Here is a 72,089-nt window from a genome sequence, read left to right as displayed (position 1 = left end):
TTGATGGATAGATTATTTTTGACTGGAAACTTTTTTCTTTTAGTACCTTGACTATGTCATACCACTGCCTTTTTGCCTCCATGGTTTCAGGTGAGAAATCAGCACTTAATCTTTTTATTTAAGATTTTTATTTTTATTTATTTCTCTCCCCTTCCCCCCATTTTCTGCTCTCTGTGTGTGTCCATTCACTGTGTGTTGTTCTGTATCCACTTGCATTATCAGGTGGCACCAGGAAACTGCATCTCTTTTTGTTGTGTCATCTTGCTGCATCAGCTCTCCATGTGTACAGTGCCACTCTTGGGCAGGCTGCACTTTTTTCATGCAGGGTGGCTCTCCTTGCGAGGTGCACTCCTTGTGCATGGGCACCCCTACACGAGGGTGCCCCTGCATGGCTCAGCACTCCTTGTGCATGGCAGCACTTTGCATTGGCCAGCTTACCACATGGGTCAGGAGGCCCTAGGTATCAAAACTTGGACCCTCCATATGGTAGGTGAGCCACATCCCTTCCCAGCGCTTGATCTTATTGAGTGTCCCTTGTATGTGATGGTTCTCTTTTCTCTTGCTGCCCTCAGTATTTTCTCTGTGTCTTGAGCATTGGATAATTTGACAAGTATATGTCTTGGGGTAGGCCTTTTGGGATTTATACTGTTTGGGGTGTGTTTCACTTCTTGGACATGTATATCCATCTCCCTCCCTAGATTTGGGAAGTTTTCAGCCATTATTTCCTCCAGCACCCCTTCTATCCCCTTTCCCTTCTCTTCTCCTTCTGGAATGCCTATAATGCATATGTTTGTGTGTTTTGTGTTGTCATTCAAATCCCTAAGTCCATACTGGATTTTTTCTGTCCTTTTATCTATCCATTCTACTGTTTGATTTCTGATGTGCTGTTTTCCACATCACTAATTCTTTCCTCTGCCTCTTCAAATCTGCTGTTATTTCCTGAGATTGTATTTTTTATTTCTTGGATTGTGCCATTCATCACCATCATATCAATTTTCTTTTTATGTATGTTTACAATTTCTTCAGTATGTTCTCCAAGTATTTTCTTAATATCCTTTTTCTCTTCCTTCAGTTCATTATTAACTTGGTACATGATATTTGTTTAGAGAGCTTTGATTTGTTTTTCAATGTTCTGCTCCTCTTCCTGGTTTTTAGTTTGTTCATTTGATTGGCCATGTCCTCATGATTATTGGTATGATTTGTAATTTTTTGTTTTTTGTTGCTGTCTGGTCATTTTATCTTGATGGGTTTGTTCATTTGATTAGCTTCTCCATCTAGTCTCAGGCTTTATTTAGGTGCTGTTTTTGTGTATGTGTTAAATTTCTCTTTGACACTTGGTTCTTCTTATCATATTTCCTTGTTGTTGTCTAAGTTCCCTTGAAGGAAAAGGATTAGGCACAGGGAAAGCAAAAGAGGTAAAAAAAAGAAAAGGTATAATAGTAGTATTGATAGTAAATGTTAGCAGAAGAACCATATAAGACCTAGAAGAATGAATATTAAACTCATGTAAGCAATGTAGAGTTATAGGAATAAAAAAGTGGAGTGCCAACAATGAAATGGGAAACTGAATATGGAAAAGAACATAGTATGAATTCAAAGGCCAGCATGATCAAGAGAGAGGGAAAGAGAAAAGAAAGGACAATAACATAAAGAGTTAATAAAACATAGAAAACAGAATGCAAGTATTAGAAATGAAAAGCCAGAAAAACTGGAGGCAACAGAAGGTGGAAGATAGAAAGATGTAGGAAGGAAAAGAGATAGTGTTGATAGCCAAAATCAGTATACACAGAAAAGATGAAATTGAGGATAAGGAAGCACAGCAAACAAGAAACAAGATAGCAGCACTGAATAGAAAAAAAAAAGGGGGGGGGTTGGGGGATAAAGAGGAAGGAAAGACAAGAAAGCAAACAAATGAAAACCAGACATGCCCTCAAGCAAGGAGTCAATCAAACATTAAGAAAAATCAGACTTCCCTCTTAAGCCCCTGTGGAGCTTGTCAGGCTGCTGGTGTTTATCAATCAGTTACCCTGCAGCTTTCTCGCTGCAGATTTTGAAGTGGGTTTTAGTAAGTTTCCTAAGTTAAAATATGGAACAAAAATAATCTTTTTTTTTTTTTTTTTAGGAAAAATAAGGGACCCAGTGGAAGCTAATACAAGGATAATGTCTATGTTTTCCCTGTCTCAAGGAATCAGCTAGATGTTTAATACCCCAGTGGGTAACTACTCTAAGAGGAGCCAGGAACTGAACCAGAGATCTTGCACAATCACAGCTGAAACTCCACCACTGTGCCAAACCATCTTTCCAGGTCAGCCTGCTCCTCAAAAAGAGTTCCCTTCTCAGGGCAGGATCTACTCTCTGTAATTGAATAAACTGATTAGGAATCTATCCTTTCCCCTTTCTCCCTTCCTCACTTCCCTCTCTGCCAGGGCAGCAGGAAGCTTGTGTTAGAGCTTCCCTCTGGATTCAAATGGGACCTAGGTGAACCAACTTACCACAGAAAATAATGACTTTCAGTCTCTTTGAGAAAGAGAGAACCCACACCTTGCCAGGAACCCTAAATATGCTCTTGGGACCTGCCAAGCACTTACTACTGTTCTCCTCCCTTAGGTGTGTTGCACATGACTAGTTAATTGCCTAACTCCACCTTCTCCCAGGCCAATTTTCCCTATTCTAGGGAGTTTGGGTTGATCAGGCTACCTCAGCAGATTTGCCTCTGACCTCTTCCTAGTTTCTCCTCAAGCCAGCTGGTATGCTCCTCAAAGTTCAAAAAGGGGGGTCAAGACAATTGAACCTGCTCTTGTGAGACCCCTCTGCACCCTTCACCAGAACCCTCCCACTGTTGGAAGACTGAGAATGGCAGGGTTCAGGGATGCCAGGTTTGGGGAATGTGAGTTTGGGGAATGTGGGGTTTGGGGGAACATGGGTTCAAGTATCACAGGTTTGGGGAGCATGAGTTTTGGGGAATGCCATGGCTTCCTTCCCTAAGGGAAGGGCTTAGACTTCTCACACCTTCAGCCACAAGTGTCAGAAACCCACAATTTTACCTTGTGCAATCACTCTTTTTGTTGAACTCTCTCCAAATCAATGTCCAGAAGCCTGCTGCTTTGTGGTCCCCAAAAACAACTCACTCAGGCAGGATTTTATTCCCACTCAGCCATTTTTTTTTGTAGGAGAGATCATGTGGGTGCACTTATTCGGATGCCATCTTGCCCACCCCTGGTCCCTGAATCTTTGTTGGATTTATCTCCCACCTTCTGACATGAAAATGCCTTGCCAATAAGTCTAGAGTGGTTGCTACTTCTTGCTCATGTGTATCCCCCATCACTGACACGCTGCACAAATGATCCTTCCCTGTCACAATTGTAACCTTTCTGTAATCTAAAACTTCTTCAAAAAATGAAGCCAATAAAATAGCCAAATACAGTTAATAAGAAAATGAAAAATGATAATTTTAAAAATAAGAAATAAAATTTTTAAATTTGGGATAACAAAAAATAGTGAAAGAATATAAAAAGAAAATTTTTTTGATATTTTGCTTTTCATTAATGTAAGATCAGTTGTCCTGTAGGTACAGTGACATTTCTTCCACTTATTCTCCCAGTTTTACTTTTTCCATTTTGTCTTCTAAGAGGTTTTAGGTCACAGCAAAGTTATGTATAGGAATATAGGGGACTCCCATATAACCAACATCCTCCCCCTTTTCCCCCTTCCACTATTAATAACATTTTATATGTGGATGGTACATTTGTTATAACTGATGATATTGAAACATAGCTACCAACCATGGTCAATGGTTTACATTATGGCTTACATATCGGACTATACACTTTTATAAATTTTGATAAAACTTAACATGGACCGTATCCATCATTGTAAGATCATGTAGAACCCTCCATTGCCCTTAAAGTGCCATCTGTTCCATCTATTTTATTCCTTCCTCCTCCTCCTCTTGGGCCTCAGGGCAACCACCAGGCTTCACTCCTTGCAGGACCAGATTCATAGTTACTTGCAACAATGCTGAGGGTTTGACACACTGTTCTGTCCTCCCCTATTGGACACCACCCATCGTCTTAAGACACTCCTGCTCCTCTATTTGAGAACAAAGTGGGCCTTCCCAGGGTAGGGGCCCAACACTTCCCAGTTATTATGTAGGTCTTCATCCACTGACACATTATGTCAAAATGAACACCTACACACTCCCTAGAAGCCTCTCCCAGGTGTTCCCTTTCCCAAGTGCCCCCCACATCCAACACCCTGAACCAATAACCCTACCTTGCCCTATTGTCAAAAGAGCATTCCCAACATTGTAGTTACAACCACGTACTCCCCAGTCTCCAGTGTTCACCTGCTCCCTTCCCCAACCTTCCCTTAGTTCCATGGACAATCAAACCCGCCCTCCACACCCTACACCCTGACATACTTCTAACCCAATAGTATCACTGCACCACCATCATGCACCTCCACTGCACAACTACACACTTCTACTACATACATTTTGCCCATATGGGCATTGACTCACAACCTTCTTCTCCCTTTCTATTTCCTGTAAATCTGTCTTCCAGACTCTAGCTCTTTGAGTCTGCTCAATTTGCTTAATTCATATCAGTGAAGACAGGTAATATTTGTTCTTCAGTGCCTGGCTTGCTTCACTCAACATGAGGTCCTCAAAATTCATACATGTTATCCCATGTGTTAATTCTCTATTCCTTCTTATAGCTGAGTAATATTCCATTGTATGTATATACCACAATTTGTTTATCCATTCATCTTTGAGGGTCATTTAGGTCGATTCCTGCGGCGGCTTGCTCGGTCGGTAGAGGTGGGGTCTGGCTGCGGACGAGGGGTCGGTCCAGCTCAGGACGAGGGGTCGGTCCTGCTTGGGACAAGGGATCAGTCCCGCTTGGGATGAGGGGTCGGTCCGGCAGCAGACGAGGGGTCAGTCTCACAGGGGTTGCACGGTTCGGCTGACGGGGTCGCCCGGCGAAGCCGGCGACGAAGGGGTCGCCCGGAGAAGCAGGCGACGAACTGGGGACAAGGGAGGCCAGGCCCTTGTCGGGGGCTCTCAGGACTGGAGGGCGCACGGCAGAAGAACTACCGCGGAGACAAGGTAAACACGCAAGTCCACTTTACTGAGGGAGAGGCAACAGTTTTATAGGGGCTGGGGAAGGCTGATTGGTCGAAGCCACGCCCTGTTCTGATTGGTTGCCGGTGAAAGGTCAGTGGGCGGTACTGGACGGGGGAGGGGTGGTAGTTAGGGATTGGCTGTCGCTGTTGCTGGGGGAAGGGGCAGGGTTTAGGGATTGGTGGCTGCTGTTGCTGGGGTGGAGGGCAGACTTGAGTTTCCCGCCCACGCCTGGCTGTTGCTGCTGTCGGGGGAAGGGAAAAGGGCGGGCTGGATTTTTCTGCCCACACCTGGCTGTTGCTGCTGTCGGGGGAGGGGAAAAGGGCAGACTGGAATTTTCTGCCCTGCACCTGCGCAGGGAGAAGGAAGAAGAAGGGTGCCGCCCCACAAGGCATCGGGTGGCGCCATCTGGGAGGAGGGGTGGCCGCGGAAGCATGGCTGCCGAGAAGGGGAGACCGGAGGGCACTCTGCGCCCATGCCGAGCTTCCTTCAGGGGTGGCGGTGGGCCCGACCAACCACCCTATTATGGGGGCAGCGGAATTAGGCCTACTGCGGCCGCTCCCCTGCCAGGCCAGCAAACCACACTTCAGCCCGAGGGGTGACCGCAGATTCCAACTTTTGGCAGTAGTGAATAATACTATGAACATTGATGTGCATATATCTGTTCATGTGCTTGCTTTCAATTCTTCTGGGAACAGCAGTGGAATTGCTGGATCATATGGCAGTTCTATAGTTAGTTAGTTTTCTGAGGAACTGCCATACTGTCCTCAACAATGGTTTCACCCTTCTACATTCCCACCAGCAGTGGATAAGGGTTCCCATTCCTCCACATCCTCTCCAACACTTGTAGTCCTGTTTTTTTCATAGCAGCCAGTCAAATGTGTGTAGCATGATATCTCACTGTAGTTTTGATTTTCATTTCCCTAATAGCTAATGATGTTGAGCATCTTTTCATGTCCTTTTTTCTTTTTATGTCCTTTTTAGCCATTTGTATTTCTTCTTTGTAGAAGTGTCTCTTCAAATCACTTGCCCATTTTTTTAAAAATGGGTTGTTTGTCTTTTTATTTTTGAGTTCTAGGATTTCTTTATATATGCAGGATGTTAGGTCCCTATCAGATATATGGTGTATTAGTCAGCCAGAGGGGCGCAGATGCAAAATACCAGAAATTGGTTGGTTTTTATAAAGGGTATTTATTTAGGGTAGGAGCTTACAGATACTGGGCCATAAAGCATAAGTTACTTCCCTCACCAAAGTCTATTTTTACATGTTGTAGCAAGATGACTGCTGACTTCTATGAGGGTTCAGGCTTTATGGGTTCCTCTGGGCTCAGCTCCTCTGTTTACTCCATAAGGTCAGCTGTAGACTATCAGGCAAAAGACTCTGTCTCTCTCCCTGGGGCTCCAGCTTCAGCATCAAACTCCAACACCAAAACACCAACATTAAAAACACTCAACTCTGTTCTTTGTCATGCCTTTAATCTGTGAGTCCCCACCCACCAAGGGGTGGGGACTGGTAGGTGGGGACTCAACACCCTAGTCATAACTCAATCATGCCCAGGTACAGATCAGATTACAAACATAATCCAATATTTCTTTTTGGAATTCATCAATAATATCGAACTGCTACATATGGTTACCAAATATTTTCTCCCATTGAGTAGGCTGCCTCTTTACTTTCTTGATAAACTCCTTTGAGGTGCAAAAGTTTTTAATTTTGAGCAGGTCCCATTTATCTTTTTTCTGTTGTTGCTCAGGCTTTAGGTGTGAAGTTCATGAAACCATTTCCTAATACAAGGAATGCTTCCATACATTATCTTCCAAAATTTTTATGGTCTCTGCTCTTATATTTAGATCTTTGATCCATCTTGAGTTAATTTTTGTATAAGGTGTGAGATGGTGTCTCTCTCTCATTCTTTTGGATGTGGATATCCAGTTCTCCAAGCACCATTTGTTGAAGAAGCCATTCTCTCCTAGTTGAATGGGCTTGGTGGCCTTGTCAAAGATCAGTTGACTGTATATGCTAGGGCTTATATCAGAACTCTCAATTCAGTTCCATTGGTCAGTATGTCGACCTTTGTGTCAATATCATGCAGTTTTGACCATGATAGCTTTTTTGTATGTTTAAAGTCAGGTAGTGTGATCTCTCTGATTTCATTTTTCTTTTTCAATATGTCTTTGGCTGTTTCGGGCCTCTTTCCCTTCCAGATAAATTTCATAGTTATTTTTTCCAATTCAATAAAAAAAATGCTGTATTGATTTTTATTAGGATTGAGTTAAATCTGTAGATCAGTTTGGGTAAGATGGAAATCTTAATGATGTTTGGTCTTCCTATCCTTGAAGAGAGAGTATTCTTCCATTTATTTAAGTCCTCTTTGATTTCCTTCTACAGTGTTGTGTAGTTTTCTTAGTATAAGTCATTTACATCTTTAGTTAAATTTATTCCTAGGTATTTGGTTCTTTTAGTTGTTATTATAAATGGGATTGTTTCATGATTTCCTCCTCAGATTGCTCATTATTGGTGTACAGAACTGCTATTGATTTTTGCACATTGATCTTATAACCTGCGACTTTACTGAACTCATTTATAAGCACTAGTTTGTTGTAGATTTCTCAGGGCTCTCTATGTATAAGATCATGTCATCTGCAAATAGTGATATTTTTACTTCTTCCTTTCCAATTTGGATGCCTTTTTTATCTTTCTCTTCCATACGTGCTTGAGCAAGTTCTTCTAACAAATGTTAAATAGGAATGGTGAAAGTGGGCATCCTTGTCTTGTTCCTGATCTTAAGAGGGAAAGCTTTTAGGATTTCTCCATTGAATATGATGTTAACTGTGGGTTTGTCATATATACCCTTTACCATGTTGAGGACGTTTATTTCTATTCCTATCTTTTGTAGTGTTTTTATCAGGATAGGGTGTTATATTTTGTTGAATGCTTTCTCTGTATCTATAGAGATGATCACTTGATTTTTTTTTTTCGATCTGTTTATGTGGTGTGTTACATTGATGGATTTTCTTATGTTGAACCTTCCTTGCATACTAGGGATGAAGTCCACTTGGTCATGGTGTATAATTCGTTTGATGTGTTGTTGAATAAGATTAGCAAGTATTTTGTTGAGGATTTTAGCATCTAAGTTCATTAGAGAAATTGACCTATAGTTTTCCTTTCTTGTGGCATCTTTGTTAGACTTTGATATTAGGGTGACATTGGCATCATATAATCTGTTAGGCAATGTTACCTCCACTTCTATTTTTTTGGAAGAGTTTAAGCAGAATGGGTGTTAGTTCTTTCTGAAATGTTTAGTAGAATTCACTTGTGAAGCCATCTGGATACCTTATCTTGAACAGTGGCTGTAATTGGAGTCACAGCTTAGTTAAGTGTACCATAATCCACTGTCATCCTCCAATATCCACCTGTTTTCTGCATAGATAAAATAGGAAAACTGAATGGAGATATGGTGGGGTCTGACATGTCTTTTATTAATATGTTGCCGTTTTTTATACCATTATAAATTACATCAAATATTTTTTTCATTTTCCAATTTTTGCTGCTAGTATATATAGAAGTAATTTCATATATTGACCTTGTATCTGGGATCTTGGTAAATTTGCTTATTAGCTCTACTAGACTTTTTAGGTTCCATAGAGTTTCTTTATAATCAATTATGCCATCTGTAAATTGAGACAATTTTACTTCTTTTCTAGTATTTATGCACTGGGTTGGATTTCTAGAACAATTTTAAATAAAAATGATGAGAACAGATATTCTTGCTTTATTCCTGATATTAAAGGGAAGTATTTAATATTTCATCCTTAAGCATCATTTTTGCAGTGGGATTTTTCAAACTGCCTTTACCAGAATAAGGGTATCTTATTCTATTTTTGGTTGACAAATGTACTAGTCAGGCAAAGGGGTGCAGATGCAAAATACCAGAAATCTGTTGGCTTTTATAAAAGGGGATTTTTGGGGGGTAGAATCTTACAGTTACCGGGCCATAAAGCATAAATTACTTCTCTCACCAAAGTGTGTTGCCACATGTTGGAACAACATGGCTGCAAGTGTTCAGCCTCCCTCTTCCTCTTAAGGCTCTATGGTCCCAGCTTCTTCCAATATCAGCTGTAGACTTGGATAAGTCTCATATCTCTCCTGGGACTCATTCCTCTCCCAGCTCAGCTACTCAGTTCTCTCCACAAGGTCAGCTATAGACTATCAGGCTCGCTCTGTCTTCCCATAACCTATGCTGTGCTTTTGAAACCGTCTCCACTCCTCTGTGTTCTCCTGCATGTTCACTCCCCAGGGCTCCAGCTCAAAACTCTAAATAACACCTCTGTCTGGTCGTTTTCTCTGTGAGTCCCCCCCCCCCCCCCCCCCCGCCCTTGGTCCTACTGACGTGGCCCAATCAAAGCCTTAATCATAATTTAATCAACTAAGAGTGAAACCTCTGAATCCAATACAATCTAATATACCCACAGGAACAGACCAATTTACAAACATAATCCAATATTTATTTTCAGAATTCATAAATAATACCAGACTGCTACAACAGAGTTGCTGTTTTCTTAAATCATGAATAGGTATTAAATTTTGTCATATGCCTTTCTGCATCTATTTAGGTAATAATTTGTGGTATTTTCCCTTTATTCTATTAATATGTTGGATTACATTGGTGGCTTTTAAATTGTTGAATAATTCTTGCATTGTTTGAATGAACGGCACTTGGTTGTGCTATAATAAATGTTTTAAATATATTGCTAGATAAAATAAGCTAATTTTGAAAGTGTGCTTGCATGTATATTTACAAGGGATATTGGTCTATGATTTTCTTTTCCTGAAAGATTTTTTTTCTCAACTTTTGGTATCAAGGTTATGCTAGCCCCATAAAATGAGTTGGAAGTATTCCCTTCTCCTCTGTTTTCTGAAAGAATTTGTATAAGCTTGAAAGCATTTCTTCCTTAAGTGACTGACAGAATTCACTAGGAAAGTCATCTGGTCCTGGGGAGTTCCTTATGGGATAATTTTTATTAAGAATTTGATTTCTCTAAAGATGAAGTGTTCTTCAGATATTCTTTTTATTTTTGTCTCAGTTTTGTTAAGTCTGTTGTCTAAGGAATTGAGTCATTTAATCTCATTGAAAAATTTTATCAACAAAGTTTTTATAATATTGGTTTATTATCCTTCTGTTATGTATAGAACCTGTAATGATATCTCCTCTTTTATTCTTCTAATGCAGGCGTTCCTAACCTTTTTTTTCCATGGACCCTTTGCCAGTCAGGTGAAATGAATACTACTATAATTTATTTATTGCATATATTCATAGGTGAAGGAAATGCTATATTTCATTAGAGGTCAGATAAAATAAAGATAATAAGTTGATTTTTTTTTTCAATTCAAGTTCATGGACACCCCTGAAATCTTAGTGGTGGACCCCTGATCAAGAACCCCTGTTCTTAACATGTCTTCTAATATCTGCAGAACCTGTATATGTTATCTCCTCTTTTATTCATATTGGCTCTCTATTTATTCTCACTTTATTTCTTCATTGTCTTGTTAAGGACATATCAATTGTATTAAACTTTACAGAGAAAAAAATTTTTATTCTTCTCAATTTTCTCTACATTTTGTCTATTTTCTATTTCAGTGGTTTCTGAATATCTTCTTTATTTTCTTTCTTGTAATGGCTTTGGGTTCAATTTGCCCTTCTTTTTCTAGCCTTATAAGGTAGAATCTTAGATTATTGATTTTAGACCTTTTTTTTCTAAATATTTACTGCTAAAAGCTTCCCTCCAAACTCTGCTTTAGCTGTATCCCAGAAATTTGATTTTTTGCACTTTCTTTGTCATTTAATTTTAAATATTTTCTAACATCTCTTTTGATTTTTTCTTTGATCCATGTGTCATTTAGAAGTCTGTTTTTTAATTTCCAAATATGTAGGGGCTCATCTAGTATTAATGATTTCAGATTTAATTGCATTGTGTTGAAAAATGCATACTCTATGATTTTGAAATGTATTTCTTTTTAAATTAATTGAGATTGATTTTAAGGCCAAGCGTATAGTCTATCTTGGCAAAAGTTTCATTTGCAGTTAAAACAGATGCGTACTCTGCAGTTGTTTGGCGTAGTGTTCCAGAAATAGCAGCTATATTAAGTCATTTGATAGTGTTGTTTGAATCTTCTGTGTACTTAATGAATTTTTGTCTCATTGGTCTATCAGTTGCTGAGAGAGGTGTGATTATAGATTTGTCTATTTGTCCCTTTAGTTTTGCCAGTATTTGCTTCATGTATTCTGAAACTCTGTATTAGATGGATACTATTACATCTTCTTGATGAATTGACCCTTTCATCTTGATGAAATGTCCATCTTTTTCACTGGTAATGCTTGTTGTTTAGAAGTCCAGTTAGATATTAACATAGGCACCACACCTTCTTATACTTACTATTTTAGTCATACTTCTTTACTTTCGATCTATCTGTGTCTTTCATATTTAAAGTGTTTCTTGTAGAAAACATATAATTGTGTATTATCCTTTTAGGCAGTCTAACCGTTTCTGTATTTTAATAGATGATTTAGTCTATTTTCATTTAATGTGATTAACAATGTGATTGGATTTAAGTCTAACATTTTCCTATGCGTGTTCTCTTTGTCCCAACTGTTTCTGTTCTTTTGTTCCTTCTTTCCTGTCTTCTTTTGGGTTAATTAAATATTTTTTATTATTCTATTTTAATTCCCTTAAATGAACTCTTCCTATTTTTATTATTTTTTAGCTGCTACTAGTATTACAATATGGAATCTGAACTTATCATAGTCTGTTTAGAGTTAATATTTTACTACTTCATGTTAAATTTAAGAATACTGAAACAGTGTAATTTGATTTACCACCACCACACCTTGTGTATTGTTGTCATCATACACTTTTTATAACAAATCAATTTTATTGGCACATATTAATTACAATCCATTCAAAGTGTGTAATCAATGGCATTTGGTATAATCACAAAGTTGTGTGTTCATCATTTCAATTATTATTAGAGCATTTTCTTTATTTTGATAAAAATAATGAACAACAAACAAACAAACAAGAAAATTCTTCACTGATCAATCTCTATTTTTTTCCCCCTGCTGTACATAGCTACTATTGCTGGCTATTCTTGCACAATTATTTGTTTGTTTATTAAGCAGTTTTATTGAGATATATTCACATACCATATGATCTATCCAAAGTGTATATTCAATGGCTTTTAGTATAATGCACAATGTTGTGCGTTTATCATTATCAAAAATTTTAGAACAATTTTATTACTCCAAAAAGAAAGAATCCACACCCCTTAGCATTCCTTCCTCTGACCTACATAACCAGTAATCTAACTTCATCTTTATAAATTGACTTATTTTACATTTTGTATAAATGGAATCACAAAATATGTAGTACCCTGTGCCTGGTATCCTTCACTTAATATAAAGTACTTTTTTTTTGTTTGATATTAAGATTTGTAGTATTAACTTACATTTGTTCAGCTTCAAAGAAAAATGGTCTTCTATATGTAATTCTACCCATACTCATATTTCCTACATTACATATAGTCCATAATAGGGCAACCATACAATATTTGTCCTTTTGTGTCTGGCATGCTTCACTGAGCATAAAGGTCTCCAGGTTCATCCATGTTGTCATATGCTTCACAACTTCACTTCTTCTTACTGATGCATAATATTCCATTGTGTGCATATACTCCACAATTTGTTTATCCATCCATCAGTTGATGGACACCTGCGTTGTTTCCAACTTTTGGCTATCGTGAATAGTGTTGCTATGAACATCAGTGTGCAGATATCTATTTATATCACTGCTCTCAGTTATTCTGGGTATATACCAAGCAATGGTATTGCCGGGTCCCATGGCAAGTCTATATTCAACTTCCTTAGGAACTGCCAAACAGTCCTCCACAGTGGCTGTACTATGTCTGCTTTCCCACCAACAGTGAATAAGTGTTCCTATCTGTCCACATCCTCTCCATCACTTGTAGTTCTATCTTTTTAATAGCAGCCGTTCTGATAGGTGTGAAATGATATCTCATTGTAGTTTTGATTTGCATTCCCCTAATCACTAGTGATGTTGAACATTTTTTCATGTGTTTCTTTACCATTTGTATTTCTTCTTTGAACATTTGTCTTTTCAAGTGTTTTGTCCATTTAATTGGATAGTTTGTCTTTTTCTTGTTGAGTTGTATGATCTCCTTATATATCATGGAAATTAAGCCCTTATAAGATATGTGATTGTGAAATGCTTTCTCTCAATGCCTTTTCACCCTTTTGACAAAATCCTTTGAAGTGCAAGAGTGTTGAATTTTGAGGAGGTCCCATTTATCTATTTTCTTTAGTTGCAAGTGCCTACCCCCAATATCTTGAAGATGTTTTCTTATATTTTCTTCTAAGTCTTTTATTGTTGTTGTTTTCATATTTAGGTCCTTGATCCATTCTGAGTTAATTTTTGAATCAGGTGTGAGATAGGAGTCTTCTTTCTTTCTTTTGGATATGGTTATCCAGTTCTTCCACACCATTTGTTGAATAGTCTGTTCTGGCCCAGCTGGATAGTCTTAACAGCCTTGTCAAAAATCACTTGACTGTAAGATGTGAGGATCAATTTCTGAGTTCTCTATTTAGTTCCATTTGTCAATCTGTTTGTCCAGTACATTCTGTTTTTACCATGTAGTTAAGTACTATGCTTTAAAGTAAGGAAGTGAGAGTCCTTCAACCTTGTTCTTCCTTTTAAAGACATTTCTGGCTATTCAGAGCCACTTACCCTTCCAAATAAATTTGGTTATTGACTTTTCAATTTTTGCAAAAAAGGCTGTTGGGATTTTTATTGAAATTTCATTGACTCTGTAAACCAGTTTGGATAGAACTGACATTTTAACAATATTTAGTCTTCCAATCATTGAACACAGAATGTCCTTCCATTTATTTAAGTCATCCTCCATTTCTTTTAGCAATGTTTTATAGTTTTCTGAATACATGTCCTTTATGTCCTTGGTTAGGTTTATTCCTAAATATTTTATTATTTTAGTTGCATTATAAATGGAATTTTTATCTGATTTCCTCCTCAGATTGCACATCAGAAGTGTATAGAAATGCTACTGATTTTTGCATATTAATCTTGTATCCCGCCACTTTGTTGAATTTGTCTATTAATTCTAGGAGCTTTGTTGTGGATTTTTCAGGATTTTCTAGAACTAGAATCATATCACCAGCAAACAGTGAAAGTTTACTTCTTCCTTTCCTATTTGGGTGACTTTTATTTCTTTGTCTACCCTAATTGCTCTAGCTGGAACTACTAGCACAATATTGAATAATAATGCTGACAGTGGGCATCTTTGTCTTGTTCTTGATCTCAATGGGAAAGTTTTCAGTCTTTCACCATAAAGTACAATGCTAGCTGTAGGTTTTTCATGTATGCACTTCACCATATTGAGAATGCTGCCTTCTATTCCTATCTTTTGGAGGGTTCTATCAAGAAAGGGTGCTGTATTTTGTTAAATGCCTTTTCTACATCAATCAAAAGGTCATGTAATTTTTCTTTTTCAGTTTATCAATGTGGTTTATTATACTAGTTGATTTTCTTGTGTTGAACCACCTTTGCATACCTGGGATAAAATCCACTTGATTGTGTTGTATAATTCTTTTAATGTGCTTTTGGATTCTGTTTGCATATATTTTGTTGAGAATTTTTGCATCTATATTCATTAGAGATATTGGTCTGTTATTTTCTTTCTTTTTCTTTTTTTTTTTTTTTGGTAGTATCTTTATCTGGTTTTTGTATTAGGATGATGATGACTTCCTAGAATGATTTGGTAGCATTCTTTCCTGTTCAATTTTTTGGAAGAGCTTGAGCATGATTGGTATTAGGTCATCTTTGAATGATTGGTAGAATTCATCTGTGAAGCCATCTGGTCCTGGGCTTTTCATCTTTGAGAGATTTTGATATCTGTTTCAATCTCTTCACTTGTGATTGGTTTGCTAAGGTCTTCTATTTCTTCTAAGGTAGTATAGGTGGTTTATGTGTTTCTAGGAATTGTCCATCTTATCTACATTTTCTAGTTTTCTGGCAGACAATTTTTCATAGTATCCTTTCATGAGCTGTCTTATTTCTATGGGGTCAATGGTAATGACCCTATCTTATTTCTGATTTTTAAAAAATTTGTGTCATCTCTCTTATTTTCTTCATCAGCCTAGATAAGGGTTTGTCAATATTGTTGATCTTCTCAAGAACCAACTTTTGGTTTTGTTGATTCTTTCTGCTGTTTTATTGTTCTCGATTTCTTTTATTTCTGCTCTGATCTTTACTATTTCTTTCCTTCAGCTTGGTTTGGGATTAATTTGCTTTTCTTTTTCTAGTTCTTCCAGGTGTGCAGTTAGGTCTTCAATTTTAGCTCTTTCTTCTTTTTTAATGTAAGTAATTGTGTTATAAATTTCCCTCTGAGCATTGTATTTGCAGTGTCCCATAGGTTTTGATATGTTGTATTCTCATTTTCATTCATCTCAAGATATTTTCTGAATTCTCTTGAAATTTCTTCTTTGAGCCACTGATTATTTAAGAGTGTGTTATTTAATCTCCATATATTTATGAATTTTCCCTTTTTCTATCCATTATTGATTCCTAGCTTCATTCTGTTATGATCAGAGAAAATGTTCTGTATAATTTCAATCTTTTAAAATTTATTGAGACTTGTCTTGTAACCCAACATATGATCTATCTTGGAGAAGGATCCATGAGTACTTGGAAAAATTGTATATCCTGCTGTTTTGGATATATATTAATATATAATATATATTAATATATAATGACCTTCTTCATCCCTTATAACAGTTTTTCATTTAAAATCTCTTTTGTCCATTATGAGTATCAATACTCCAGCTCTTTTTTTATTATATTTCCATGGACTATCTTTTTCCAACCTTTCACTTTTAACCTGGTTGTCTCCTTACGTCTGAGTTGAGTCTCTTGTAGACAACATATAGATAGTTCATATTTTTCATCTATCCTATCAGTATGTCTTTTGATTGGGGAGATCAAGCCATTAACAGTCAATGTTATAACTGTAAAGGCATTACTTACGTCATCCATTTTGACTTTGGCTTTCTGTTGTCGTATCATACTATTGTCTATCTTTTTACCCTTTCATTTACCCTTCTTAATAATCTTCATTTCTATACTCTTCTCTAAGTCTCTCATATTTGTTTTCAATTCTTTCAGGCTACAGCACACCCTCTAGTATCTCTTGTAAATTTTATCTTTTGGTAACATAGTCTATCAGTTTTTGATTGTCTGTGAAAACTTTAAAATTCCCCTTCTTTTTTGAAGGACAACTTTGCCAGATACAGAATTCTTGGCTGGTAGTTTTTCTCTTTCAGTATCTTGAATACATCATACCACTTTTTTCTCTCCTCCATGATTTCTAATGAGAAGTCAGCACTTAATCTCATCAAGTTTCCATTGTATGTGATGCATACTTTCGTCTTTCTGTTTTCAGAATCTTCTCTTTATCTCTGATATTTGTCATTCTGGATGGTAGGTGTCTCAGGGTAGGTCTATTATGATTTATTCTGTTTGGAGTGTGTTGTCCTTCTTTGATATTGATATTTATGTCTTTCATAAGGGTAGGGAAGTTTTCAATCATTTTTTCTCAAATATTCTTTCTGCCCCTTTTCCATTTTCTTCCTCTAGGATATTGATAATGTGTATGTTTTTGTATTTTGCATTGTCATTCAATTCCCTGAGACCCTGTTCCATTTTTCCCCCATTCTCTTCTCTTTCTGTTCTCCTGTCTTTTCTGTATCAGATGTTCTGTCTTTGAAATCACTAATTCTGTTTTTGAGCCATTAAAATCTGCTCTTATGTGCCTCAAATGTATTTTCAATCTCATCTATCATGTCTCTAATTCCCATAATGTCTTTGCAGGCTTTCAAATTGTTCTTTCTGCTCACCCAGTGTCTTCTTAGCATCCTTTATCTCTTTAGTCATATTTTCTTTCAATTCTTTAAGTTGTGTTAGGAGAGCTGTGCTATTATTGTTGGTCAATTATCTTAAACCATGCATCTCTTCAGGATATTTGCTTTGTTTCTTTGGCTGGGCTATCTCTTCCTGTTTCCTAGTGTGACTTGTAATGTTTTGTTGATGTCTAAGCATCTGAATATGTTGATCAATTTACTCTGATGGCCAGTCTCTCTCTTGCCTATTGTTATTACTTTTTCATAGTTCTTCTTTGATATTTGGTTCAAATTATCCTAAGTTTTAAAAATTGCCCAGTTTAAGTTATCAGAATCATGCCAGGGACTCACTAATGGGAAGTGGATTTTCTCCCAGGGGTGGAATAAAGAGAGCCCTAAAGCCAATTTTGTCCATGCTTATTCCAATCTAGCCAGCAGATGGCACTCATTGGTGCATATTTCCATGGGCGTGTTATTGCTATTGGTTTTCCTTTGTTTGGTCTGGCTGGAGCCAAGATTCTAAGAGGAATCTGTTGGCTGAATTCACTGAAGAAAATCTCCAGACTCCCTCCCCCTTTTCCACTGTAACAGCTGACAGGGATGAAGATGTCTGTTCCCCTCTCAGTCAGCTGCACTTATCTCAGAGTTTGACCTCCACTTAATATCTCAAGTATGGGGAAGGGGAGCCTTTCCTGGTGGCTGGGAGGTTTAGTAACTCCCAGTTCATGTTTCTGTCCCTCACCTTCCTGGGAGTTGTGAAGCACTGTCCAGGTTGGCTGACCCCAAAGCAGGTCCCTTGGGGAACTTTTGGCTCTTTCTCCATTGTTTTTGTGAGAGAGCTGAGCCTTGTCTGCCTAATCCAACACCATCTTCTCATAATCTCCCATATATTTTTATAATCCAGCAAGATGTTATAGTTTTGGGCATTAAACAAAGCAGTTGTCTTTTAAAGAAATTAAGAGAATAAAAGATACAATTTCTATATACCCACATATTTACAATCTCCAGTGGTATTTATTCCTTCCTGTATATCTGAGTTTCCATCAGCTGTCATATTTATTTGAAATACTTCCTTTAGTGTTTCTTATAGGAAGCCTCTCAGTTTTTGTTCTTTGGAAATGCATTCATTTTGAAAGCATATTTTTACTAAATATTATTTTGTGTTGACATTTTTAAAACACATTAACACTGTTTTTTTTATTGTCTTTTGTCTTCCATTGTTACTGATGAGAAGTCAGCCATCATTCTTTCTTTGTTTCCTGTATGTAATGTGTCTGTTTTCCCTAAATGCTTTCACATTTTTCATGTTTGAGCAGTTTGCTATGATGTATAAGAGTGGTTTTCTTTGTGTTTATACTGCTTGATTATTTCTAAGACTTTTGGTCCCTGTAAGTTAATGTTTTTTGCTCAACTTGAGAAATTTTTGACTATTCTCTCTTCAGATTTTTCAGCCTAATTATGTCTCTCTCCCTATGAGACTCCAATTTCACATATGTTAAATCAATTGAAACAATTTCTTATGTCCCAAAGGTTCTGTTCTGCGGCGGCTTGCTCGGTCGGTAGAGGTGGGGTCTGGCTGCGGACGAGGGGTCGGTCCAGCTCTGGATGAGGGGTTGGTCCAGCTCAGGACGAGGGGTCAGTCCCACTTGGGACGAGGGGTCAGTCCCACCTGGGACGAGGGGTCGGTCCAGCAGCAGACGAGGGATCAGTCTCACAAGGGGTTGCGCGGTTCGGCTGATGGGGTCGCCCAGCGAAGCCGGCGACGAAGGGGTCGCCCGGAGAAGCAGGCAACGAACTGGGGACAAGGGAGGCCAGGCCCTTGTCGGGGGCTCTCAGGACTGGAGGGCGCACGGCAGAAAAACTACCGCGGAGACAAGGTAAACACGCAAGTCCACTTTATTGAGGGAGAGGCAACAGTTTTATAGGGGCTGGGGAAGGCTGATTGGTCGAAGCCACGCCCTGTTCTGATTGGTTGCCAGTGAAAGGTCAGTGGGCGGTACCAGATGGGGGAGGGGTGGTGGTTAGGGATTGGCTGTCGCTGTTGCTGGGGGAAGGGGCAGGGTTTAGGGATTGGTGGCTGCTGTTGCTGGGGTGGAGGGCAGACTTGAGTTTCCCGCCCACGCCTGGCTGTTGCTGCTGTCGGGGGGAGGGAAAAGGGCAGACTGGATTTTTCCGCCCTACGCCTGCGCAGGGAGAAGGAAGAAGGGTGCCGCCCCACAGGCATCGTGTGGCGCCATCCAGGAGGAGGGGTGGCCGCGGAAGCATGGCTGCCGAGAAGGGGAGACCCGAGGGCACTCTGCGCCCATGCCGAGCTTCCTTCAGGGGTGGCGGTGAGTCCGACCAGCCACCCTATTATGGGGGCAGTGGCTTGGCCTGCCGTGGCCGCTCCCCCGCCAGGCCAGCAAACCACACTTCAGCCCGAGGGGTGACCGCATTTCCCCCTTCTTTTCAAATAAGGGCCAGGATGGCAGCAGCAACAAGTAGCCAAGGCCCAAGAGGCAGTAAGCAATGAGGGAAGCAGGGCTGAAGAGGGAGGTGAGTATGACGGGGATATAAATGTACAATTTGGGGGCGGTATCTTGCCGTTGCAAGCAAGGGTGGCCAATGTCCAATTCTCGTTGATCTCGGTGGCTATAAGGTCCATCTGCTTGTTAAAAGAGGATAATAAACAGAAAGGCAATGGAGAGTAGAATTCGTTGGCCGAGGTTCCAATCTTCTGGGGTGGTAGCGGCTAGACAGATGGCGGAAAATATTATCAAGAAAGCAAAGGTTATGAGGAAGAAATAAAGTATTAAAGGCTGTGGGGGAAGTGAGAAGATCATTTAGAGGATAGGGTTGAGAATGGTATGTTTAAGACAGAAGCTTTGTGGTTTGTAGGAGACTGTTTTATAAACGAAGGAGAATGAGGGCAGTAAATATAGTAACGATAGATAGGAAGATGACAGTGAGGAGGAGTCTTTGTTTAAGGTTCCAATCGTCCGGCGCAACAGTGGCTAGGCCGATAGCGAGGGGTGTTGCTAAATAGACAATGGCTGCAAAGACAAAATCATCTTCTGTTTCCTTAAGAATAACTTTTCTTTAAATACTTAGTAGCATGCAATATTAGAAACCGTTTCCTAAAAGCAAGTTGGCAGGGGAGCTTGGTTGCTGTTAATCTTTCCTGTTATAAAATTACCTTTTATTATTATTATCATCAATTCAGTTTTATATATATATATTTAAGAATGACCTTTTGGAATTAGCCATTTAATACCTTAATGTAAACTATTGAAGATAAATTTTATCTTTACAGAACACATTCCCTTACGTAAAGTTATCACAATACCTTTTACACTTGACGCATGCAAATTAAATTTCAAGAGTTTATGAAAAATTAGCCATCTTACTTTAGGACAAAATACGTCTTTTTGCAAAACTTATTACATTTCCGTTAGCATTTTTACAAACTTTTAACCTTTTTAATATTCATATAAGTTTTACATTCTTTATATTATCCTGTGAAGAAAAATAAGTTATTCATTTTAATCTAGGCAAGAACAACTTTTTATGAAGACGTACAGTTAATTTTGTTAATTAAGACTTACAATTTTTTTTAATTGTAGATATCTTATTAACATTTAAACTTATGTATTAATATAATAAACTTAAGTATTAATATAAGTGCTTATTTAATTTTTGGCCATTTGAATAGAGCTCTTTTAAAGATTTCTAGTAATTTATATTTATCATCCGGAGGTATCACAATATATGTTGACATTGAACGAACAGACAGACAAACACAGAACAATTACAACACATTAACAGAAATATATAATTTATTTACAGTTGACTCATAATTCTTACTTTCTTGGTATAGCTGCTTTTAAATCCTTTTTTATATAGCATATCATAGATTTATACCCTTCAAGATTTCTTCTGGACTTCATGTTGCCTGTAATAAGCCAGGAGGGAATCTTTTACCTTCCTGCTCCACAGCAAAAGTGACCCTATCTATAAGGCGAGTATAGGCGTCCGGGTCCCAAAGCTGACACATGGTAAGCCACGGATTAAAGGGGAGAAGAAGGTCCCAATATACTTGAAACTGTTTGAAAGAGATCTTACACCGGTGAGTGTCTAGGAGACCGGCGAGGGCCCGAACTTGTGGGGCTTGCTTAGCAGATAGGATGTTACCCATTGCTAATGGCCTTTTGGAGCCGATAAGAAAAGGGGCTCTTACCTTGAGAGCGCGGCGATGGGAGCCGAGGTGCGCGGTGAGACGAGGGGTCGGAGCCAATGGGACTCCGACGGTGGTCGCGGGCCAAAAGAAGGCCCCGACGAGGGGAGGGCGGAACGACGAGCAGTGGAGCAAGGCAAAGGGGAGCAAGCACGGAGGGGAGGAGGCAGAGGTGAAGGCAGGGGTGGAGGTGCTCAGGCACGCGCTCCTGAGAGTTTTATTGGCACCTCTTAATCATAGCGGGTCAGTATAAGCCCCCGACATGGAAGGAGAAAGCCATCCAGCGATTCTCCCAGACCGCCGTGGATCATATGAGGTCACCAAGGTTCAGGAGCAGCAATGCAGAGTGAAAAGATAGGGGTGAGAAGAGAGGAGAGCGTAGGGCTATGGTAGGGTTACTTCAGATGTGCAAGCGCGTGCTCCCGAGAAATCCAAGGCTCCTCTTAATCATAGCGGGTCGGTATAAGCCCCCGACATGGAAGGAGAAAGCCATCCAGCGATTCTCCCAGACCGCCGTGGATCGTATGAGGTAGCCAAGGGTCAGGTAGCAGCAATGTTGCACGAGAGAAGTCCCAAGGTGAGAAGAGAGGAGGGGGTAGGGCTGTGGTAGGATTACTTCAGACGTGCAAGCGCACGCTCCCGAGAAATCCAAGGCTCCTCTTAATCATAGCGGGTCGATATAAGCCCCCGACATGGAAGGAGAAAGCCATCCAGCGATTCTCCCAGACTAACGTGGATCGTATGAGGTAGCCAAGGCTCAGGTAGCAGCAATGTTGCACGAGAGAAGTCCCAAGGTGAGAAGAGAGGAGGGGGGGGGGCTGCCAGGTTATGGAGTGAGGCTGTGGTGGAGTTGCCTTGCCCCACGTTGGGCGCCAGCTGCGGCGGCTTGCTCGGTCGGTAGAGGTGGGGTCTGGCTGCAGACGAGGGGTCGGTCCAGCTCTGGACGAGGGGTCGGTCCAGCTCGGGACGAGGGGTCGGTCCCGCTTGGGACGAGGGGTCGGTCCCACCTGGGACGAGGGGTCGGTCCAGCAGCAGACGAGGGATCGGTCTCACAAGGGGTTGCGCGGTTCGGCTAATGGGGTCGCCTGGCGAAGCCGGCGACGAAGGGGTCGCCCGGAGAAGCAGGCGATGAACTGGGGACAAGGGAGGCCAGGCCCTTGTCGGGGGCTCTCAGGACTGGAGGGCGCACGGCAGAAAAACTACCGCGGAGACAAGGTAAACACGCAAGTCCACTTTATTGAGGGAGAGGCAACAGTTTTATAGGGGCTGGGGAAGGCTGATTGGTCGAAGCCACGTCCTGTTCTGATTGGTTGCCAGCGAAAGGTCAGTGGGCGGTACCGGATGGGGGAGGGGTGGTGGTTAGGGATTGGCTGTCGCTGTTGCTGGGGGAAGGGGCAGGGTTTAGGGATTGGTGGCTGCTGTTGCTGGGGTGGAGGGCAGACTTGAGTTTCCCGCCCACGCCTGGCTGTTGCTGCTGTCGGGGGGAGGGAAAAGGGCAGACTGGATTTTTCCGCCCACGCCTGGCTGTTGCTGCTGTCGGGGGAGGGGAAAAGGGCAGACTGGAATTTTCCGCCCTGCGCCTGCGCAGGGAGAAGGAAGAAGGGTGCCGCCCCACAGGCATCGTGTGGCACCATCCGGGAGGAGGGTCGGCCGCAGAAGCATGGCTGCCGAGAAGGGGAGACCCGAGGGCACTCTGCGCCCATGCCGAGCTTCCTTCAGGGGTGGCGGTGAGTCCGACCAGCCACCCTATTATGGGGGCAGCGGCTTGGCCTGCCGTGGCCGCTCCCCCGCCAGGCCAGCAAACCACACTTCAGCCCGAGGGGTGACCGCACTGTTCATTCTTCAGTGTTTTTCTGTGTTCTTCAAATTAGATAATTTCAAATATTTGTCTACTTGTTCACTGACATTTCTTCTGTTATCTCTAATCTGTTAAGCCCATCTAGTAATTTTTTTACTTATGATATTATACATTTTGGCTTCAGAATTTCCTTTGTTATGGTTTGTATTTCTTTGCTGAGATTCCCCATCTACTATCCCATTATGACCACTTTTCCTATAAGTCCTTAAGCACACTTTTAAAGCTACTTAAAATTATTATCTGCTGATTCCAATATTTGGTAATCTTAGGCCCTTTTCTGGGTCACATTTTACTCTTTTTTTCCATGTCTACTAATTTTTTATGCTGACAGTATATATGACATACTGTAGACACTTTAGATTCTGTCATCTATCATCTAGAGAATGTTGAGTTTTGGTATAGCAGGCATTGAAATTACTGGCTCATTACTTAGACTTATGGAGCTGATTTTACATTTTGTTGGGCCAATCTTCTTTTGGTTTTTCCCTTAGTCTTAGGCTGAATGCTTACCCCTGAGATATAGCATTTATTCTTAAGTATCCCCTTTGTGGTTTCAATGGAAAGCCCAACATGTTTTTCAAGTCCTTCTCATTTAGCAGAGATCCTATGCCAAATTACATCTTCTCTGCAGTGAAAGCCAGGTGAAATCTCTGCTAAACTTTCCAGAAGCTGCCTTCCACTGGGCTCCTTAAGTTTTTTATGTACAAGCACAGTTTGGGGATCATCCAAGAATTTCAGTCAGTTTATGTGCAGATACTTCATGGCACCCTCCTTTCTGGTATTTTCTCCCTCAGTTTCCAGATACTCTGCAACCCAAGCTATGTCCTCTGACACCTCAAATCAATAAGACTGAAGCCTTCTTCTTGAACTCAGTTTGTCCACATCTTGTGGATTAGAGAGAGTTCTTGGGGGTGGAATGAGCCTTCAGTGTAAAAGCATATAACTGTATATCTCAGTTCAGTTTCCTTCTTTTAAGAGTCTAGTCCTCTCTAGTTTTTGCCTGCTCTTTGTTGCTCTCCAGGAGCTTCAAATAGTAGTATTCACATTTTATTCAAGGTTTATCATTGTTATCATATGGGAGGGTTGGTATAATAAAAAGAACTCCACCATTACCACAGCCAGAACCTACCCATAGCATTTGTTTTAATAAATCAATTTTATTGATACATATTTTATTTATCAATTTTATTGATATTAATTTATTTAACAAATCAATTTTATTGATAATAAAACATAAATCCATCCAAAATGTATAATCAATGGTATTTGATATAATCACATGGTTGTGCATTCATCACTTCAATTATTTTTAGAACATTTTCATTATTCCAATAATAATAATAATAAAAAAGAAAAAAGTCATCACCATTCAATCTGCCTATGCTTCCCCTGCTGTACATAGCTGCTATTCTGTTTCCATCTCTCTAGTTTATTTGTAAATGTATATTTTCTAAAAACAGTCTTATATATGTAATATCACCCTTATTTGTATTTTACATGAGGTTTCACTATGTTATGCAGTCCCATGTTATGTATTTTAGCTTTCCTTCTACTAATATACATGATCTTAGACCTACCCTTTCAACCACCAACATGCCATATAATATCTCTCCTAGTTACAAATACTATGATGGCCTTTCACCATTTCTATTCATTTCCAAAGATTTACAAACAACTTTGTTACGAATTCTGCACAGATTAACCACCAGCTTTCCATTCTCTGTCCTCGTTCTAATTTCTGGTGACCTATGCTCTAATTATTAACTCCATGAATTTACACAATATATATAATTTAAAATAGCACAATCATACAGTATTGTCCTTTTGTGTCTGGTTCCCTTCACTCAAACAAAATGTCCTCCAGGTTCATCCATGTTGTCATACGCTTGACAACTTCATCTCCTCTTACTGCTGCATGATATTCTATCGTGTTTATACAACAATTTGTTCATCCATTCATCAGTTGATGGACACCTGGGTTGTTTCCAACTTTTGGCAATTGTGAATAAAGTTGCCATGAACATCAGTGTGCAGATGTCTGTTCGTGTCACTGCTCTCAGTAATTGTGCATATGTCTGTTCGTGTCACTGCTCTCAGTAATTCTGGGTATATACCTAGTAATGGTATCACTGGGTCACATGGCAAGTATACATTCAACTTCTTCAGGAACTGCCAAACAGTCCTCCACAGTGACTGTACAATTCTACATTCTCACCAACAGTGAATAATTGTTCCTGTCCCTCTACATCCTCTTTAACACTTGTAGTTTTCCAACTTTTTAATAGTGGTCAATCTAATAGATGTGAAATGATATCTCATTCTAGTTTTGATTTACATTTCCCTAATCACCAGTGATGAACATTTTTTCATGTATTTCTTCACCATTAATATTTCTTCTTTGGACAATTGTCTTTTCAAGTCTTTTACCCATTTTTTAATCGATTGTTTTTTATTGTTGAGTTGTATGATCTCTTTGTATATCATGGATATTAAACCCTTATTGGGAAGCTGATGTGGCTCAAGCAATTGAGCTCCTATCTACCATATGGAGGTCCTGACTTTGATTCTGGGGGCCTCCTGGTGAAAGAGAGCTGGCCTGCATGGCACAGAGAGCTGGTGCAACAAGATGATGCAACAAAAAGAGACACAGAGGAGAGACAGTGAAAGACACAACAAACCAGGGAGCTAAGGTGGCTCAAGCCATTGAGTGCCTCTCTCCCACAATGGAAGATGCTGGGATCAGTTCCCTGTGTCTCCTAAAGAGAAGACAAAAAAAGAAGACATGCAGGCACAGAAGAAAATGCAGCAAATGGACACAGAGCAGACAGCAAGTGCAAGCGGGCAGGTGGGTGGGGTGGGGAAAAATAAATAAATCTTTAAAAAATACAAACCATTGAAGAGGTGGGGCCAGGATGGCGTCAAAGTAAGGTGCTCCTGCAGTCAACTCCTGAAACCGGGCAGTTGGTGGTAACCCAGAGCTACCTAAAGCACTTTTTGAAGGACTCAGGAGACCAGAGGAGTATCTACAACATCCTTGACAGTGTGGAAGGAGGAAACTGCACAGAGGTATTGTGAGTAGGCCTTCCACACCATGGAAGCCAGTGCCCATGGCGTGTAAGCCACCTCAGGAGCTAGTCCATGGTTGGAGTTGGAAGTTCCATCTTGCCCAATAAAAATGAGAGGAAAACATGGTGTGGCACTGACTTCAGCTACTGATGAGTGGATTCAGTGGGCTGAAGTAGAATCCTAGGAACAACTAAACTTTGAGCCTGTCCAGGTCAGAGGGAAGACAGTGGCTGCTATTCTGACTCCACCCTGGGCATGAAGGGAAGCGGTGCTGACTGAAAATCATAGTGCTTGTGAGGACTGGCTTCTTTCCACCCAGGTTGGATTGCAGGTCTAGCCTAAACCCTAGTCCCACCTCTGGCAGGGAGGAAGCTGGGGGGACCTGCACCACCTCTCTGGGAAGCTGCAAGCCATGCTTCAGAGGCTGGTGCTCATGCTACTCTAGGGGCACAAGCCACCTCAGGAGCTATTCCATGGCTGGAGTTTAAAACTCCATTTCCCATAAACGGTGGAGGAAGAGACAGATGTCCACTGACCTCAGCTACTGATTAGTGGACTCAGCTGGCTTAAGTATAATCTTAGAGACAGCTGGGGTCTGAGCCTGTCCAAGTGGGAAAGAGTCCAGTAGCTGCCATCTTGACTCCACCCCTGGCATGAGGGGGAACCTGGCTGACTGAAATCCAGTGAAGTTAGGGACTGGCTTCTTTCCACCAAGATTGGACTGCAGCCCCAACCTAGGCTCCAGCCCAATCTTCAGCAGAGAGATATCTGGCAGGACTTGCACCAGGCTCTCCAGGGAAGTGCAAGTGCTCTCTGCTGGCAGAAGTTGAATAGTTGGACACCTGGGGCTTCATCCCCATACCCCAAAAGAATAGGAGAGGAGCTGGGTATCCTCAGCCTCTCTGGGCAATGGCAGGAGTTTTCAGGCCACACAGATTTCTTGAGTGCCTTTGAGCCCATCTCCACCTCTGTCCCCCCACAGGATAAAAAAGATATCTGGTGTTGCCTCAACCTCTCAGAGCAACAGTTTTGGGTTGCACAAGTCTGACTGTTGGGGACCTGTGTCTCCACCTCCATCCCCAATAGGACAAAAGGTGGACACTGTTTGACCAGCCTCTTTGGGTAACTGCAGGTGCTTTTGGCCCACACAGCCTGGTCTAGTGGGTACTTGTAGATGCACCCTCACCCCTCAATAGGAAAGAAGGGGGCTGGTCTTTCCACAGCCTTTTTGGACAAAAGCAGACCTTCAGCCTGCATGGACTGGACTATTGGACACCTATGAATTCACCCCCACCCCCAATAGGATAGGAGGGTTTTGGTGTCTCCACAGCCTCTCTGGACAATGGTGGGCACTTTCAGCCAACAGGGACTGAACTGGTGGGTGCCTGTGGACCCAAACCCATGCCTTAAGAGAATAGAAGGGGCCTGGTGTTTCCTCAACCTCTCCAGGCAACAGCAGATATTCTTGGCCTAAAGGGACTGAACTGTTGAACATCTGTAGAACCACTGCTACCACCCAATAGGATAAGAGGGAGCTGGTGCTTCCTCAGCCTCTCCAGGCAACAGTGGGTACTTTCAGCCTACAAGACTGAACTGTTGAGCATTTGTGGTTCTGTTCCCACCCCCTAAAGGGCAGAAGGGACAGTACTCCCTAAACCTCTTAGGGCAACTGCAGGCATATTTGGCCCACAGAGATTAGATTGTTGAGCACCTCAGAGGGTCCATTCTCACTCCTAATAGGGAGAGGGTCTGGTGATACATCAGTTTCCCTGAGCAACTGTGGTCATTTTGGACCCACATAGCATAGATTGCTGACCAAAACTATAGCTCTATCCCTGCCTAAGGTATGGTAGGAAGGGGTATGAAGCTTCACCAGTGTCTCCGGGTAGCTACAGACAGTCTTGTGCCCAACTGGGATTATTATACATGGCTACAGATCTGTCCCTACCCCTGACAGAGGATAAAGGTGTGAGAAACTTCATCAATTCCTGGGGCAACGTGGGCAGCTTCAGCCTCCATAGCTTACAGCACTAACTAAATCCTTAGCTCTTACTACACATCCAGCAAGGGAGAAAAGATTCCTAAACTAAACTAATTCCTAAACTAAAGGGAGAAACTGCACCCAGAATAAATATATCTAGCAAGCCAGATGCAGAAACACCAACAAAAAATTACAATCCATACCAAGAAACAGGAAGAGATGGCCCAATTAAAGGAACAAGATAAGACTGCAGATGACATAAAGGAGTTGAGACAGCTGATCTTAGATGTTCAAACAAATCTCCTTAATAAACTCAATGAGATGGCTATAGAGATTAAGGATATTAAGAAGACATTGGATGAGCACAAAAAAGAATTTGAAAGCATACATAGAAAAATAGCAGACCTTATGGGAATGAAAGGTGCAATAAATGAAATTAAAAATATACTGGAGGCATAGAACAGCAGATTTGAGGAAGCAGAAGAAAGGATCAGCAAGCTTGAAGACATGGCCTCTGAAAGCAAACAAACAAAAGAAAGGATGAAGAAAGGAATGGAAAAAATTGAACTGGGTCTCAGGGAACTAAATGACAGCAAGAGACATGCAAACATATGTGTCATGAGTATCCCAGAAGGAGAAGAGAAGGGAAAGGGGCAGAAAGAATATTTGAAGAAATAATGGTGGAAAATTTCCCAACCCTATTGAAGGACATAGATATCCATGTCCAGGAAGCACAATGTACTCCCATCTGAATAAATCCAAATAGACCAACTCTGAGACACACTAATCAGAATGTCAAATACTGGAGACAAAGAGAGAATTCTGAGAGCAGCAAGGGAATAGCAATGCATAACATATAAGGGATACCCAATAAGATTATGTGCCAATTTCTCATCAGAAACCATGGAGGCAAGAAGGCAGTGGTATGATATATTTAAAATACTGAAAGAGAAAAACTGCCAGCCAAAGATTATCTTTTAATAATGAGGGTGAGATTAGAATATTTACAGATAAACAGAAACTGAGAGAGTTTATAACAAAAAGACAAGCTTTGCAAGAAATAATAAAGGGAGTGTTACAACCTGAAAAGAAAATAAAGGAAAGAGGTCTGGAAGAGAGTCTAGAAATGACAACTGTATTAGTAACAGTAATTAAAAGTGTCAAATATAAAATGACAAACAAAACACAAAGATCAAAATGGATGAAATAAGAATTATCTTTACAGTAATAACATTGAGTGTTAATGGATTAAGCTTCCCAATCAAAAGACACAGACTGGCAGAATGGATAAGAAAATATAAACCATCTATATGTTGCCTGCAAGAGACTCAGCTTAGACCCAAGGATAGCAATAAATTGAAAGTGAAAGGTTGGAAAAAGATATTCCACACATTCAGTAACCAAAAAAAAAGAAAAGGGGGGGGGTAGCTAGTAGCTATAGTTATATCAGATGATACAGACTTTAAAAGCAAAACTGCTATTAGAGACAAGGAAGGACATTAAATATTAATAAAAGTGATGATTCACCAGGAAGAAATAACAATCTTAAATATATATGCACCTGACCAGGATGCCCCAAGATACAAAAGGCAAACACTGGCAAAACTGAAAGGAGAAATAGACCTCTCCACAATAATAGTTGGAGACTTCAATACACCACTCTCAGCATTGGATAGAACATCTGGGCAGAATATCAACAAAGAAACAGAGAGTTTGAATAATATGATAAATGGACTAAACCTAATAGACATATACAGAACATTGCACCCCAAAACAGCAGGATATACATTCTTTTCAAGTGCCCATGGATCTTTCTCCAGGATAGACCATATGTTGGGACATAAAGCAGATCTCAATAAATTCAACAAAATTGAAATTATACAAAGCACTTTCTCTGATCATAATGGAGTAAAGCTGGAAATCAACAAGTGGCAAATAAAGGGAAAATTCACATATGTATGGAGAGTGAATAACACACTTAAATAATCAGTGGGTCAAAGAAGAAATTTCAAGAGAAATCAGTAAATATCTTGAGGTGAAAGACAATGAGAATACAACATATCAGAACCTATGGGATGCTGTGAAGGCAGTGTTGAGAAGAAATTTATAGCCCTCCATGCTTACATTAAAAAAAAGAAAGAGCTAAAATCAATGACGTAACTACACAACTGGAGTAACTAAAAAAAGCATAGCAAACTAATCCTAAAACAAGTAGAAGGAATGAAATAACAAAGATCAGAGCAGAAATAAATGAAATTGAGAAAAAAAAATAGAGAAAATTAACAAAACCAAAAATTGGTTCTTTGAGAAGATGAACAAAATCAACAAACCCTTAGCTAGACTGACTAAGAAAAAAAGAGAGAAGATGCAAAAAAATGAAATAAAAAATGAAAAAGGGAACCTTACTACTGATCTCACAGAAATAAGGGACATCATAAGAGGATACTATGAATAACTTTATGCTAAAAAACTAGACAATGTAAATGAAATGGAAAAATTCCTGGGTGCGACGGTTTGCTCGGTCGGTAGAGGTGGGGTCTGGCTGCGGATAAGGGGTCGGTCCAGCTCAGGACAAGGGGTTGGTCCCGCTTGGGACGAGGGATCGGTCCCGCTTGGGACGAGGGGTCGGTCCGGCAGCAGACGAGGGGTCGGTCTCACAGGGGTTGCGCGGTTCGGCTGACGGGGTCGCCCGGCAAAGCCGGCGACGAAGGGGTCGCCCGGAGAAGCAGGCGACGAACTGGGGACAAGGGAGGCCAGGCCCTTGTCGGGGGCTCTCAGGACTGGAGGGCGCACGGCAGAAGAACTACCGCGGAGACGAGGTAAACACGCAGGTCCACTTTATTGAGGGAGAGGCAACAGTTTTATAGGGGCTGGGGAAGGCTGATTGGTCGAAGCCACGCCCTGTTCTGATTGGTTGCCGGAGAAAGGTCAGTGGGCGGTACTGGACAGGGGAGGGGTGGTGATTAGGGATTGGCTGTTGCTGTTGCTGGGGGAAGTGGCAGGGTTTAGTGATTGGTGGCTGCTGTTGCTGGGGTGGGGGGCAGACTGGAGTTTCCTGCCCACGCCTGGCTGTTGCTGCTGTCGGGGGGAGGGAAAAGGGCAGACTGGATTTTTCCGCCCATGCCTGGCTGTTGCTGCTGTCGGGGGAGGGGAAAAGGGCAGACTGGAATTTTCTGCCCTGCGCCTGCGCAGGGAGAAAGAAGGCATCGTGTGGCGCTATCTGGGAGGAGGGGCGGCCGCGGAAGCATGGCTGCCGAGAAGGGGAGACCCGAGGGCACTCTGTGCCCATGCCGAGCTCCCTTCAGGGGTGGCGGTGAGTCCGACCAGCCACCCTATTATGGGGGCAGCGGAATTAGGCCTACCGCGGCTGCTCCCCTGCCAGGCCAGCAAACCACACTTTAGCCCGAGGGGTGGCCACACCTGGGAATGTACACACAACCTACACTGTCACTAGAAGAAATAAAAGACTTCAACAAAACAATCACAAGTAAAGAAATTGAAACAGTCATCAAACAGCTCCCCAAAATGAAAAGCCCAGGACCAGACAGTTTCACAGGTGAGTTCTACCAAGCATTCAAAGAAGATTTAATACCAATCTTACTCAAACTCTTCCAAAAATTTCAACAAGAAGGAACACTACCAAACGCATTCTATGAAGCCAATATCACCCTTATACAAAGGCAGATAAAGATATTACAAAAAAAGAAAATTACAGACCCATTTCTCTAATGAATACAGATGCAAAAATCCTCAATAAAATACTTGCTAATTGAATCCAAGAACACAGTAAAAGAATTATCCATCATGATCAAGTGGGTTTTATACCAGGCATGCAAGGCAGGTTCAACACAAGAAAATCAATCAGCATAATACACCACACTAATAAATCAAAGAAGAAAAATCACATGATCTTATCAATTGATGCAGAAAATAATTTGACAATATACAACATCCTTTCTCGATAAAAATACTACAAAAAATAGGAATTGAAGGAAATTTTCTCAACATGATAAAGGCCATATATGAAAAACCCACAGCTAACATTGTACTCAATGGTGAAAAACTAAAAGCTTTCCTGTTGAGATCAGGGAAAATACAAAGATGCCCACTGTCACCACTGTTGTTCAATATAGTGCTAGAGGTTCTAGCTAGAGCAATCAGCAAGAAAAAGAAATAAAAGAGATCCAAATTGGAAAGGAAGAATTAAAAGTTGCATTATTCACAGATGATATGATTGTATATCTAGAAAATCCTGAAAAATCTATAGCAAAGCTGCTAGAGCTAATAAGTGATTTTAGTAGAGTGTCAGGATACAAGATCAATATGCAAAAACCAGGGGTGATGTTTCTATACATTAATAATGCACAATCTGAGGAAGAAGTCAGGGGAAAAAATCCATTTACAATAGCAACTAAAATAATCAAATATTTAGGAATAAACTTAACCAAGGATGCAAAGCACTTGTATTTAGAAAACTATAATGCATTGCTAAAATAAATTTTAAAAAGACCTAAATAATTGGGAGAACATTCCATGCTCATGGATTGGAAGGCTAAATATCATTAAGTTGTCAATTCTACCCAAATTGATATACAAATTCAATGCAATCCCAATAAAAATTCCACCAGCATTTTTTAAGCAAATGGAAAACACAATTATCAAACTTATCTGGAAGGATAAGAGGACCCAAATAGCCAGAAATATCTTAAAAAGAAGTGAAGTTGGAGGACTCTCACTTCCAGACTTTAAATCATATTACCTAGCTTCAGTGGTAAAAACAGCATGGTATTGGCATAAAGATAGACACATAGACCAATGGAACTGAATTGATGGTTCAGAAACAAAACCTCATATCTATGGCCAAGTGACTTTTGACAAGCCTGTCAAGTCCTCAAAGTTGTAGCAGAACAGTTTATTCAACAAATGGTGTTGGGAGACCTGGATATCCATAGCCAAAAGAAAGAAAGAAGACCCCTATCTCACACCTTATATACAATTAACTCAAAATGGATCAAAGACCTAAATATAAAAGGAAGTAGAATAAAGCTCCTAGAAGAAAATGTAGGGAAACATCTTCAAGACCTGGTGGTAGGGGTGAATTATTAAACCTTACACCAAAAGCACGAGCAACAAAAGAAAATATGGATAAATGGGACCTCCTTGAACTTAAACATTTTTGTGATTCAAAGGACTTCTATGATTCAAAGAAGGTGAAAATGCAGGCCAGTAGATGGGAGAAAATATTTGGAAACCACTTATCCGATAAGGGTTTGATTTCCATTCTGTATAAAGAGATCATACAACTCAACAATAAAAGAGCAAGCAATCCAATTTAAAAATGGGCAAAAGATTTAAATAGACATTTCTCCAAAGAGGAGATACAAATGGCCAAAGAGCACATGAAAAAAATGTTCCATATCACTTGCTATTAGGGAAATGGAATTTAAAACAACAATGAGATATCATCCAACACCACATACAATGGCCATTATTTTAAAAACAGACAACAAGTGCTGGAGAGGATGTGAAGAAATAGGAAGACTCCTTCACTGTTGGTGGGAATGTAAAATGGTGCAGCCTCTGTGGAAGACAGTTTGGCAGTTCCTCAGGAAGCTCAATATAGAACTGCCATATGATCCAGCAATTCCTCTACTAGGAATATATTCAGAAGAACTAAAAAGTATGACATGAAACAGACATCTGCACACCAATGTTCACAGCGTCATTGTTCACAATTGCCAAAAGATGGAAACAACCCAAGTGTCCATCCACCAATGAATGGATAAACAAAATGTGGTATATACATATGATGGAATACTATGCTGCAATAAGAAGAAATGAAATCAGTACATATATGATAACATGGATGAGTCTTGAAGATATTATACTAAGTGAAATAAGCCAGACACAAAAGGACAAATATTGGATCATCTCATTAATATAAACTAAATGCAAATAATAAACACATGGAATTAAAACCTAGAGTATAGGTTATAGGGAGATAGGAGGGTTGAGAAGAACTATAGATGCTTAATGTACATAGAAATTTTAATTAACTGGACTGTAAAAGTGCGGAGATGGATATAGTTGATATTAACATATTATAGTGAGTAGCAACTGTTTTATAAATGGGATTGTGACTGAAAAAGGTAGTCTGGGGAAGTAAATGTCAATAGAAAGAAAGCTAAAGAATAATCTAGGGACTGAATAACACAGTGAACCCAAAGGTGGTTGAGAATTGTGGTTAAGGGTACAAAATGCAAGAGAGTCCTTTTGTTAGCTAGAGCAGATGTACATCACTATTGCAGGGTGATGGGAATATGGAGAAACATGGGAAAACTACAACTGGTGTGACCTATAGACTGTGGTTAACAGCAATACTATATATTCTTGCATTAATGCCAAGCTATACTATGTTGATAATGGAGGTGTATGGAAAAAGTGTGCAAAATGTATGCTATGGACCATGATTGGTAGTAATAGTCTGATGATATTATCTCATAATCTATAACAATGTTCCACCAGGGTGTGGAGTTGTATGGGAAATCTACACATCTGTATGATTGTTTTGCAAGTTCACAATATCTGTAACAAAAATACATTTAAAAAATAGTATGGGTTGGGGGAAAAATACACCAAATGTAAGATAAAGAATATAGTTGGTAGTAATATTTTGACAATGCTCTTGCATAGTTTATAGCAAATGTTTCACACCAATGCAAAGAGTTGGTGGAGGGGTGATGTATGAGACCCTTGTGTGAAGTTATGTACATTTATTTTGTAAGTTCACAATCTTTACTATACACTTATTGTTTATGTGTGTTCATGTATGAATGATATATTTCAATTTTTAAAAAATTTTAAAGATTAAAAAAAAAATACAAACCGTTATTGGATGTGATTGCCAAAGGTTTTCTCCCATTAAGTCAGCTGCCTCTTCACCCTTTTAACAAAGTTCTTTGAAGTGCAAAAGTGTTTAATTAGAGAAGGTCTCATTTATCTATTTTTTTCTTGTGGTGCTTGTACTTTGGGTGTAAGGTTTAAGAAACTACTGCCTACCCCAAGACCTTGATGATGTTTTCCTACATTTCCTTCTAGGAGTTTTATGATTATTGCATTTATATTTAGGTCCTTGATTACCAGAACCAGAGCTTTCCCATAATATTTTGAACATTTACCTATCACAGAATGTATTATATTGGTGCTGTATTTGTACCAATTTAATTATCCATCTCTACCACTAGACCTTAAATTCTTTAGGGCATGATCTGTTTTATTCATATATCTTTAATGCCTATCACAGTGCCTGGCACATTGTGCTATATAAATATTTATTGAATAAATAAGCCTAATAAAACTAACAACTTTGACAAACAAAAGTTGGGAGAGTCTGCTTCTTTCACAGGTCTTATGTGGAGCATGGTTTTCTCAGTCCAGTTGTTTGAAGAGTGTTATGAGGATTGCAGGAGAAAATTGTCCTCCTCTTTTCTTTAGCCTTAAGGATTTGCCACTCATTTATAGTGATGTCAGTAATAAAAACCAGTTCATTTACTAAAGCTTTGGTGGTTAGTCTCATTGTGAGTTGGCATGGTAAACAGGAAATAACATAGCTTTGCTTCTTTTATTTTAAGAAAGGATTTGAATAAACTTTTGCCTTGAAAGAGCAGATATGGTGGCCATGGTCCTGTTCATTCTTGTAGGAGGGAGCAGAGAAAAAGAATACTCAGGATTTCATATCAGAAAAAATGGGCGAATGGACCCAGATATAGTTACGTTCTAATATGGTTCTGATCAGTGCTTGACAAATTGATATTTCCTGATTGCCAAAGGACTGGTAACCAGTGCAAATAATTGTGGGATTGCAGAACCTTTGCTCATGTAATTCTACATTGTTGTGGTCTTGTCTGCCATTTCTCTAGTGCCACGTCTCTAAGGCAAGTGTGTGTGGGGTGGCCTCATCTGTCTCTTTAACTCGTAAGTGGCCATCCAGCTGTCATGAGCTAGTGCTCTAAATTGACCAGTAGCTTCAAAGCTGGATCGGACTTATTTCCCAAAGGTAGGGTGTAGTTACTCACCTGCCAATCATTAGCTAGAGAGAGTACTGTTGAGGGAGTTACACACCTCAGTTTCACCTAATTAGGAGTTTGGCAAGCATCAGGATACTAGCTGTCTATCATAAATATTGTTCTAAGGCAGTTTAAATTGCTGGAATTGGGGAGCCTATTAATATAGAACTCTTCTTGTTATAAGTGACAGAATTCTACCTAACCTAGCTTAAATATAAAAGGGGATTTATTGGCTCACATAATTAGGCTTAGTGGTGAACCTCTGGGCACAGATCCCTCTCCCTGTCTTTCATTCTGCTTGTCTTTGTGCTCAGAAAAGCACTCCCCAAAGAGTGGCAAAGAAGCCCAGTGGCAGCTGCAGCCTGAAGTCTGAACACCCTTAATAGCAAGAGAACATCTCTGAAAAATAACAGCGAAGTTGCAGGAGGCTCTTTGTTGCCCTGGCTTGTGTTAAGTTCCCACCGCTGGAGCTGGGGCTGGGATGAGACCAGTCGCCATTGACCACATGGGGTGAGAGCTGGGGATGTGAGAATTCCCAAAGAATAAGAGAGGTTCTGATATCAAAGAATGGAGAATGGATGCTAGGTATGCAAAAGCAAAGAATTCTGGTCTTTTGTTGGTTTGTTGGTAAGTCCTTGACAGAGTGGAAGAAGTTTCAGAATTAAAAGTAGAAGTAACAGAGGTCTGACTGTCTGAGCCTGACTAGGGTGGAGCAGATGAGGTGAGCAAAACAAGTGAGAGAAACCACATAAAGATTTAGGTAAAACACTGAAACTATATTGAACAGACCTGTATTACCCAGAGAATAATGGTGAACATTTGGAAGAAGGAGGCCTTATCAGAGGCTATAAAAGATGTTTTGACTGATGTGTTTGTCTGCTGCAATCTCATATCTTTCTTTTTTAAAAATGACCTTTATTTACAAGGAAAACTATGTGTTAAAATACAATCAGTGATGTTTGGTTGTGGAAAAGTTCTCATATAGGTCATTTGTCAAAAGAAAAACGCCCTAAGCAGAATGAGATGAGGAAGAATTTAGTTGAAGCTGTTACTGGAGTTCATTTAGGTTCTTGACTTACGCTGCAAAAATGAATTTCAAGAGCACATCAGGTGAGTTAGGCCAGTAATTTATTCAGGTAGAGAGGGATGAGAAATGGGAGAAAATAACAGATCATGGGTCCCAGGTAGAGAGGAAGGGGGTGAAAAGTGGTCAAGCTGGCTGATTTACAGACTACAATTCCCCATTATAGATTATAAATGCCCAGGTTTACTTGCGTGGCCACATGACAGGAAAAATGACCAAAGCGGTGCACAGAGGGCAGGAACGGTTCTAGAGATGAGGGCACGGGAGAGCAAGTGCTCATTTAGGCCTCGTGCAACTTTTTGAACTGTTGATTATTCTACCGCTTTGCTAATGGCAAGGAAGGGGTTCCAACTGTTTGCTGTTTTGATTGATTATCCCACCCATCAATTCCCCATGAGGGCCCAATGATAAAGCCCTTAGGGAATATCCAGGGCTTTTCCTGCCTTCGAGAAGAAGTCTTTGTTCTGGAGGGCATGATCTTGGGGGTGGGGGTCTTCCAGCAGCCATCCTGGAGGTTATTGATGTCCACGTGGACTTCTTGTCAGGTTCCAGATCCATCTATTGATTCCCTAATTTACTAGCCTGCTTCAAAGCTATTATTACTAGTGGAACATAATCTGAAAATAAGTTTCTATTATTGACCAACGCTTTACAATTTACTAAGTACTTTCCCTTTCTTACTTCATTTTAGCTTCATGATCATTCTGTGATGGTAGAGGGACTGGCAGTATTACACCTATTTCACATATGAGGAAATTTGCAATGTGCAGCTGGCTCCATCCTAAAGGAAGGCTAACAATTCTCTGGCTAAAGGACCCCCAAAGGGGACCCCGCTTAATGAAGATGACTTTACTGGGAGCCAGTTGGCAATCGTGTGCTTCAGGATCCTGCCAGCTCCCCTCTTAGCTGCAGGCCTGTGAGCAGGACGGAGACTCAAGGTAACCAGAGCGGGTTTAAAACACCCCAGTTCATACTGAGTTCCGTAGGTCCAGGGAGAGAAGGTTTTCCCGAGGCTTCTTTTAGAAATTATTTTGGCAGTGACTATCTTTGAAAAATCCTGAGCTGTAAGAGCAAAGAAAATCTTTTAGAGTTCATACCATTTGCTTTTTGCTGGATGTGAGGTGACAAGGTCTTGACATTTTTTAATTTGGGCATCTTAATTTATATATTTTTACATTTTTTCAATAGGTGGCAGCATGCCCTCTCATTTAACAAGTATATTTTTAAAAGAACAAATTAAGTGAAAAACTTCTGTTCAGAAATTAAAATTCAGTAATAATAAAAAATGTTCCCTATAATACACCATGAATGTATTGGTCATAGTCATGAACCAAATTATTTAACATGTTTTTTCCATCAGTAGTAACTTTAGAAAAAAAAATATAGCACTGACACTTCTGCTTTGAACTATAATGCTATCTTATTGACTGGCCTCATTGGAGACTCTTAGTAGTTGGAAAAGTAAAAACAATGTTGATCACTTTCCAGCATACCACTTTGTGGCTGGTTCTCTATCCTATCTCCATCCTGGCCACACCCTTTCCTTCTCCACCTTCATCAGAAGGACCAGTTTCTATCTCTTATCTCTTTTCAAGATTGATTTATCAGTCAACAGATGCAAATATTTTAGTTCCATTCACAATGGAGTTTCTCCCAAGAGACCTTCCCAGGAATGGTTGGTTCCAACTGAATCAAACAAGAGAGAGGCTTACTAGACACTTGGAAGTGACTGTCCTACATTCTAAAGAGAATGAAGAGACGCCTGCCCCTGCCTTGGCGGGGGCGCGCGTCACGGAGGACTGCCCGGAAAGGGGTAAGTCAGGTGGCCGCTGCCGCCGCGGTTTGTCGCCGGAAGGAAGATGGCAGATCTGGAGGAGCAGTTGTCTGACGAGGAGAAGATATTGCATTTTTTACAAGTTGAAGTTTTGTGACAACCCTATGTCAAGCAAGTCTATCAGCACCATTTTTCTAACAGCATGTGCTCACTTCATGTCTCTGCGTCACAATTTAATTAAGGTGCATATAGCAGCAAAATTGATCATTCATGCCCCTCCTGGAGAATTTAATGAGGTGTTTAATGATGTTCGGTTACTGCTTAATAATGATAATCTTCTCAGGGAAGGAGCAGCCCATGCATTTGTACAGTATAACTTGGACCAGTTTACTCCTGTAAAAATTGAAGGTTATGAAGATCAGGTATTGATAACAGAACATGGTGACCTGGGAAATGGAAAGTTTTTGGATCCAAAAAACAGAATATGTTTCAAATTTGATCCCTTAAGAAAGGAAGCAACTGATCCAAGACCCTATGAAGCAGAAAATGCAATTGAATCGTGGAGAACTTCTATAGAAACTGCTCTGCGAGCTTATGTTAAACAGCATTATCCGAATGGAGTCTGCACTGTATGTGGTAAAAAAAAATAGAAGGAGGGGAAATGGACTTTGGCCCAGTGGTTAGGGCGTCTGTCTACCACATGGGAGGTCTGCGGTTCAAACCCCGGGCCTCCTTGACCCGTGTGGAGCTGGCCATGCGCAGCGCTGATGCGCGCAAGGAGTGCCGTGCCACAAAGGGGTGTCCCCTGTGTAGGGGAGCCCCACGCGCAAGGAGTGCACCCGTAAGGAGAGCCGCCCAGCGCGAAGGAGGGAGCAGCCTGCCCAGGAATGGCGCCGCCCACACTCCCCGTGCTGCTGACGACAACAAAAGCGGACAAAGAAACAAGACGCAGCAAATAGACACAGGAAAACAGACAACCGGGGAAGGGGAGGGGAATTAAATAAAAAATAAAAAAATATAGATGGACAGCAAACCATTATTGCATGCATAGAAAGCCATCAGTTCCAAGTAAAAAACCTCTGGAATGGTCGTTGGTGGTCGGAGTGGAAGTTTACAATCAGTCCTTCAGCCACTCAAGTGGTTGGCATCTTGAAAATTCAGGTTCATTATTATGAAGATGGTAAGAAGCTAGATGGTAAGAAGAAGATGAAGAAGCTAGTGAGTCATAAAGATATACAAGATTCCCTAACAGTTTCTAATGAGGTATAAACAGCAAAAGAATTTATTAAGATAGAAGCTGCAGAAAATGATACCAGACTGCCATCAGTAAGAATTATCAGACAATGTCGGATACTACTTTCAAAGCCTTATGTCGACAGTTGCCAGTTACACGCACTAAGATTGATTGGAATAAGATCCTTAGCTACAAGATTGGCAAAGAGATGCAGAATGCATAAAACGAACATTGCATGACTGGATCATTTTAGTGTCTTTGCATTTTAAAAAAATTGTTGCAAAAGTATTCAGAACTGTCAAGCTGCTCAGTTAGATGAGCTGTTGCTGTTTAAAATCACTGTAATTAATTAGTTTGGTTAGAGCACAAAGTTTAGCTAATCAACCATTACTTTTCATTTCTTTTGTTCAAAGAATATTGAAAATCAGTTTAGTTTAAATGACTTTTACTTTCTGTTAACACTTTCTTATAATGAAGAGATGATTCCTCTAGTTTATGGTTAAAAGTTTTTCAAAGTGTTTCAAAAATGTTTTACTTACTAGAACTCTAAAATTGTTATCTTTTGATTTATGAAGTGGGTAATTTTTGATATTTGCCCATTTCTTTTTAATGGGGTCAATAATGGACATTGTAGTATAAGGTGGTTGATGGATTTAGCCGTATATGCTGCTAAAGATGTTGTCTACCTTTTCCCTTCACCTCCTCCAGGTATGTAAGATTGAGATTAGAGTGAAAGCATTTTCTATATCATGTTTAAGCCTTTCAAGGAGGTTATTTAGCTAGCTTAGTGTTTAACTAAACTTTTTAAAAATAAGGTCAAGGTCTAATGCTGTTTTAAGATTCTGAAATTAAATGAAGATATTTCAAAAATGCATTTAATGCTTTTTTTCTTGTGACAGTTATGCAAATTAGCTTGAATTCCGTATGAGCCTGAGTTATTTTTATCATAAAGCCACAAATGTATTATAACACAGAAAATTTTAATATATATATAATCCTGAAAAAAAAAAAAAAGAACGAATATCCCGCTCAGGCATGCTGTGATGCCTGTCTTGGCATGGGTGAGTATGCAAGGAGGAGGTAGCAGGTCCTCTTGGCACATGGGACAGATTGCTCACATTGGAGACTCATACTCTCTTGCTTGAGTGCTCACTCTTTGTGCTGTAAATATGTTTATCTCCAAAAGATGGACTCCTTTGGGATAACTGAATTTAAAGAGAAATTAAATTGCAGCCCAAAAGGAAATAACTTATATAAAGTTATATCTTGAATATATATATACTTATACATAGTCTTATACGAGCCTATATATCCTAACTTTCCTGAAGATTCCTCTATTGTGATAATGAAATTAATCTTGCCCTAAGCCTGCTTTTTGTTTTAAAAGTAAACTTTTAAAAGGAAACGAAAATCAATCTTACCCTAATAGACATAGTTGATGCCTGCCTAGATCCCCTTGGATCATTTTACCAGCCCTCTGGGCTCATCTCTCATCTTCTGCATGCTTTTGTGATAGCCTGTACTTGGGACACTCATAAGATTGCCCTCAGGCACCAGAACAGCCTCACCTGTAGAAGATGGTGGAAGACTGGCAGAGGATGACTGGCTAGCATGGCAGTGCTAGACCTGGACCCTTTGCCAGGGCGAGACACAAAGTCTGGTGTAGTTTGCGCCCAGGTGCTCCCTGCAGCAGCACTTCCACTGAAATCTCACCCTTATTTGGTGTTCCCCTGCTTTTCCCATTGCTTTACTGGCTTCTCCTGGGAGGATTTCCTTAGTAAATCACTTGCACCTGAACCCTTGGCTTAGTGTATACTTCTGGTAGAACCCAACAGTCGTAGTTTTCTAAGATTACTATAACAAATACACAGACTCATTGGTTTAAACAACAGGACTTTATTATCTCATAGTTTCGGAGGCTAAAAGTCTAAAATCAAGATGTTAGTAGGATAAAGCATTCCCTGAAGTCTATAGCGTTTTGGTGGTAGCGTGTAGGCAATCTGCAATGCAGCCTCTGCCCCCTCCCATGACCATCTTTCTCTCCTGTCTCCTACTACTGTGTCCAAATTTTCTCTGCTTATAAGGAATCCAGTCATGGTGGATTAAGTTTGGCCTCACCTTAAGTGATAGGTTCTCAAAAGATCCTCTTTACAAATGGGCTCACAGCTGCAGGACTGGGGGTTAGGGTTTGAAAATGTCTTTGTAGGGGCATGATTCAATCCATAACACTGACCAAAGTATTTAATGTTGTTCAATTTTTTTCAGCCTTTCTCCAGTTCCCCACTCCTCTCATTCTTTCTTTTGAAAATTAGATTTAGGAAATTGCTTGAACTAAGATTATAAAGGGAAAATGTACAACAGCAAACTTTTCTCCCCAGTCAACCATCTTCCAGCCTAATAAGAACATAGTGACATGATCCAAGCTAGTTTAAAAAGATTATTTTAATGATGTTTACTTTTGACTGGGGTAAAAAAAAAAAATACCACAACCTAGAATCTTTCTTTGTGGTAACTACTGGATTTTTCCTTTACTCTTCTTCCCACTGTCCCTTACTCTTCTTCCCACTGTCCAACTTGGCATTTCTAGAACTTCCACGTCATCATTCATCTGATAGAGAAGATTTTTTATAAACACCATTACTGTTGTTTATTTTCAACTTTTTATTGATGTGTAATATAGAGAGAGAAAATGGTATAAATCATGTACACAGCTTAATGAGTTACCACAAAGTGAGTACCAGTTCCTTGGTCAAGAATGTAACATTACCAGCACCCAAGAAACCTCCCTGTGGTTGGCTAAATTATGTACTCCAAGAAACACACATTCTTAACCATAGTCCACAACCCTGTGTATGTAAACCCATTTTAAATAGGACCTCTTGAAAATAACTATTTTTAGTTAAAGTGTGGCCTAACTGAATGGTTGGAGGAGACCTTATACACAGAACCTGAAAGTCACAGAACAGTGAAAGAAGAGGACATCACCATGTGACAGGAGGCAGAGATACAAGCCAGAGAACCCTAAGTATTGCCAACAGCCAGCACCAGAACGTGCAGACTCTGGGATAAAGCAAGTCTGGTCAATATTATCTTGATTTTAGGTTTCTAGCTTCAAAACCATAAGCCAATAAATTCCTCTTGTTTAGGCAACCCATTGTGTGTGGTATTTGTCATAGCAACCTGTCAAACTAAGACTCTCCTTTCATATTCTCTTCCAATGACTACCTCCTTTCCCCTCCCCAAGGATAACTACTATGGACCTTCTGACACTATTGACACTATTCCAGAAATGGAATCATAAGATGTGTACACTTTTTTGCCTAGTTTTTTGTTTAACATATTTCTGAAAATCTGCCATGTAACTGTTCGTGTATTTATTGCTGTGCTGAATTCCACCATATATTATTCCACAATCTATTGATCTTTTTAAAATGAACAAAATAATCTTTAAAAATAATCTTCAAAATTATCTTTTTGTTATAAAGAATAAACACATTCTTTTGAGTGTTATCTTTGTTGTAAGGATCTTAAAGAGGATTAAATTGTTGCAAAAAAGGAAACAACTTGCAAAAAGCACATTAATGTACACATAGTTTTGTAGTACATACAGTCTCTCTTAGTGGTAGTGGGTCAGCATTGGCTTGATCTATTCAGTGGTCCTCAGCCTTGGTTCAATGGTAGCATCACCTGAGGAGTTTTACAAAATACCAATGGTCTGGTTCTATCCTCAGACATACTGATTTTTTTAAAAAAATTAAATAATAAGCAAGAGAATTTTTTATAAGAGCCTCAGCTTTGGCTGAGACCCTCTTGCCAATTGGTTAGGTAATTCAGTTGAACTGAGATCCATTTCAGCACTGTCTGAGAAAATTATCCTTGAGATCTTTTTTGTAGTCATGTGACTGCCATTTAATTTTATTTCTTCCTCATTCAACCTCACTGGAGGTGAAGAAAGTTTCCAGAGGATGTGGGCCTTCATCCTATTTAAAATTGCTCTCCTCATGCACTTAACAAATGGCCCTCTGCCTCTCTTTGTCCCCCTCCCCTGTTTGTGTTTCTGTGTAGCATATCTCCATAGAACTTCAGCTTTTCATTTAGAATGAAGGAAGGAAGGAGATGATAGCTAGAGCAAGTAAGAAAAGAAAAGAACTTACAACATATAAGAGAGATTTCTTAAAAAGAATAATATTTCATTATGAATGAAGGTAGGAAAAGAGTGGAGACTTATAAGTAGATGTACGGACACTTGGAATATTCTATTTTTGTAAGGGGTATAAGGATGTCATAGGGAAGAGTTTGGGTTGTATATTTGGAAAACATCAAGGTGTTTTATCTTTCAGCAAAAGAACTCTAGACAATGTAAACCTAGAAGACTTTTTAAGAAAAATATATTTGTTAAAATTTAAATGAAGAGTGGGAGAATATTTCTATTTTAACTTCAAAATTTGGATTGTTGAGGACCAATTTCAAAAATAAAGAAGAGGTGTGGTCATGTGATAAGAAGATGGGAAAAAATTTGCAGAAAATACAAGAAACCTAGAGATCAAGGACAAGCTGTAGTGTAGAAAATAAATATACACAAATTACATGATAAAGAGAAGGTAAACTCTGTGTTGGAAATTAAAACTCCATGGGAGAACTTCCAGCAGCAAATTAGAACCCATGATTTTTTTTCTACAAATGTGCAATGAGTTCATTCTATCTTCAAGGCCTTGTTCTGGGTACACAGGAGTGAACAAGATGGGAAAAAATCCCTGTCTACATTGAGTTTACATTCTAGTGGGGGACAAGAAATAACAAATAAATTATTAAAATACATATGTTGAAGGTGCTATGGAAAAAATAAAGCAAGGGTGTTAAGTGTGGGAAGTTGGGGTGGAGGTGCTGGTTGCATTTTAAATAGGGCAGTCAGAGAAGACCTGGCAGAGAAAATGACAGTTGAGCAAGGACATGGAATGGACCATATGAGCATGTGACAGGAGAACATTCCAAATAGAAGGAGCATAAAGTGTGAAGATCTCAGGTGGGAGTGTTCCTGGAGCCTTGAAGAAAAGGCAAAAGCGCCAAAGTGGCTGAAGTGGAATGAGAAGGATGAAAGTGAGGTCAGAGAGGTATGAGGCAGGAAGTGAGGAAAAGTGATGAGATCAATTTTGGCATGTTGAGGTGAAGGGTCTGGGAGCTAAAGACAGAAATTTCTAGGGGGAAGTTGGATGTATAGGTCTAGGAATTAGCAGAAAGGTCTTAGCCTTTAGCTATAGATTTGTGTGTCAGCAACGTATAGGTGGTGTTTAAAACAAGGGGAATACATTCAACTGTCAACGAAGAAGGTTTAAAGTGAAAACAAGAACAAGGATAGAACCTTCAGGATCATCACATTATAAGGTGAGGATAAAGGAAAAGGAACCAGAGATGGATGCTGTGAATAAGTGGTCAGGGAGTTAAGACAAAAGTAGGGAGAAAGGGGAGCCTCCAGAGTCAGAGGGAAAAGGGAGGGACTGGACAAGGGTAGCAAAAGTCATTGAGAAAGTGACATAAGGACTTAGACACATTTATGAGTTGTGTAAATAGGAGGTCATTGTTGACTAAAGAAAGGGCAATTTTAGTGATACAATGTTGGAGTATAGGATAGGGAGGAATCAGATTACAGTGGTTTGATGAAAGAGTAGGAGGTGAACTAGTGAAGGCACCTATTTTGACTACTCTCTGTCAATGAACTTGACAGTGAATCTCCAAATCATTCTCCTCTAGATGAGGTGAGGTTATGCTTTTGCTGACCTTTGCCTGGAATAGAGGAAATGGGTCTCTTATCCGAAGCTGTGGCAGATTTGAGAGCATGTGAGTGTTCAGAGCTGAAGGCAAAGGGGGAAATTGACTCCAGTTATGCAGGTAAGGGGTCTGAAAAGGTCCAGGTGAGTGGCCGGAGCCAGTGCCTGAAAATGCACTATGGGCCCAAGTATAGGACAGCCAAATAGGGAGATTGTGAGCAGGTACTTGAGAAGAATGGGCATGGGAGGAGATTGTGTGCACTGCTGGGTGTGTAGTTCAAGGGGTTGAAAGAGACTGGGCAGGGAGGAAGAAAAATAAGCTGAGAGAACCGTGAAGAGCAGGCCTGGCTGTCATGATGAGGTCTCAGAACAAACACAGGAGAAGTAGGGCAGTTTGAGAGCTAAAAGACTAGCAGGTAGTGATTTTATATTTGTAAAGATTTCAGAGAATGGTTCAAGGTGATAAAGCCTGGGTCTCCGAACTGAGGAAGCCAGGGGCCTGGGAAGCTGCAGTGTTGCTGGAATGCTCCTCATGGGCACTGAAATCACTCAGGATGATGGCAGAGGTTGGATGTGAGGACAAGAACATGCTCATGTCCTCAGTAAACATGGAGAATGACAGCCATCCGTGTGAAGAAGAGGACAGAAAACTTTGATGGGCTAAACTTCAAAGCAGGAGGCAGTTTTGCCCAAGAGTGAAAATGTAATGGTCACAGTGGGCATTGGGAAGAGCATGTTAAAATCCTCTTGGACCTGCCGTACATTTGGGAGGGCTTCAAAGGCACTGGTGTCCTTGAGGTAGGGACAGAAAGTAGAAAGCTCCATTTCAGTGAAAGAAGGTAAGGAGAGAAGATAGTCTTTATGTATACATGTAAAGAACTATATGCTTCCAGAAACTAAGAGGATCATCAAGGGAGTCAAAAAAGACAGTTGTACTGACTAGGTAGTATTTAATATGATCAAGTTTTAAATAAGAAGCCATGAACATGAACATTTAAAACCAAATATATAATAAATAATCATTAAGTTATAAAGTACATATGTCATATTAAAACTAAATTCTCAAATGCAAATGTAAATACAACAGGGCAATAATATAGGATAATAATGCTACAATTTTATATGTGTCCAAAGAAGACAACTTCAGCTAAAATAATAATTTTTAAGGAACATTTCCCTTGTTTCTGCAGTGGGTATTGCTACAAATCCTTTTGAAATACTGTTGAACAATTGAACAGCAGTCAGTGGAAATTTATACTCAGAAGTATAGTCAGATGTTCCTGTAAGAGTATCCAGAACTTTAAAGACTCACAGACCTTCAAGAAGAAGTCCAACACCCCCATTCTACAGAAAATGGAAAGGAAAAGTAACTGACCACGATTTTATAGCCAACAAGAAGTTAGGACTCTGAATCACCATCCATAGGGTAAATAGTATAGTTACAGGTTATCCTTATATCCCTTTTAAGGGCTGGCTAAGTCCTGAATGCAGAGCAGTGAAAATGGTGCCATTCAGGTGTCCCTTTTTCGTCTTGCTTATTCCGATGCACTGCTTTCCTGGGGAGACTGGCAGGGTCATTCACAGCTCATCTTTACCCTTGTCTTTAAAATCAGTTTAGTGAAGCCTCTTAGCCAAATCTCCAACTAAATTATTTTTATTTTTATAGTAGAGCCCCTGATTAAAAAGGATTAGAACAGAGATTTCTAAGAGTAAACACCAAAATAAATACATTATTATAAACATAAAATCACAAAGTCAAAAAAATCAACAGCTGTAAAGCCAGGAACAAGAAATACAGACTCTGTCATTCTCAAGTCAGCTTTGTGCCTGCTTTTAAACTTTTATCCCAACAGCCTGGACTGGCACTGTTTGACACCAACGCAGACTTCAGTTGCCTATTAGTCATCATTAGGCACACATATCCCTTTTAACAACATATTTAAAAGTTTTTAAGCAGAGTACCTTGCTGATGATAAAATATTTAATTGAGATCTGAGGAAATCATTCATTCCTAATATATCTTTTCAAATTCTAAATTGTCTACACTTGTTTTCCAAACACTTTTAAGTGGATAATATTTATTCTCAGATCATTAAGCAATTCCCGTTCCACATCCTCTTGCACATTTACAGCCGTCTTAACAATAAGAGATTCTCAAATAGCTTATAATGTTCTGGCAAAAATTTTATTTTTCTAGAGTTTTCAACTTCATACTTAAATAAACTGCTGGAGTTGATATGAAATGGCAAATAAAGCAGACTGCTTGTTTTTACTACCCATGGTTGAAAGATTGGAATTTTTATGAAAAAGTCTGTTTCCATTAACACAGCAGTCCTGGCCTCTTGATTTGTCTCTTGATTTAGGTTTTATATAGGGGATTTAAAATGCTTTATCCAAAGCATTCAAGGACAAACGTCTGAAATGCTGAAAATGTTTCGAAGTTTCTTCTTCATAGCAGAAACTTCATTCTAAAAGGAAGGATAAAGAGGGGGGAGGAAAGAAGGGATGGAGAAGGGAGAGAGAGGAAGGCAGGAAAGAAGGGAAGGTGTGAAGAAAGGAGGAAGGAAGACAAGACACTTGGGAGTTTCTCTCTCATAAATATGATCATTATAGCAGTTTTGGAAAGAGAGCTACAAGACTTTTTTTTAACCTCTGTTTGGTTTCAGAGGACCACCTTATATATGTCCCTCTATAGCTTTTAATTGCCATTTCCACAAGTTGAAAAATTAGCTTATAAGGGGATTAGGGATTAGGGAAAGATAATACTATACCCACTTCTTAATAATACCCTATTTGCATTAAAAAAAAAAAACCTGAAAGAGTGAATTCCATAAATACACCCATATCTATAGATTTAAATATTTTGATAATCCCAATAAAGAAGGGAAACTTTTAGTAGCCATCTGGAAAAACTACCTTCCAGGCACATAAATAAATTGCATATTGCATATGTTGCACATGCTGAGCTGAAAAGTAAACTCTTTGGATGTAATTTTTTAAACATTCACTTCCCATTTTCTTAAAAAAGGCTTCATCTTTTCATTTTGACACTGTGTTTCTATATTTCAGGATTGAATGAAGGTATAATACTTTTGAGACACTTCACTGTTAATTCCTTGTGGTAATCAAGATCAAGATTAACACAAAATCAATACATTCCAAACCATAATTTTTGATTAAATATTTTAACCTTCTCCCCAACCAAGAAATGCCATTATTGGGCATTAGGATAAAGTAAAAATTTCAAATGTCATGGAAATCCATAGAATAAAAAATCAGACTCTGAGTAGAATGTTTTTCAAGTTAACCAAACACAGAGCATGTGGATTGAATTTAAGAACTGCATACTAATTTTGGAAAAACAATCCTGACTTTGTACACATATCTGAGTTTTTTCCATCGCTAATATTTGGTGTACCCCCCTTTGTAATATCAAGAAGTGAGTTTTGCTACTGTTTTAGAGTATGTAGTATAGTGTCCAGCTTCAAGAGGATCCTCAGGAACCTTCATATCCCATGTGTTCTAGGAGAGATGCTGATGAATCATCTGTGGAAATAGTACACCATGAGTAACCTCAATACAAAAAACCATCTGTATAGATCAACAGATGTAATAAAATTAGATACCTTTTGGAGAAGTGAGTTCAGTCTTTCTAGGAATTCTTTGGGTTGTTTTTTCTCATAAGAATCACATGAAGAACATGTCTAGAAATCATTGAAAAAGTAACATTCTTTTTAAAAAGGACTTTTCCTATTTAATAACATTTTAATTTAAAATTTATTTTTTTAGATTAAAGACAACATATGTTCACTTAAGAATATTTAGGAAGTGGAAAAAATTGGTCAGAAAATAATAATGTAAAAAAAACTCATTTGTCATCCCAACCCCAGAGACAACTCCTGCAGTGTTTTGGTGTATGCCCTCCCAACAATTCTTTTTCTGCGCAGTTATTTTATATTTGGTCATTTGCTCTTTTTCTACGTAATGTATCACAAGAATTTCTTAGGAATTAAACATTCTTCAAACATAATATGTATAACGATTACTTTGTATTCCCACATAAGATGGAACCATTGCTGTTTTTGGACACAGCTTTTCACCATTGGATGCAATGCTACAAATAACATCTTTGTAAATAATTTTTCATGTACATCTGTTGATTTTATTTGATAAATTCTTAGAAGTAGAATTACTGAATCAGGGAGCCAGATTTTTTTAAAAGGCATTTGATGTACATTGCCAAAAAGTTTTACTTCTTTTCACTTAGAGTATGCTTACCATTATTAGGTATTACTAAAAATTTTAATTGGAAAAAATAGTAAGTCTTTGTTTTAACTCACATTTCATTGATTGCTAGTGAAATTGAATGATTTTTTTCATATGAGTAATACCCACTTATATTTATCTTTATGAATGTATTGGTTTATGTTCTTTACCCATATTCCTGGTAAGATACCAAATACAAAGCATTTAGCCTCTCAATGCAGTTTGATTTTTTGATGATAGCATTTGACTGAAGAGTAGGAGATAGATGTTTTAGCTCTTGTTTTGTCATGTAGTGATATTTATGGGATTTTGGTTGAGTCATGTAACCCCTTTGGTAGTTCTCAATATCTTCATATGTAAAATGAAGGTGCTCAATGACTACTTCCAAATTCAATGTAAGCCCTATCATTCTATGAGTCTTTGATATTGGACTTCAAAGACATGCTCAGTTCTTTTTGAGGGATGTTTTAGAGGAATATTTTTCACATGGCAACCTGGGAAAAGACCAAGCAACCAAAAGAAATAAGAATCACTTTGAAAATGGGATTAAGATTTCATTTGAAATCACATGTGAAATTCCTTGGAGAAGTGATAAAAAAAATTAGGGTAATTTATTTTACACATTTATTTACTGTCTTAATTAGGAAATTACTTATATGCTTGAGTATTGGCATTACTTATGAGTTGGCAGAAAGTCATATATACAAGAAAGTTTCCAGGACCCGAAAACAGGACTACTGACATTCCCCAGCCAAGTAATGGTGCCTACCTAGTTAAATTCATTACTAACTCTGCCATTGTATAGGAAAGTAACGTTCTCTAAGAGAAGAAGGTAATGTTTACGATTCATCCTGGTCTCTTATAGACTGCCTCTTTTCTTGTAGGAAAACTAGGATCTAGCTCCTATTAGTAAGAATACAAATTATATATGACTATGTAATAGGAGTAAAATATTTCTTAACTCCTAAATCACAATCAGATTTTCTGCCTAAATGACTTCCTCATCTTGGGAAGCCATACTAACTTTTTCCAGCTATCAGGAACTGTTAGCAGATTCTAATTGGATTTCTAGGCACTTTCAAGTCTGTGGACTTAAAAGGGGTGACCCCACTTCTCATAATATCCCATGCATAGTAAGTTCCAACTTTTAAGAAGGTTCTTGCTACTAATGCATATATATAATGTAATACATATAGTTAATAAGTACAAATAAGAGAGATGACAAGTGACAATCTTACTAGTCTGTGTTTCTGTCTTCTCCCTGTGTTTGTGGGAGGTAGTTTCCGTTTCAGCTGTTTAATTAACATATTGATTATTTTTTCATTGCCTCCTGTATTTGCTGACTTGAGCTGGGCCTTTTGAAAACATGAAAAAGCTGTCCGCTCACAGTGTCTCTGAAAGAGAAACATTTGTATACATGTCAACAAATTTATTCAGAAAGTGGCCTTCCCAAACTTGTTTTTCTACTTCTGCTCCAGGGTCTTAAATCAGGATCATTTCAGTTCAGTGAGGAATTATTTCACCTCTCGCTTAAACTTTGGGGCTATAAAGACTCCTGCATATAAAAATTCCCCTGTCTTAGGAAAGAGGGGACCGTTTTCCATGCCTCGCAGAGAATAGAGGAGATTGCCTTGATTTCCCACAGCTTTTTTTCTCCTAATGCTGCACTGAGGGCCATATGGGGCTCTGGCTGTAGGCAGGGCTTTTGTGTTTCACCAGGGAGAGTTAGTCTGGTTCAAGAATACATTTTCTGAATTATGAGGCTCTAAAAGTTACACGCTGTAATGGTGGCATCTTTGGGTGAGCTATGTTGCAGTCTGGTTAAGAATAATTTTCATTTGTTTGTTGTTTCTCTCTGCAATGAACACAGGGGTATCTCTCGGTGATTAAGTCTTGCATGGCATTTTATTCTGTACAACACTTGACACAATGTCTTGTTGCTAGTGAATGCCCAATAAATACTTGTAGAACGAACAAATGAAGTAAATGAATTAAAGCCCCTCCTTTGGGGCTAAGAAATAGGAACCTACTTCTGATGGCATGCCCCACCTCTAAGATTCAATATGCCTGAGATAGACTAGACATGACATCTCTAAAATCCTATGTGCACATGTGCATGATTGTTTTCTAAGTTCACAACTTCTGTAATAAAAATATACTTAAAAAATAATAGGGTAGTTGGGGGAAAATACACCAAATATAAGGTATGGATTATAGTTAGTAATATAAGATTTTGATGATATTCTTTCATAATTTGTAACAATTGTATCACAACAATGCAAGGTGTTGGTGGTGGGTTGATGTATGGGACCCCTGTATGATATTATGCATGTTTGTTTTGTATCACAACTTTGACTATACACTTATTATTTATGTAAATTCATGTGTGAATGATATACTTCAATTTTTAAAAATCCTATGTGCACTCTCAGGTCAGTTAGAGTAAGAGTCTGCCTGAATCAAGCAGTCAAGAAACAGAATTTGAGAGGGAGGGAAGATAGTTTCCTTACACAGAAAAGAGCAGTGACTCAGATTGGAGAAGTGGACAGAACAAGGTGCAAGACTGGTCTCTTGTTCAGGCTAAATAACTGGTGACTTAGCAGAATAAGCCAAACATCTTAGAAATCAAACTGAAGAGAAAATGGATTGATTGGAAAAGCAAAATATATCCTGACACATTGAAAACTATATTATAAAGCTCATCTAAGAACTTGTATCCAAGCTAACTTTTCCTTTCAGTGCATATGTGTATGTATACTATTCCCCCTTGAAGTTGCTATATATTCATTTTGCTAATGTGTACAGAAACCACTGTCATATAACCAGAAAGTCAATCCCTCCCAGTTCCTTCAAGGACAGTCCCATATATAGCAATATTACCTGAATTTTCTCAAGTACAGTCAGCTGAAAATAGCATTTGACCTGCTTTGCATTTTCCACCACATATACATACCCAATTTGAATGTTGATTAATAGCATGCATCTTTAAGACACAAAACCATCAGGTTTGCTTTGCATACAAGCCACAAGCCCAGAACCAGCTTATCTGGTTTCCTTATATCAGAGCAGCTTGCCTCTCATTAGGGTAAGGTGGTGTCCTTTCCATATGTTTGCCAAAATGCTTATTTAATAGAAACTGTTTATAAATGTTCATTATAGCACTTTTTTTTCCTTGAAAACCACATGTTCATATGTGTTGAAGTTTTTTTCTTTTCTCTTCTTTTTGACCACAACCGGCTTAACTTACTGGAAAAAAATAATATTCATATTTAAAGAGGTATATTTTCCAGCTGAAACTGAAAACACTAACTGCTTCATCCGTGATGATCTGAGAAACCAGCATTTCTCACAGAGGCCCATTTTGCTGAGTTAACACTTACATGTGTCTGTTGAAAGAAAATTAGGTTCCAAAGAAGTACGAGGACCCTACTGAATGAAGTCCCTAGAGGTTATACTGCCAGGAATGGTCAAGATTAGTGGTCAAAAGTCTACCCCAGAGAAAGCCTTTTTGAAAGCATCTGAATAGCCTCTGGACATGGAAACCCTTTTGATGGGGCTGCAGGTCTCTCTCCCATTCTCTCTCCTGCCCTTCCTTGCTTAACTGTGTCAGGAGGCAACCTGAAATGGATGTTTTGTCTTCTTTTGTTCTGCAAGCAGAGTTGGGACAAAGAACTGCTGGATTTGGCTTTAGATGGACACCAAAGGGAACAGAAGAGGAGGAGCTTTCTCTGCTAACTGCCTTAAGGATGTGTTCAGAAGGGGAGTGGAGAGATTAGTCTCTCCATAGGCCTTGACAGCAGATTCTAAGGGCAAGACTTTAACACACGAAATCCTTTCACACATGAAAACACAAGGAATTACCTGATCCTATTTTAGTTTTGGAGATTACAGGGAGCGGAAAGGAGGTCAGTAGCAAGAGTAGCAAACCACTCCTCTCTTCAGCCAATTGAACATTTGAGAATATTTGCCTCGTTCAGCCTATTTTTAACCTACTTGCATTTTTTTTCTTTTGTCAAAAAAGCCTTAGGCATTTACACTAGGAAGTCTTGCTAATTAGTCTACATTGTCTTTGCCCCATTCACATCAGGGTTTCCCAATGGCAGCGCTGTTGACAATTTAGGCTGGATAATTCTTTGCTGCTGGAGCCATCCTGTGCATGGCAGATGTTTAGCAGCATCTGGCCTCCATCCACTTGGTGCTGGTAACACCCCTCCCTTGACAACTAAAAATATCTCCAGACAATGCCGAATGTCCTAAGTGACAAAATCATCACCAGTTGAGAACTCCTGGTTTATCTGATTCAAAAAATGCCTGACTAGACCAACAAAAGAACTTAGATGCAACAATTAAGTGGTTTTGTTTTCACTAAACTTTTCAGTCTCTTTAAATTTCTTGTAGACACTACTTTGATGCTAGCCCTGAAAACTTCATATAATGCTAATGCAACCTTAAACTATTTTCTTCAGTCCTGAGTTTCCCTGCCAGCATAGCTTAAAGATCTTAGTTATACTATTGCTCACTTGTATCATAAACAGCTTTGCTAGATTAGACTATCAGATAGATACAGTCACCGAGACAAAATCCTCTCATTATGATGTAAGATAAAAAATATCTTTCGTTAACAAAGCACGTAAAGGAAGTGCCCATGGGATCAATTCAAGTCAGGAAGTGGGATATCTTTCTTATTCTGCAAGTTATAAACTACAGCTAACTCCACGGAGGACTCTAACCACAACAGTTAAACAAGGTATGTAAGATGCTGAAATGTTTGCTTTGATAATTTGGCATATTGATTGAGAAATAGGTTCACTTATTGGAAAAGTCTTTCCAATAAGCTGAATGTGCTACTTTCATTTTAGATGCTGCTTGTTTGAAAAAGGACCAAGTAAATGAGAGTGGTTTAGGTTCAGACCTAGAGAGTGTTTTAGAGAAAAGCAGTAGTTGTGACTCATTCACTTTCTAAACTTTTACACATCAGAGTCATTTACAATAATTGTTTTCTCTGCAATGTATCCTCATGAGTCCCCCTTTTTTGTGTCCTAATTACTGGCAGCACATTTATAGTTATTTTTATTTATGCAGTTAAAAGTCTGTGGCAATGAAAACATCTTCCCCAATCATGTTTATACTCTCAGGGTACCAAACCAGAAGACCACATAAGCTACGGGAAGAGATCAGCACACAGCACTCTTGACCTAGCTGCCAGGCCTCTTCTTCCTAGGACTTTAAAGGATTTCAAAGGCTTAAGAAAATGGGATGAGTTATTCACAATGTCTCTTTCAAAAGACTTCTCAGAGGACAAAAGACAAGACTCACTAAGACTAAGGTATATGCGAATTCTATTCATTCTAATCTCCAAACCACCATTCTTCGATATCATCCCTTTCATTCTTTTATTTTTTTAATTTGTTATTAGACATGAATTTTGCTTCTTATCGTATGTATCTATGTTTTTCAAATAGAATTATAAAGAGGGCTCAGGCACTTTCATGCCAAAAGGCTCTTGAAATGTAAGTAGCAGTTCATTTTTCAGAATATGATCATAGTACAGATTTACTTTCTAGTTTTGTTGTTCCATCTCAATAATACCACCTTAGTGTTCTCTTGGGGATACTTGAAGATAAGCATATATTTTTAAGAAATGCAATATAACATTTCCTCGGTTGGTTTCAGAGTAAATCAATGAATATTTGATGAAAATAGAAATATGTATTTTACCAATTACTAAACCCAAAATTGATTAAAATAATGGATATTATTATTCATTTAATTATAATAATAATTAAAATAATGAATTCATTAAAATAATGAATACTCTTCCTAAATAATCATGTTAATGTCTGTCTTAATTGGATTAAAAAATTATATCAAATATAATTTCAGAAATAAATTCAACAGGTCTTACCTTCACATCTTGTGGAGCTGGCAGAAATTCAGGATCCTAGAGCAAAAGAAATTAATTCTGAGTTATTTTTATAAGCCAAAAAGCTCTTTTCATATTAATTGAAAACTATTATTCCAACTTTGCATGACAAGTGTGGTCTTACCAAATCATTCACATAATTTTTCAGCTGATCAACAATGTCTATAAGTTGACGCATTCTAATCATGAAGCGATCTTGCCTTTGGGAGCCTGACTTATGGGCCACTGTCCCAGAGAAGATGACTATCAGGCAGAAAACTACTCTCTCCATATTGCAAGGACTTGATCTCATAAGTATTAACAGGAGAACAAGACCTTGATGAAACTTCGGTTAGACTGTGATCAGGTTGTCACTAAAGCTACCTATTTATTCATCCTTCAAGGAGAGGTAAAGCCCTCCCATTGCAGCCTGGAAATCTTTGTAAAATGGATGAATGTGAGTAACTCTTTTTTCTTTTCCACTGGCTAGGTATACGTGTGCATGTGCTAATGCGTGGGGGCAGGGATTGATGGAGTCAACGAAATGTGCCCATTCTGCACATTAGACAGGAAAAAGAGAGAACTGGGTGAATTCCAATTTTCAGCATGAATCAAGAAGTGTGCATAGTAAACAGTAAGTATTACACAACTTCAAAGAAGTAAACAAAAACACTTTGATCTCTTTGTCTCTGCCTCCCCTAGCATCTTACCTGTTCTCTCTGACAGTCACGACACACACTCATAAGGGCACTTCAATAATGAGTAAAGTGGCAGCATGTGCCTTCTTGCAGGACTTTTTCTTATGGTAGTCAATAGGTCTTTTGACCAAAATCTTCTGGTATTCCATCATAAAGATAGGAGGAGAGGCTACCTTTTAGGAAACTTTAAATAATGGGGGTGTTTTGAAATTAGCAAGAATATTATAGGTTCTTATCAACTTATATGAGATTAAAATAAAATTTGCTTACAACTCTTCACCATAACCTCTTTAAATAGCATTTATCTTGACTTCTGACATTTTATTTAACAATTTGATTTTTAAATATCATTAATTATTCTGAAGAACTCCGTAGAATAGTCATTTGTACCCCCTCCCATTTTAGATCTCACTCTACCTTCATTGAAAAATTAAAACTCTAATGGCTATCTGTTCTATATAATGTATTAATTAAGTGAGAGAAAAGTTCTAATACTCATTTCTGTCCAAAAATATTTTCATATAACAAAACCAAAATACCCATAAATGATTCCTTTATTTTGTGGTAATGTTATTTATTCTGTAGCTACTATTTCCTCAGGGTATAATCAACACATTTCTAAGTATATATAAGATTAGGGAGAAGTTAATAAAAGACTCAAAGACCATAAATAGTTTTATCATCTTCCTCTCTTCTGCTTCTCCTATTCCTGTGACTCTTTACCCACTTGAGAAATTTGATTATGATATTCTAGCAAGAAATGGAATCTTGCACCACTGTCAGTCAGGTCTTACAAATAAAACTCTTGGTATAGATTTTATTTATTCATTTATGTAATCATCTATTTAGTTATGTACTTATAACGACCATAATTTATTCTAGACTATCATGTAGCCAAGATATATTGAAGTTTGAAATTGATTTGCTCTCAAGATTGACTCTAATGTTTTTATCATAAGATATCTGTTCAGGAGTATACAGGTTTAGTCTTATAAAGCACATAAGAATTCCTACAATGTGATCAAGAAGTCCTCCCTAAACCAATTAAATTCTAGAGAGGCCTATAATTGCATATGGGACAACCCCTGCCACTTGAACGGCGCCTGCATGGTCTTTGCCTATGCTTACCTCGTCTGCCTAAATAGATTTCAATCTCCATGAAGACACTAACCACAGTGTTTAAGAGCTCAGTGTCTAAAGCAAGTTTTTGAGTTCACATCCAGGTTCTAACATTTAATAGGTCATATGACCCAGGGTATGTTATTGTAAAAGGAAGATAAGTGTAGTATGTACTTATTGAGTTATTGTGAGGCCTAAATGAGACATTCCAAATAAGGAATAAATACATGACATGGTAAAATCCCAGGAGCCCTTAATGCTGATCATGGAAGAAGGCGAAGAAGCATTAAAACTATAGTGAACACGGTTGACTTTTGATGACCTGGACACCATTTGAGGATTCTGTGCCCTTGGCGTGGTTAAGATAGGGTTTATATACATATGATAATTATATATTATATCCAATCTTTGTTCTAAAATGATGGTTTTCAAGGGGCCTATGGATCCATAGATGTGTAAGATAGTGTCTGTAAATTGCCTAAATTATGTCCAACCATTCTGGACTTCTGACCTCCAGAATTGTAATATAATTAATTTGTGTTATTTTAAGCCACTAAGCTTATGGTAATTTGTTACTGCAGCAATAGGATACTTATACATATGAGTATGGAAATTTTCTCTTGGAAAAAAGACAGAAGTAGGAAAGAGAGGAAAGAGTGATAAAGAGAGAACCACCAAAGGCCAGAAATTTGTTTGTTAGATTTTTTGGGGTGCAGGGAGCCGGAACAAGGCAAACAAACAAGAGAGGAAAGTAAGATTCATGTAGCTGCCACATAGTATGGGATCTCAGGGATAAAAATGTAGAATGAGGACTTTGCAGAAAGTTTGGAGTGTGTTGTAACAACCTCTTCCTAACCCCAAGAAGGCTTGCTGAAGATGTTTCAAGGTTATGGAGACGAACTTGTATTTTGTGTGAATTTACCCATATTTCCAAATGGGCCTTAGGGTGGAAGAAAGGAGGTCCAGATTTATTTGAGTTACATGGCAAAGTAGATTATTCTCTGCTAAGAAATGGTAACTTTATTGCTGCCTTTACAGCATAATTTCTTTGGGGTCTTAATGGCTTTTTATGCTTTAAATACAATCATTTTTATAATCTGACTATAATCAGTTCTGCCCTAACGCTTATTTTCAAAATGAAAATTAATTCCAGTTTATTAGGGAAGAATTTGAGTATAACAAGAAATTTGTGTTGGCAAATGTGTGGTTTGTCTGCAAGAAACACCTGGTAAATGCAGAAAATAGCCCCCAGCTCCACCGACCCACATAGGAATGCACAAAATGTGCATGCACACACCCCGAACATCTTCCAGCACCTCCCTTCATCAGCGTGCTATGAGCCCTCACATTTGGTCTTACAACTTTCCATTCCAGATAGCTCTCCTTCCGCGACTTCTCAATAACTCACAAGCTGCAACCCTTCTTACACCCGCCTCCACTAGCAAACTTCAGGTATTTATCAAGATGAAGTGCCGTGCTTGTGGTAGTATTTATGTATTTCTTAACCATTTAACATCTGTAAAATTGTGCTGTCTTTTTTATTAGGTTCCCTACTTTTTTATGTCACTGATGAAATTTTTAAGTATCGTGCCCTGTCTTAGTTTCCTAGGACTGTAGGAAACCAAGTACTACAAACTGGGTAGCTTAAAACAACAGGGTTTTATTCTCTCATCCTTACAGAGACTAGAAGTCCAAACTCAAGGTGTCAACAAGGCCGTGTTCCATCTGAAACCTTGCCTCTCTAGCCGCTGGCATTGGCTAGCAGTCCTTGGTGTTCCTCACTTGTAGATGCATCACTCCAACCTCTGCTCCTTTGTCTTCCTATGGTCTTCTCCTGGTGTCTGTCTTTGTCTTCTCTCCTCAGAAGGACACCAGTCATGTTGGATTAGGGGCCCGTCCTGCTCCAGTATGATCTCGTATTAACTAATTCCATCTGTAAAAACCTTATTGGCAAATAAGGTCACATTCTGGCAGTTAGGATTTCAACAAATCTTTTTGGGGAACATAATTCATCCCGTAACATACTCCTATCCCCATTTTCTCCATAAGTCCTGTGGTTTTTATTGTGTGAGTTTACCTAGTGCGGTGATTTTTAGGAATGCACACATGTTGTGTTAGAGCAGAACAGACTGTATTTTGTCTGGAAGTAGTCACACATAAGCATCAAAAGCAAGTAGTTTTATCCAAATAAAGAACAAGATTAGGATATAGGATTTATTCTTAGGCACAAAGAAAGAGAAAATGGGGGTGATGGAAGAAGGGAGATAAAATGAAAAGAAAACTATGTCATATTTTTACACAGGGTCCATCTGAGCCCAAGTATTTAAAGCCCCTGGTGGCTACTCCTCCTCTGATCCTTGCCATCAGTACCAAGAAGCTTGTCTTAATATCTATGCTTCCCCCTTGCCACCAGGTTCTATAAATGTGATTCAGAGGCCCATGAGCCTCCTGAAATTATTTGCAAATGTTGTGTTTATGTTTGTGGGAAGAGGAGAACCTTAACTTTTATCAGATTCTCTAAGAACTATTGCTTTCGAAAATGTCATACAACTGTGGTTTTCATTTTCCAGCCTCCAGAGACTTCTGTGAAGTATGTGCTTATCATGTTTCTTTAGCGCATTCACACCAGGTAGATGAGCATGACTGCTCCAGAATTTCTACACAGGGGAAGCTTAGGGACAGCCATCTGGTTGGAAGCCACATTTGTATAGCAAGCATGCTGCTTTAACTTAGCTTCCATGTTTGTTTGGTGCTTTGGAGTGAAGTGGTGGGAACTGCAACTTATGTTCTTTCCAGGAATATAACCCAGGTCATCACCATGAAAGCATGAAATTTAAGTCATCTACCCAGGGAGAATCATGAACACAATTCAAGAATTTTCTCTGGTCAGAGGAGAAATGAGGCAAGGGAACTGAGTGGGCATTTCTAGCCAGGGAAGAAAGACTGGGTGAGAGAAATAGATGGAAGGAGTTGAAATCTGAACATAAATTTTGCCAACTCACAGTTTTGTGTGGGGAAAGCTGCACTGGATATAAAACTGTATTGGATAGTATTTATGCCCAGCTCCCTTGCCCTGTCTTCACAGCTCTTAATTGTGATTTGTGTTTCAAATACTCTCTTTCTGTTTTCATTACCACTGGGCACACATGGGTAAAAGTATATATTCTGCAAGGAAAACTCTGAGAAGAGAGGCCGCCAATGTTTAGAGTAATATTTAATTATTGTAAAGAGGTACTCCTCCTCATACTAAGGATGTTCAGTCGGGTAACTTGTCTCTAGTCTGATATGAACCTTACATAAGTCTGTGTCTAACTGGTAGAAAATTTTCACTAGAATAATTCAAAACAATTTTTGTTCCTGCACCTATGGAAATATTTTAGCTTGTTTGACTTGAGGGAGAGATATCAAAGAGGACAGCCCTCAAGGATTTGCTAAAGTCTTCCCCATAAAACCTGCCTTGAACACCCTATTTTATCTTAACTCCTTCCTCTGAACTCTCAGCATTTATCGATTATATCACTGACTTGATTCCTTTTCCAGAAAAATGTAGAAGTAATGTGTAAATATAACTCATATGTACATAACTTGGGCAATTCCTTCCAACATTTCAATTTAATGACTCCCAGTCACCACTGTGCATATTCATAATAGGATATTCCTTTCCTTTCCAGGATCCTCCTTCTCAGGATAATTTCAATGAGGCCAAGGGTTTATGTAGACCAAAGGGTCAGTTCTGGTCACTGTTGTCTCAAGAGACAAAACAAAAGACTTCTCAGGCTGCCGTGTTCCTTAGCTGTTGTTGCTGTGACTTGTGACATCCCTGGTGATCTTGAGGTCAATGTGTGGCCACGGAGGGGCACCTGCTCACACTGCTAATCCTGATGTGGCTTCTCTCAGGAAGTGCAGGTGTCTATTCCAGTGTTAGACCCAGTTTGGCTACTCTTTGATACTCTAAGCCCTTTGGGGACACAGGTCTCTCAGCTCATACACATAGAGTCATTTTCTGTGACTCAGCCCTGCAGAATGAGGGCTGGGTCACAAGGACTTCCAGCAGTAGCCAGAGGTGCTCTCCTTAAGATCTTGGCTCTAGCATACCTGATTTCCTATGATACCCATCAGTGAGGCTGGAGATTGGATGTTCTTCATTCCATGACCAGCAGGCATGAAGAATGGTGAGAAAGAACTGGAAGATCTGGACGGTGGACTTGGCCCAGTGGTTAGGGCGTCCGTCTACCACATGGGAGGTCCGCGGTTCAAACCCCAGGCCTCCTTAACCCGTGTGAAGCTGGCCCACATGCAGTGCTGATGCGCGCAAGGAGTGCCCTGCCACGCAGGGGTGTCCCCTGCGTAGGGGAGCCTCACACACAAGGAGTGCGACCTGTAAGGAGAGCCGCCCAGCGTGAAAGAAAGTGCAGCCTGCCCAGGAATGGCGCTGCCCACACTTCCCGTGCCGCTGACCATAACAGAAATGGACAAAGAAACAAGACACAGCAAATAGCACAGAGAACAGACAACCGGGGTTGGGGGCGGGGGGGGGGGGGGGGAGAGAAATAAATAAATAAATAAGTCTTTTTAAAAAAATAATAATTTGTTAAAAAAAAAAAAAAGAACTGGAAGATCTAGTGCTCTTCAACTAGGTTTCTCCCCAACCTAGCACCATGAGATGAGACCAAGTCCACCAGCCTTTCCAAACTTCCTGTCCTGTATCTATGCCCAGAGAAACCCTGCCTTCCTCCAGACTCATGGCCCATCACTGTTTCCTTCCCTAGGGTGATGGGTGAATGCAACACCTTTTACCTTGGCCCTGCAGCCCACATATGCAGCCATAAAAATTTAAAAATGAAACATTGGCCTTTGCTGTGTCCTCTTCCTAAGGTGACTGCTGAGCCCTCGCTAATCACCTGAGTGGAACCTCCTCCCCTCTTCTTCCAAGAGGTAGCAGCAGGATCTTGTAGATGGGGTCCTGGGCAGGATGTGGCTCCACATATTGAACCACTTGTTTTGCTTCTAGAAATGAAGATTCTTTTTTGTAAAACTACCACTTTTCATCTTTTATTTACAAAAGTAATACATGTGTGTTGTAAAATGAAGAATTTAAAGAATGTAGAATTATAGAAAGTAAAGAACAAAATAAAATTACTTCCTTTTCTTCCCCACCTAATTTTCCTTCCCTGGGGTTCCTTTTGAAAGTTTGGTATATATCGTTCTAGACTCATTCTGTGTACACAGGGCAATATAGAAGAATTATATCTTTAACAGATACATAGAGATTGGTGGAAGTAGTATTGTATATGGAGATAGAAACATATAAATAAAAAGACCTAGAGATACAGACATGGAGAAATGTGGCATTTTTACATAAAAATTTAATCATACCATACATATTCTACCACTTTACTTTTTCATCCAACAATATATCAGTGATGGCAATCCATATAGTGTTTACATACAGGGCTATCTTGTTTAAATGGCTGGGTTAATATTCCATTGTTTGGCTGTACCATAATTTATCCATCCATAGCTCTACTGGCAGACATTTAGTTTGTTTCCAATTTGTACCTCTTACAATCCTTTAGTGAACAGCCTTAGACATCAATATCTTTAAGCATATGTAACTTATATTCCTTGTATACATAGTCCAAATTTCACTTCCCTAGTAGAAAGATTAAATCTATTAAAAATTTTGATAGAAGCTACCAAATTGCCTTCAGACATGGCATACCAAAGTATATTCCCACCAACACACAAAACTGTTTCCTTTCTTCCCCATTCTCATCAAAGTTTTGAGTATATACATAAATATATATTTAATATCAACTTACACTCCTACCAACAATATGAAAGTTTCCTTTGTCAACACTTCCATCAATACTTTATATTATGAATATTTTATATATTTGCCAATCTGCTAAGCCATATTTGTTTGTCATTAGTCTTTCTTTGTCTTTCTTTTATCGACAGTTAAGAATGGCATATTTTCAGATCTTTAATAGTTAATGTATTTCTTTTTCTGCAAATCTCCTGGTCTGTGTTCTCTGCCCATCTATTGGGTTATTACTTACTTACTTTAAGGATTCTTTTTCTATTAAAAATATGTTCAAAACTTTGAAATTATTTTCACTGTGTTATCCTTTGCCACACAGAGTTTTTCATTTTTTATGTTGTCTCTGATCATCTTCTATTTCATAGCATGAAGCTTGTTTAATTTTAAAAATGCTTCACCTTCCTCCATCAATAGTAAATGGAAGTAATTGGATTAATGTTCCTCTTGACTTAGGAATGCATAATGACAAGGGGCCACTATGAATTAATAGTGCTTTAAATGAATTTATGCTTTATTCATCACAAAAACAGCTATATACTTTCTTAAAAATAATAATACAGGTAAGTTTGGACATACTTTAGTCAGTTTATAGACAAATATCCTGCACATCTACGCATTCATGGGCCCCTTGAACACCATTATTTGAAACAAAGATTGGATAAATATATACTTTTATATACATGTAAATCCCATCTTATACCACAGTCTGCAGTACAAGGCACTGCAGATTCCTGACATGGCATATGAGCCTTCAAAAGTCAACTGTGTTCACCATACTTTTAGTGCTGAATGTTTTATTTTACTTGAATTCTTTAAATATGGATTTTCCATGTACAGTATGCACAGGAGCTCTAGAAATGAGGGTGACTGATTAGCAAAATGGAGTACAGGAGAGTATAGACTCTGTGAGATTTGTCCAAAGGACTCAAAGACTGCCCTGAAACCAGCCTTTCAACTGAGAAACAGTTATACCTGATAGATTACTCTCCTGCTAACAAAGGGATAGCATGACTTCTGGGAAAAGACCTTGAACCAATAAAAAAGACAATAGTATTAATAGTAATTCTAGCAAACACTTGCATAGCTAAGTGCTTTATAGGTATTATCTAACTTAAAATAACAATGTTTGAAGGTAGGTACTATGATACCCTCTTTACAGATGAGGAAACTAAGGCACAAAGGAGAAACAGAGTGGAGTGTTCCGGGGAACAGCCAGAGTCTGACCTCTTTTCTTCACAACATGGGAAACTGCCCCATTGCCAATGTCATTATCTTTATAAACACAGCAGTCTGCAGTTTGAGAGACCTTGTAAAGAGATTGGACCCAAAAGAAGATGCCTTTGACACATAGGTTTGTCATAAGGTGGAGATTCCTCTTGCAAAATTATTCTTAGTGGTATCCAGAATTTAAATGTATGTCTTATCTTGGTTAATCAGATTACTAGCCTCCAATTGGGTTGGAATATTCAATTGCCTCTTTCTCATTTATTTTGCCCAGTAATAACCTGGTCCAGTTAAGAAGTGATAATAATTTTCTGGTGTTTTATATCCATTAAAGTGAGAAAGATGTGAAGAGACTTTCTTGCAATCATTGCACTCTTGAATAGCATAAACAAAATCAATTAGGAAATCAGTTATCTTGACAATTTAGGGTCAAAAATTGTGACAACTATTTACATTCATTTAATCAATTATTGTTCTTTTTTTTTCATGTTTTTAAGCCATCTCACTGTGAAAGGAACATCAGAGTACTCATTTTTGGTTGAGTTAGTTCACAGCACTTTAAAATATGCACTGAGGTGGAAAATAGCACATAGGAAGAAAGGGAAATTAGAATGTCCGAAGAAACAAAGGAAACCAACTAAAATTAAATTTTCATGAAATTAATAGGCAGGTGGTTAAATGTTTTTGGAGAGCCATAGTTAAGTCATCACAAGTCATGTTAACATATTTAGCCAAAGAAGTCCCATTACTACTGCTATCTATATCTATCTATCTATCATCTATCTATCTATCTACCTACCTATCTATCTATCTATCTATCTATGTCCATCCATCCATCCATCCATCCATCCATCCAATCTTATGCCACACTCAGGGTATGTAAACTGTGTGTATCTTGACTACAGTTTTAAATGACTGCAACAGGGACGAGGAATCTATAACCCTGGCTTCATTTTCATTTAGTTCTTAGAACCACTCCTCTTATAATTACTGCTGTGTTCAGGGAATAATTTTTAATAGGGTAGGTATTTAGTTCTACCACAGAGAATGGAGGTTTTAGAAATCTAAGGACTAAGGTGGATGAAGAAGACAATACTAATCATTGAGCATGATAACTGCCAGCAGACACAACTCAAATGAATGACAGAATCTAGGAAAGTTCTGAGTGTTTATCTCTTGCTCACTTTCTGTCTCCTCCTTGCTTCCTCTCTGGATCTCTCCATTTTTCCTTTCTCTTTAATTGTTCATTCACTCCAGGTTTCTTCTCCCCTTTCTTCTCTCTTTCTAGCTATTTATTCCTTCTTAGCTTCTTTGTTTCTTGCTAATTCCTCATATAATGAAACCAAAATATATTTTAATTGCAGTTTGTTAAAGATTTCTAGTCTTTAAATATTAAAGTAGAGTGAACTGAACATGATCTGCTCCCTAAGAGTATGGATAGCCTTGTTTAAGTTGCCTTTGGTATTTGATCTTTGATTTTTCCATTTGTGAATCAATGATCCTTTTACAGAAGAACAAACAGTACTCTTGCCTCCTTCTGATTTTTTGGAAATGTCTATTAGGAAGACTGTGAACAGGCAATATCTACTTTGTATCTGGGGAAAAGATAATTTGGGGCTATCTCATGTTTACTTTCTGAATCTATAAGAAGCTATTTTAGAAAGAGCTCTCTTACCTAGTGTTAATTGCAAACAAACAAAAATCCCCAATAGATTTTTGGAGAACCCTAGGTTTAAATGTCTCAGACCTGCCACAACTATGGACCTCTGTGGGAACCTCCATGCAATTAGTTCCTACATTGCATATAACACATACACAACCTGAGTTATTCATGCACACACATTTGCAGCAGGTACCACCAGGAAAAAAACACTTTGTACAATTTTGTATGGTGTGCCAAATAGAGTATTTCTATTTTCACATATTTCCCTTATCTGCTAAATTTCATGTGGATAATCCAGGAAGAGAAGGTTGTTTTTAGGCTTGTTTTTCCCATAAGCACATAATTTATGTATAATAATAGTTAATTAAATTGAATTTATTATTGGGTTGGAGGCCTCCTGAGACAGCTCAAGGAGGGTTTCAAAAAAAGACAATAGTTTAAAAAGTCTTTGACAACAGAAACTTTTATGTGGAATAAAAGTTGAACATCCTTCTCCAGAGCAATATGGCAAGAAAAAGATAAAATGTATACAAATTGAAAAATAAAAAACAAAATTTTCTCTAATCACAGATAATATGATCATATAGAAAATCCAAAGAAATTCACTAGAAAGCTACTAGAGCTAAGTAAATGAGTTCAACAAATTTGCAGGGTATAAGATCAAGAGCAAAATCATTTGTATTTCTATACACTAACAATGAACATTCCAAAAAAGAAATTCAAGAAAATTCCATCTACAATAGCATCTAAAAGAATAAAATATCTAGGAGTAAATTTAACCAAGGAGGTGAAAGACTTACACACTAAAAACTACAAAGCACTGCTGATATAAATTAATGAAGAACTAAATAAATGGCAAGATACCCCATATTAATTGACTAGAAGACTTAATGTTAAGCTGTCAGTACTATCCAAATCAATTTATGGATTCAATGCAATCAGAACCAAAATTCCAGCAGCCTTTTTTGCAGAAATGGAAGAACCAATTCTCAAGTGCATGCGGAATTGCAAGTTTCATATGGAATTGCAAGGGGACCCAAATAGCCAAAATAATTATTACAATGAAGAACAAAGTTGGAGGATTCAGACTCCCTGATTTTAAAACTTACTGCAAATCTACACTAATTTTAAAACTGTGGTATTGGCATAAGGATAAACATATAGACCAATTGAATAGACTTGAAAGTCTAGAAATATACCGACACATCTATGGACAATTGATTTTCAGCAACAGAAAAAATAGTCTCTTCAACAAGTGATTTTGGAAAAACTGTATATCCACATGCAAAAGAATGAATTTGGACCCCTACCTCATGCCATATACAAAAATTAATTTAAAATGGGTCAAGGTTGGGAAGTGGATGTGGCTCAAGTGATTGAGTTCTCACCTACCATGGGAGGTCCCTGGTTCAGTTCCCAGTGCTTCCTAAAGAAGACAGCAAGCTGGTGCGACTGGCAGGCTCAGCAAGTTGATGCAACAAGATTATGCAACAGGAGACACAAGAAGGAAAAACAATGAGAGATGCAACAAAACAGGTGGCTCAAGCAATTAGGCACCTCCCACCCATATTGGAAGTCTGGGGTTTGGTTCCTGGTGCCTCCTAAAATAAACCAGGAAGACAAACAGACACAGCAAGTGCCAACAATGAGGGGGTAAGGAGAAATTTTTTTTTTTAATCTTTAAAAAGAAAACAACTGCATTCCTTTAAAAAATTTTTTTAAATTAATTGCATCAAGGTCATTAGGACAAGAGCTGAAATCATAAAACTCATAGAAGATAAACTGGCAAATCTTAATGACCTGGGATTCAACAATGGATTCTTAAATATAACACCAAAAGCACAAGTGACAACAACAAAAAGAGATAAATTTGACTTCATTGAAATTAAAACTTTTTGTGCATCAAAGGATATTTTCAAGAAAGTGAAAAGACAACCTATAGAATGGGTGGTACATCCACACAATGGAATATTATTTGGTCATAAGAAGGACTGAAGTTCTGAGACATGCTGCAACATGGATGAAACTTGTATGGCTCCAGGGACCCAGAACCAAATGCTTTGCAGCCCTTGGTTCGAAGCCTGTGGGTTACACCAGCCAATTGCCCCTAAAACAGATCAGGATAAAAATGTGCACAGTGACCAACATTCTGACTGCCACACAGGGCTCCAGTTAAAACCTGGTCCCCAAACCAGAGCAAACAAATACTGGAGTTTTAAAAAATGCATAAACAATAACTGCAAAAGTTTAACGTGAGTGCCTATCAGGAAAGGGACTGGATCAGAAAAGGGTGGAGCAGGGATTGCTGGTTTTATAAGTTCTCCCTTATTACTGGATTTTTAAAAACCATGTGCTTCCATCCCAGAGTCTTCAGGATTGGGGAATGAATGATGGACTAGAGTAGACTTACTGGTGTTCTAATATACACTTATTGTGATTCTAGCAGTGGAAGAAATTTAATCATTGATGTGAAGACAGTGGCCACTGGAGGTTCTGAGGAGGAATGGGAAAAACAGGTGTAATATGGGGGCATTTTTTGGGACTTGGGAATTGTCCTGAATGACATTGCAATGACAGTAATAAGCCATTATATATCTGGTCATAACTTACAAAATTGTGTGAGAGAGAGTATAAACTACAATGTAAACTATAATCTCTGCTTAGTGGCAATGTTCCAAAATGTGTTCACCAATTGTAACAAATGTACCACACTAATGAAGGATGTTGTTAATGTGGGAAAATGTGGGAGGTGTAGGGAGCAGGGCATATGGGAATACCCTATGTTTTTTATATAACATCTTATGTAATCTAAGTATCTTTTTTAAAAAATAAAAAACTATATTAAAAAATCATGTGCTTGTATACCCCAATAAAATTTTTAGGAATTGAATTTTTATTACTCTTCTTCCTCACTGGGGAACCCTTAGTGCATGATCCAGGCTTTGGAGTTACCTGAAAAGAAGGTGTATAGACAGCTGGAAGCCCTAGAGATCTGGGTTTTAGCCCTGATTCTACATCTCTTGGTTCATCACCTCATTCTTCTCTATCTGTGATGATTAACAGAGGCAGAAGGTGCTATGAATTACCAGGTGTCCATACCACAAGTTTAGAACCACAGAATATCAGGGAAAACAGAGAAGGGCAAGAACTTGAAGGACTTGCTAAAACTGCTTAAAACTACATAACTCAGGGACAGAGCTAGGTTAGGAACTGAGGCCCCTCTCCTGGGTTCCACCCACCACACTAGGGGAAAAAAATTTAACATCCTCCATGTTATCTGCTCTGAGAACAAACCAAATTTTTGGAGGGTCATGAGGTAATTTGGTAGAAATGGAAGAATAGTCTCATTTATACATGGTAGACTGGGAGAAATTTGGAGAGTAAAGTGGAGGAAGGTGAGAAAAGTAAATTAAATGTGTGTTTTCTATAGTTGGTGCTGGAGTTGGTTAGTGTACCTCCAAGAGACTTGAATCTCTGGGCTGTCCATGTGCCAGCTGGGCCCTGAGCCTCAGTGGAGTTGCAACACCTACTCTCCAGATCATTGGACTCACCCAGAACAACTAATGAGGTGGTGAGGATAGACAACCACCACATCAGGGAATCAAGAGAGTCTACAACTGCAAGCAAGAGAGTCCCATCCATCAGCCCTATGAGATTGAAGCCTCCTCTCCATTAGAGGTTGAGTGGGCATCATTATCCCAGAATCCTCAGGATTGGGGAATAAAATATGGACTAGAATGGACTTACTAGTATTCTGCTACAGACTTATTGTGATTCTAGTGATGGAAGAAATTATATCATTGATGTGGAGACAGTGGCTACTGGAGTTGGTGAAGGCAGGGAAGGGGAAAAAGAGGTGTAATATGGCAGCATTTTTGGGACTTGGAATTATCCTGAATGAAATTGCAAAGGCAGATACAGAACATTATATATCCTGCCATACTACAGAATGGAGTGGGAGAGAGTTTATAATGTGAACTATAATCCGTGCTTAGTGGCAATGCTCCAAATGTGTTCATCAATTGCAATGAATGCACCACACTAATGAAATTAAATTAATGTGGGGAAAGTGAGAGGTGTGAGGAGTGGGGCATATGGGAATCCCTTATACTTTTTTATGTATCATTTTATATAATCTAAGTATCTTTCAAAAATAAATAAAAAGTACATTAAAAAAATAAAAGCATATTCTGTGTGATGTACATGTTAGGTACAAATACTTATACTCAACTAGGTGAAATCGGACATGCGGAGGGAGGGTGAGCAGAGATTTGAGTTCCTCCAATGCTGCTTTAATCAGAGCAAACCTTTTTATCTGTTTTACACATGGGACCTTTTGTAAAATTTAGTTTGGAAAAAGATTTACCTGCTAGAAAAAAGTCTTGAAATACTGCTCCAGCCCCTTATTCACAATGGCCCAGAATGGTGGAGTTACCTGCCTGTGCTAACTTAAGGAGGATGGGCTCCATGTGTCTTCCCTTCAATGATGGAGCCACACCTTCGCCTACAGTAGTTGGGCGCTGGGGATGGTTGGCAAGTCTATGTTTATGCTGTGGCCCTTGGGGTTGCTAATAGATAACTACAGTTAAAATTTATTGGGCACAATACTTACTATTATATATTGTCCTTGTTACTGCATTTCATCAATTCTTAGACACCAAATTCATACATTAGTATCTCAAAAAAACAGACTGCCCCTTACTATCAATGGCAACTTAGAGATTCAATGAGGTACATATATAGCATCAAATCCTTTCTTAAACTCTCTGTTCCTCCATTTTCTAATTCTAAAATGGATGATTATAGTAATTACCTCACAAATGTGAGCATTAGATGGCTTATATGTGCCTCATTGAATCTAAGTTGCCATTGATAGTAAGGGGCAGTCTGTTTTTTTGAGATACTAATGTATGAATTTGGTGTCTAAGAATTGATGAAATGCAGTAACAAGGACAATATATAATAGTAAGTATTGTGCCCAATAAATTTTAACTGTAGTTATCTATTAGCAACCCCAAGGGCCACAGCATAAACACAGACTTGCCAACCATCCCCAGCGCCCAACTACTGTAGGCGAAGGTGTGGCTCCATCATTGAAGGGAAGACACATGGAGCCCATCCTCCTTAAGTTAGCACAGGCAGGTAACTCCACCATTCTGGGCCATTGTGAATAAGGGGCTGGAGCAGTATTTCAAGACTTTTTTCTAGCAGGTAAATCTTTTTCCAAACTAAATTTTACAAAAGGT

At 39.0% G+C, this 72,089-nt stretch overlaps 1 protein-coding gene and 1 pseudogene across 1 annotated transcript; one reads left to right on the top strand and one right to left on the bottom strand.

Annotated features, from left to right (window-relative positions):
• Positions 1 to 39,197: 39,197 nt before the first annotated feature.
• On the top strand, positions 39,198 to 40,717 carry LOC101413321 (F-actin-capping protein subunit alpha-2-like; annotated as a pseudogene).
• An 8,952-nt stretch (positions 40,718 to 49,669) lies between these two features.
• Positions 49,670 to 56,628, bottom strand: IL21 (interleukin 21). Its single transcript, XM_004474662.1, has 5 exons — positions 56,461 to 56,628; positions 56,319 to 56,354; positions 51,652 to 51,807; positions 49,774 to 49,851; positions 49,670 to 49,693 (listed from the first exon to the last, which is right to left on the bottom strand). The coding sequence occupies exons 1-5, from the start codon at positions 56,626 to 56,628 to the stop codon at positions 49,670 to 49,672; spliced, it is 462 nt and encodes a 153-aa protein (XP_004474719.1).
• Positions 56,629 to 72,089: the final 15,461 nt, after the last annotated feature.

This window comes from Dasypus novemcinctus, chromosome 1 (assembly GCF_030445035.2).
Source record: "Dasypus novemcinctus isolate mDasNov1 chromosome 1, mDasNov1.1.hap2, whole genome shotgun sequence".
Classification (NCBI taxonomy): domain Eukaryota; kingdom Metazoa; phylum Chordata; class Mammalia; order Cingulata; family Dasypodidae; genus Dasypus; species Dasypus novemcinctus.
This window is presented reverse-complemented; position numbering and strand designations above follow the sequence as displayed.

Excerpts from the sequence above, each read along its gene's own strand:
- IL21 (XM_004474662.1), bottom strand. The coding sequence starts at position 56,628 with ATGAGATCAAGTCCTTGCAATATGGAGAGAGTAGTTTTCTGCCTGATA. Across the intron at positions 56,355-56,460 it reads AAAATTATGTGAATGATTTG|GATCCTGAATTTCTGCCAGC; the intron begins GTAAGACCACAC and ends CTTTTGCTCTAG. Across the intron at positions 49,694-49,773 it reads TGAACTCACTTCTCCAAAAG|ATGATTCATCAGCATCTCTC; the intron begins GTATCTAATTTT and ends CTATTTCCACAG.